Source organism: Ornithodoros turicata, unplaced genomic scaffold, assembly GCF_037126465.1.
Source record: "Ornithodoros turicata isolate Travis unplaced genomic scaffold, ASM3712646v1 ctg00001342.1, whole genome shotgun sequence".
NCBI lineage: Eukaryota > Metazoa > Arthropoda > Arachnida > Ixodida > Argasidae > Ornithodoros > Ornithodoros turicata.
This window is the reverse complement of record NW_026999560.1, coordinates 2,754-66,999: the sequence shown is the minus strand read 5'-3', so window position 1 is coordinate 66,999 and position 64,246 is coordinate 2,754. Positions and strand designations below refer to the sequence as shown.

Genomic DNA, 64,246 nt, shown 5'->3' with positions numbered 1-64,246 from the left:
GAACCGCGGACCTCCCAGTCTCCAAGCGCACGCGTTACCGCTGCGCCACCGGAGCTGGTCACGATTTTCATGTTCCCACCACAGTGGCATTCCGTCATCCAAAGCAGACGAAAAATCAGGAGGCGTGGCCTTTCTGTGGCATCTAATTGGTCGCCAGTATATCGTTCTCGGCAGTTCTCGCCAACGTCGTGAAAGAAGTTCGGCATGGCAGTTTTTCGGCACGACGTCTCTCCTCTCCCGACTCCGGAAATGCGCTTCTAGTTCCACAGCCGGCTGACGACGCCGCGTCGGGCGTCGCCAAGTGAGAACTGGCCTTAATCCGTCGACTAAGTACGCCGTTGGAGATAACGACAGGGCGATAGCGCGCCAGAAGACTACTGCAGCGCCACCATGCGCCATCAGCCGCCAAAACGTGTTTAATAAAAACATTGCGCGAGATCCACGCAGAATGTATCCGTTGGTGTCGCTATCCCATGGGTTTTCAATTACCGTACACCATCGTTATAAGTCGTACGTTACGCAGTATACATTCAATGTAGATTTTTCTTTTTTTCTCGTGCCGGGTAAGCCTTGAGTGACTAAGTAACCATCCCGGCCCTCCCACTGCATTTCTTCGAGCCGCAACGGGAAGAGTTTTTTTTTACGTAAATACCATACAAGTGCATAGAGTCAACCCTCCATTCGTCAATCGCGTTTCTCGGAAAATCGTTCGTACAATGTCGCGCTGTAGTTCCGAATCGAGAATGCATTCGAGCAATGCATACACGACTTATCCTTGTTATGTGTTAGCTCCGTGACTTCCTTGAGCTCCGTCTCTCTTTTCGCTAGAGGAGCAGGAATCACTGCGTCAGTGGTCTAATCGGTAGATATGCGTCAAGTATGGGCGCGTTGCTATAAGGAACCTCGTGTTTTCAGCGAGGGATGAGGATAATGCAAATAGTGTAAATAATCGCAACCATTTGGTTCTTCCGTCGAATTTCGCCTGATATGTGTACATTCGAATGGCTGCTAGATTGTACATATTTTTTAGCATATTTTTACATACTTATAACGCTAGTTTGCACGCACAGCATCTAGGTTGTTACTCTGTTAGATAAAAGTGAAGCGTAATCAGGGTAGTTGCTTGCGTAATTAGATAATTACGTTAATAAAATATTCTGAAAAAGTAGTGTCCATTTTGTTCCAACAACCTGTAGTTGTATAGTTGCAATATATTTTTATTTAGGTATTTCCGCGGGAGCGCCGCGAAGCAACTGTGGCTATGAGCAGCGTACAGATGTGGACAGATGGAGAGAGGACAGCAGGAAGGGGGTTAGTACGTGTCTTGGGCCGACTTCAGGGGGAACTGGGCCGACATTCGTCTGGAAAGTCTTCGTAAAACGCAGGGAGAACATCAGGCAGCACAGCCGGTGAGGGGGTTCGAACCCGTGTCACGTCCCAGTCTGGGCGTGGAAAGTGATCATCTTAACCCTCTGTGCCACCTGAGCTGGCTGCAATATATTGATCTGTATATATTTTGAGGGAGTAACTTACAACCACGACGATGAACCATTGAAGAGGTTAGCCAGCTGTAGGACTCGAACTCACATCTTCTGGATTACCGAGTGTGTTCGAGTCCCACAGCTGGCTATCCTCTGATGTGGCTTCCATCTTTCTCGTTAATTTCTTAGGCAATTTGAGACTTTGTATCTATTTGTCCTCTCTGTGTTGTTCCAGCCTCAGAACATCAGTTCTTTCACGTTACAACCACAATTAAGTGAGAATGTCTTATCACTGGACCAGCCTCAGACGTCCCCATGGCGTTCTTTAGACGGTCGTTACTGCGCAAACTACCTTTTCTTGTTTTGAAGGAGTATGTTCGCACTCAACCGGTTTGAGCTTACTCGAGAAAACACCGAGAAAATACAACTGCTTATCACAAACGCGCATTAGATGCACTGGCAATTACGACGATCGACACTACGAGTGCTACAATAAACATTTATTTTGAGAGTTGTTTGTACCCGGACCTCGTTCCAGTTATACTGTATGTAACTGAAACGGAACTAAGTGCCTTAATTAATTTATTTATTTAAGCACGTTAAAGGCCCCCAGAGGGTATTACATAACGGAGTGGTGAGTAGCACACGAGAAAAGTACAATGGCAAAACCTAACGAAACTGTTACAAAAAAGTGAAAAGAAAATGCAATATCAAGTTAACAAGGGAACAAGGCCAGATGTACCATGGGAAAAACATGTATGAATATGAAGAATTGGTTTGGAGGAGAGCGCACTCTTAAAACTGAACTTCACCGCATAGCATGCCCCTAGCCAACCGTAATAGCGAAATATCGTTATCTGCCCTAATTTGTTGAAAACGGGAGGCGTACGCCTTTTTTGTGACAATTATGAACCGCGTAAGTGTCACAGAAAAGGCGTACGCCTCTTGTTTTCAGCAAATCAGGATTGATAGCGATATCAATGGGGATGATGGGTGGATAGGGGCATGCTATGCGGAGAAGTTCATTTTTAAGAGTGCGACCTTAAAACCAGCCGTGTCGTGTGTACGACCTACATGTTCAGATTCCAATCACCAGTTCTTTTACAAAAGAATGATTTTAGAAAGGAAGTGATATTATAATGAGGAAGCTTAATCACATGGATGTTGTCCGGACGAGATGAAATGTAGTTAGCAGGGACTAGGAGACGATCGCGAGTGTTTGTGTTGTGATACATTTTATGGAAGAGACACAGCCTGGCTATCAACCGTCTTGACGAGAGAAGATCAACGTCAAGGTTTTCAACGTGAAACACTCGCGTCTCTGGAATAGTTGGATGTAATGAAGCGCATCGCCCTGTTTGCAACTGATTCTAGATAATGCTTGAATGAAGTACTCTTGATGGGGATCCCATATGGCCGATGCGAATTCGAGTTTGGGCAGCACGAATGCACGATATGAAAGCAGTTTTACATGATGTGGTGCAAGCACAACATGCCTTCGAAGACTTAATTTGGTAACTGTAAAGATAACTCTAAAAATAGCACACCATAATTGGTCACATATTGGTCCAAGATTGGTAGCCAATACAAGTAACGTTCGTCCAGCAACAAAGGTCTGGTAATACGCCAATGAAATTGCCGATATTGGTACAATATTGCAAGCCCGTAGTGAGCCAATGAAGAATACGAATGCTCTGTAGCTATAGTAACTGCCACTCTGGTGTAGTTATAGTTGGTTTGAATGGCAGCACGACATCGGGAAGGCATCACAGTACAACCCATTATTTTTTCTTTTATTTTTGCTTTTTTCTTATATTTATCTTTGTAGATACTGAAACTCTGCCATGAGTGGCACTCGGTGGTGAGATAGTAGGATCTCGCTCGGTCTGGGATTCGAGTAGTCCTACAGAACTACCCATCACTGAGAACATATCGACTGAAAAAGTCAGAAATAGTTGTTGCCAGAATACTTCGTGGGACTGCGAGTTAAATTTTAGCGACCCTATCCTGGTTCTACCCCATCACAGTACAACCCATTATTTTTTCTTTTATTTTTACTTTTTTCTTATATTTATCTTTGTAGATACTGAAACTCTGCCATGAGTGGCACTCGGTGGTGAGATAGTAGGATCTCGCTCGGTCTGGGATTCGAGTAGTCCTACAGAACTACCCATCACTGAGAACATATCGACTGAAAAAGTCAGAAATAGTTGTTGCCAGAATACTTCGTGGGACTGCGAGTTAAATTTTAGCGACCCTATCCTGGTTTTTCCCTTAGACATCACGAGATTTCGGAATATTAAAATATAACCATCGGTTGAAAGCTGGCTACATTGGCACTTTGGTTTGACGGCATACCAGTGCAACGCCAACGAAGCGACATCGTTCATTACGCAATTCGAGAACGTAATTTTATGGGCGACATTGCTTCAAACCTCAATAACAATAACATGCTGGTCATATTCATTTTCGTGTATTTACGGTTAAGCCAAGATAACACCACTTATAGCTCTTCATTGGCTTGATTGGCCCTCATTAGGCTCATTGAAGCCGGGACAGTGCCAATATTGGACCAATATTGCGTGCTGCTCGGGTAGTTAGAATCCGCAAGAGCACTCGCAATAACAACTTAAGCACACATTCTGAGCTTTCACAAGCCGGCCATAACTATAACTTGTGTCCCCTCGAAACATGTGTCCGTGTCTGCGCCCCAGGACAATCCTGTGCTGTGTGCGAGCCCCTAATCCTGCATCTCGTTCATGATGATGATGAAGAACAGAAGAACGGCCCAGAAGAAGAACAGTCTCTGTTCGAAATATGGGCGGCTCTCCTCCTGGGACACTTCCCTTCGTATTTCTTTACTGGATTTTTTTTCCCTTCTGCATTTCTTGATGACATCTAATTGGACACATTACTTCCAAGGACAACTGCATGTAATCATTTAATCACCCGCACATAAATCCAATTTGTGACGGGTATTTTTGGATCAGTCGTGGTTTCTTTATACAAACCTTGATTACGTCAAGGTAATATATCTCGTAATCTGTAACTACACTGTAATCTGCAATCATAGCTGGCAAAGCAATTTGAAACCCGTACATTTATTCGGTCGTAATAAAAGTACGATGTCAGATGTGTTTTGCTCGACAATAGTTACTTTACACAACTATGCAGTGAAGTGAGCGAGAGTTCCAAAATAATTGGAATTAAGCCTTCTCCAAGTGTGCGAAAAACACTGTTTTATTTACATTCTTTGACATTTGGGTATATACATTTGACAGCAAGGGCGGTAAACATAGGACCCATAGAGCGCCTTCTCTATACTGTGGAATGCCTGTCGGATTGCGATCACGGCGAGTTCCAGCCCTCTCCCAAACCTCCTCGCACCTACGCCAACACTCTCCGCATGGGGCGCCACAGGCTGACACTTCCTTCCTTGACATTCGGCCGTCGGGTACTAGCGTTTGTGTCGTCTGTATGCCGTGCTAAATCCAGAAAAATCGTGTCTGTGTGTTTGCTCTACGAAGTTATTTTCACTTGTGGATGCTACCGCGGGAAAAAGGCGAGAATGTGGTACTGCCTCGTGCCGTTCTGGACTTCGAGCGCGAAGAAGAAGGAGCCCGGCGTCTCGTTTCACGAGGTGCCCGCTGATGTCGAGCTACGAAGCAAGTGGCTAAAGGTCATATCGCGTAAGAACTGGGTGCCGAACTCTACGTCGAACTATTCTGTAGTATGTAGCAAACATTTTGCAGCAAGTGACTTCAAGGAAAACACCAAAACCCGCCAGCTAAAGTAAGGAGCCTTCCCTTCGATTTTCCCTGGATATCCTGCATATCTGCAACCGGTTCCACATGTTGAACGTGATGACAAGAGCATCAGGAAGCGAAAGCGTGTTCCGTCTACTACAGACGCACGTTGCACTAAGCCCGGCCCACTTGTGAGTGACACAGCACGAAATGACTTTTGCAGTGAACAGCTGGAGAGAACGCCTGTCAGTGCAGTGAACAGTAATCCGACGACCACTGTCACGGCGACTCCGATTTCAGCCATTGAAGCAAACAGAGTGCAAAAGGACGACTTCTCCAGTGAGCTGGAGGGGACAATGCCTGCCAGTGCGCCAGCCAGTGATCAGGCAACCAGTCTCATGACAACTCTGCCCACTGAAACAGAAACCAGATTTGCCCCTCAGAAGAGCAAATTTGCTGAGGTACCCCATTCCACGTCAGCGGGTGCTGGCGGCAGCAGCGCTGGGTGTGAACTCCAGTCACCTCACGCATTGAGAGCTTTTGGCACACAGGCTTCGTCACTTTATACGTCAACCTCATATTTTGACAGGAAAAGGCTGCTCCAGAAAGAAAGAAATCTACGAGCCCACATTCAGCACCTTGAACAAACCGTGGACAAATATAAGTCGGAGCTGAGGAAGTTAAAGGAGGACTGCTATGTCAGCTCGTTTCTCAGTGTCGTGAATGATGCTGCAGACAAGAATGTTCGTGCTACCCTCCTTCTAGACCAAGTTGTGAATTACAGCAAAAAGCGGCCAACTTGGTCAGAAACAACTGTGCGTCACTGTGTCATTCTAAGAACCTTGACATCCAAAGGCTACGAATATATAAGAGACGAACTCTTCAAGATGCCATCGAGGACAACATTACAGAAGTACACAGGGACTACATATGGTGAAATCGTTTTTAGCCCCTTGGTCCAAAGCAGATTACAAGCCGAAGTACAAAGTTTGACATCAACACAGTCAAAAATGTGTAGCCTTGTTGTTGATGAGATGCGGATAAAAGAAAAGTTGGAGTACCACAAGCAGTGTGACACTTTTCTGGGTGATGTGGACATGAGCACGGACTTGGCACACATCCACAGATCCACTGACGACAGCCTTGCCAATTCTCTTTTGTGCTTCCTGCTGTGTGGCTTATCCACAAAATTCAAGATTCTGGTGGGGTATTTCTTTACCCGCGGCTGTAGTGGCGCGCAGCTAGCAGAAACAACAACTCATGTGATAAAGAAAGTGGAAGAGTGTGGATTCGAAGTCGTGCGACTAGTATCGGACAATCATAAGGTAAATGTCAACGCCATGGACATCTTGTCTGGTGGGCGTGCGAGGCACAGTGTTCCCCATCCAGTTGATGCAAGTCGAAAACTGTTTCTAGCGTTCGACCAGAGTCATATAATCAAGAACGTACGCTCCCAGATGCTTTCCAAAGACTTCGGTGCAAATGGACAGATATCCTCACAGTACATCAAGGAACTATAGAAAACGCAGAAACAGTCAATCGTCAAGCCAGTGAGATTTTTAACGAGAAAACATCTGTATCCTTCCAACATAGAAAAGATGAATGTCCGGACAGCTGTGCAGATATTGTCCTCACAAGTGACGGCTGCACTAAGCTATATGAAAGACCAGGCTGGGCACACCTGTGACGTACTCTTTTCATCTGCTGGGCCAACCATTAAATTTATGAAAATCATGTGCAGGTGGTTCGTGCTTCAGGACGTGAGCAACTGCACCCAGAACATCCACCAAAAATACCCAGATACAAAAGAGTTCAGGGATGTGAACGACCCAAGGTTGTTGTGGTTGGAGACCACATTTCTTGATTATGTGGAAAAGCTGAGGTGTGAAAGTTCACAAAACAATTTCTTCACCAAAGAGACACACCATGCTCTGGTATTTACAACACTTTCCAATGTAAGCTGCATCCGTTTCCTCCTGACTCAGAAGCACTTCGCCTTCGTGCTAACAAGAAAATTTTCGAGTGACCCGATAGAAGCTCTGTTTGGATTTCTACGTCGCACAGCTGGGTGCAATGATGCCATGGATGTAAAGACGGTACTCTGTGGAATTGAGAAAAAGCTAAAAGCTGGAATTGTGACATCTTCTGAAGAGAGTAATGTGAAGAGCTCTGAGAGTTTTCATAGCACAACAACGGTCTCATACTGCAGCAGCAGAACCAGCACACCACAGGACTTCAGCAAGCACCTGCATGACGCTAAGGAAATGCTGAGGGAGCTGGCTTTTTCAACTGTGCCCTATCTCCCTAATCCCACTGTTGCCAGTATCGCCTATATAGGCGGTTATGTTGCTCGTGTCATCTCCGAAAAACTTCCCTGTGAGAACTGTATTGCACTAATGCAAAAGCCGAATGCAAATGCTGCTGTAGACGGGCTGATTGCTCACCAAGACAGAGGAGGCCTACTGTACCCCACTCAAGAGCTCGTCCGTGTTCTAATGGGCCTGAAACGATACACGGACATTCTCCTACAACGTAGGAAAAAAATCGAGAAACCTCTATTAACTGGAGTCAGAAATGCAGTCGACGTGCTCATGGATCTCCCAGTCCTCATGTGCGAGAACAGAGACAAAGACCACAGGAAGATTCTTCTTGAGATGCTGTGCACGAAATTTATGCGCCCTCTTATGTCAAACTACGCGATTGACTTCACAGACAGAAGCAGTATCGTCAAAATGTATACGCACAAACCACTTTCGCGCAAGCCCTTGAAGCTCTGAGGCTGAAGTGCAGTCATGCTCGATTTGGTCGCATTAAAATTGTTTTGGTTGCTTTGTTTTGGAATTCTTTAGGAACTGTCATGCCTAATTTACTTGCATGCGCAGTCTAATATCACGATGTGTTTGCATGAGCCATGCTTGGATGCGTTTGCCGTACGCGCTGGGCGGACAAAGTCGAGCGAGTGTCGGAGCACGTCGCCATCTGTCGGGGCTGCCGTCGTTCTCCTTTCTTCCGCGCATGCTCAGATGGGCGCACGCGGGGAAGCGACAGGCATTCCAGTATAGAGGAGGCGCTGACCCATATATCTCCAGTGTTGAAGCGTCCCCACCCTGCTAGATGGATTCAACTTCACACATTTTTCGAGCAACGATGACAAGCCATAATCACCCTAAAAGGTATAACACTGAACAACTTTTTTTAAAAGTACTCATGCTCAATGATGCTCAATCGCTGTAGTAGAGTTATTAAAGGTGAGATACTTTATATAAACCTATTCACATGTAGCTGTACGCTAATACTTCGGTATACCGTAGCCAATCATATAACTAGCACATTATAGGAATAAACTAATTTTTTTACACATTTTCTGACCACACTATGAACGTACTACGGAACGGTGCTTTGTAACATAAGGAACAAGAAGAACAAAAAAACGCTTTATCCACAGCCACCACAAAAGTGATGTTTTGTTTCATTTTTGACACTGGATGAATATTTGTGCTTTCTCGGATGAAGGCAAGGTCTCAGTATACTGTGTTGAAAGCTCTATTAAAACTGCGATATCGTCTTCAGAGCTCGTGTCAACTGACAACTCGGTGCCACTTGGTACTTAACCACGACCGTTGCCAATCGTCAGCGTCGTGAACGAAAGTCACTCAAGCGAGTCCATTTCTGAAGGAAGCTAACTAATTCGGGATCTTTGCTACTTTGGAGGGCTCCTTGACCTCCTTTACGGTGCTTAACAGAAACATTTGTATGAGGAAGCAAGACAGAAATATAACTTAGGTCTCGAGATCTCTCAGTCTCTTCTCTCAGGATTGGATCACTCCTTGCATAAGACCGTCTAACATCGTCGAGTGTTTCACGAAAACACTCATCTACTGCACTGACATTTGAGTGGAGAACCATAAGTTTCAGACAAAACATAGTTTTCATACTGATATCGTCATTCCAAAATGACAGCGGGCGAGGCCTCAATAAACTCGCAGCGTCATGATCACAAGAATATGGCAATAATGTCACCAGCTCTTCTCTCATATAAATTAGTGCACAGATTCGCGTTGGTGATTGGCCTCTCTCATTAGGACAGTTTATAAGAGAGTGCGGGATGAGGCATCTCAGAACATTCATATTCCTTTTTATCGCGGAACGAGCGCAGCATGTGAAACCGCCCACGTCGCGCGTATTAGGGAACGAGTGCGGAAGAAGGAAGTTCACGATATCAACGGCACCACCTTCACAGGCCCAGTGAAAAGGTGTCCATCCATCCTCGTCACGGGAACTCATTCTTGAGCGGAGTAATAATAACTTTACAACGTCCAGCTGTCCATTCCTGACACAGACATGCATGGGTGTCTTTCGACGCACATTGATCACATCCACTGATGTATAAAAAGGAATGAGAAGCTTCACCACATTTGTGTTTCCCCTCCACGCACTCAAGTGCAATGCAGTGTTCTCTTGTTTATCTGTAAAGCACACGGATGAAGGGGAGAGGTGAAGTTCCACAGCTTCCACATTACCTTCCTCTGCTTCTCTGAGCAACTCCGTATTGTCATCGTCGTCGATCATTTCCGTGTCGACATCGTCAATGTGGGGATCATCGATGTTATTCATGTTCGACCATCCCCGATATAAGGTAACAATGTCGTCACTTTCTTCGCTCCACTCTACATAATCCTGCTCACTGAGATTTAGACGTTCTTCTGTTATCTCGGGTAGCTTGTCCTTGGCCACATCATGTAGCAGTTTACGGCTACAAGGATCACCAGCGATGACATCTAAGTGGAGGAAGAGAAGTTTCAGACACCAAATTTCTTCTTGGAAATCCTCATTCAGAGCCACATCCACCGAGCTTCTGCTGATACTCTGTGCATGCCTAGGGTCACTGTGTCGCAAATAAGGCCACAGACTTTGCATAGCTTTCCTTCCACAACCTTCCGCCCAGACGTATAACGGTGATGAGCCGAACGTTTCAGGCGAGTTTACGAGCGAGTGTGGGATGAGGCACCTCACAACATTGGACTGCGAACTCTTCCCATATTTCCAACTTGTCCTAGCAACGTCTAAGCACGTTTCTCCTTCGTCGTTAAGCATGTCCGCATTTGTGTGGGGTAGAAGAAACATCAAAGCTTTAAGGGACTGAGAGTCAGAAGCCACATGAAGCGTTGTCTTCAGTCTCAAGTGATGTGCGTCATATGTCCGAGTGCGAAGGAGTAACAACTTCATGGCCTCCAAATCATCTCTCTCCGCACATATATCCATCGGAGCGTGTTGCTCATAATCGAGAACATTCACTGAGGGATAACGAGGAAGAAGTAGCCTCACTGTCTCTGTATCTTCAGCCAAGTGCAAAGGAGTTTGAAAGTATCTGTTTACATTGTTAGCGGATAAATGTGCGAGGTAAAACTGTGTTGTCTCCAGATTTCCTTCTTTCGCACTAATGTGCAACATTGTGTTTCTATCCTTATCAACAATTCCCATATCGCAATAAGGAAGGAGCATTTTGCAAACAACCTCAGACTTTGCGTAAAAAGGAACAGTCCTATTGTCACAGTACCTGATATCATCGAGATCTTCAATTGCCTGAGGCTCTGCAGAATATCTCAAGCTTCGTTCCTTGCGTGATTCTAATTGGTCCATGGTGTCTCTGTCTAGATCTACTGTACTCACTTTCGGGGACACATAGCTCAGGTAGACGTCTAAAACGCTTCGTAGGTCGTAAATCACAGCCGTGAATATTGCTCGTTCAAGAAAATGTCTCTTTTGCTCGAAGGTTCCACATGTGTGCAGATTTTCGGTAGAACGTTTCACTGCTTCCTCACTGCATCGAGCGCATAATACGTTGAGTCTCTGTCTCACAGGTGAAGTCTCAGTCAGAGAAGGTACCCACCACATTCCATGGTGTTTTTCCTCCCATGGAGACCACAGCTCCGCGTACCCAAACGGTGACATTTGAAATAAATCCATCTTGATTAGTTCATCATCCATTGGAAGCCTCTTCAATGTTGCTTGATCAGAATGCAAGGCTGCTACGTGCAATGGCGTCCTTTTGAGCTCATCCACCTTCAATATGTCCTCTCTTTGGATAACGTGTTGCTCAAAATATGAAGCGTCGTTGTTCATCACAGCTAAGTGAAGTGGATGGGACGCCGACGCCAGTTCATCGAACAACATCATTACAACCTCGTACTCTTCTTTACAATACAATGCGACAACGTTTTCCCTAAACCTGGATTTTTTTCTTCTTTTTGCCCTTTCCAACAGGTAGTGAGCTGCGAAAAATTCAGCGAAGGTCTTATGAACGAACTGGGGAATTCGTCGATCGTTAATTCTATTCACAAAACCTTCTTTGAAAGAATCAACGCCGGTGATGAAACTTCCTTCGGGATCTAACTGGTCTAATTCGTCTTCATTCAATAATATTTCCAAGGTATCCTGAGGAAATATACACTTCATAGCCAGGAGACCATGGTTTACGTAGAATGGAGACTTCGCGTCATGGTTGTCCCCTCGCACAGCACTTCGGTAGATGTCTTCCTTCACCTTCTCTTTTCGGTGCACAAGGTGTTCGTACTCGACAAACGTCTTGTAGATGTGTACAGTGTATATACTGCTCCCACCGGAAATGTCAACAATTTTGAGCAATGAAGAGTAATCGTCCGACTTGGTAATTTCCCCGCTCTCCATCTCAGCCATCATACGAAGTAGGAGAGGGGTTTCTAGGATTGTCTTGTTTTTCTCCTTCAATGTCGCGTACAGTTGCTGGATTTTTTGCACAAATGCCTCATTGCTGGTCGCTGGAGTTTCTCTTTGGGCCCTATATCTTGTGAGGAATTCATTCTGGTTTTCATCAGAAAAAGGAACGAGATCATATGACACTGTGTGCAAGGCATCTTGTACATAAGGTTTAAACACAGTGCGAGTAAAAAGGTACAGCTTGTAAACTTTTCTGTTAGCTAGAAACGATATAAGTTCCAACACATACTTGCGACATTTCTCATTGACTTGATCGAAGCCATCCAAGGTGACAACGACCTCGAAAGGGCTACCATTCTTCAAGCTTTCTTCGAACAAAACGAACTCCAGACCACCTCTTTGTACTTGGCACAGATCCGCTAGACTAGGCGACGCAGTTTTAACCGATGCCATTCTCTGAAGAAGGTCGACGTAGAGCACCCACCGCTTCTTGTCTTGAGTTTTTAACTGTGTACACAACCGAGATGCCAACACACTCTTTCCCATACCAGGTGCGCCAGAGACTATGACAACCTTCTCGTTTACGTTTAACAAGGCGTCCTCGGTGTAACTCTCACTTCCCGTCATTGGAAGGTGACTGAGACGACCATTCGATTTCGTCCACAAGAGTCTATTACGTGATTCGTTGAACTTTAGCAGGTGCACTACTTTGTTTCGGAAATGACCATCTTCCAGGAGAGCTTCGTAGTCACGTGGCTCTTGGAGGAGTACGAATTTCTCGAACTTCGTTAATTCCTCCTTGGCCTTTGCCATACAACCGTGAGGTAGAAGTGTTGCGACCTGATTGTGTGGACAGCCCAGAAATGCGAATGCCTCACTGTCGTCTTTTAGATTGCATTCTTTCAAGTTAATTTCCACGGCTTTTCTACACTCCCTTTCCACATAATAGTTCTGAACACGTTCTTCTAGTTCATGAAGAGGAGGTCCCAGGTCAATGTTCCCCGACTCACATAGCTTTAGGAAAACGGCAGTGTCAACGCGACGTAATAAGGTATCTATAGTCGTTGCGTCCGAAAACGTAGAAACATCTTGGCCCTGAAGTTTTAGGTGGGAATTTTCGAAAACTCGTTTTTTGCAGCTTAATGTGACGTGCTCAAAGCTTGCTTCGTCGATCCTGTGAACTTTGTGCCTCTCGCCAAAGAATGCATCTTCTTGCACTTGTTTCATCATGTAGTCTTTGCCACTGTCTTCCACGAGCAAGATGACTTTTGATCCCGTGACACAGGATACTTCACTGAAAAGCTTAATCATCTTTGTGACTTTTCTGTTTTGTTGGACCGTTACAAGCGCAAAAGCATATTTGTAGTCTAGTAACACATCCTCCAGTGCGGAGTCCAGCTGTTTTGCATCGAAAAACATGTACGGAAGTCCCGTAGATCGCACAGCGTTGTGAACCATTATTTCGAGAAGCCTCAGTTCTGGGCCCGTAACTACGTGAAGCAACCCGTTTTCCCAGACACTGTTCTTCAGTTCGTTCTCGAAATTGACATTGAGTTTGTCAATGTTGAAAGCTTTGTTGAGTCTCGCGTTTTCCCTTTCTATCATTCTCGCATCTATCGATGGGATTCCATTTTGAATGTATTTCTGCATGTCCGGTATGACAGTATCCTCGAAAAACTTTCGTAGTTCCGGTACCTCCTTTTCGAGAACCCTATTTCCACGATCGTTGCCATATTGAGTTAGTTTGTGTGGGATACGTACAATCGCTTCTTGTTCTTCATTTTCGATAAAAGCTTGACGGATCAAGAGATCCACATCATTTTCTCTTCGTTTTATGTCATCCAGAATGGCTCTGTATCTCCGTTTCATTTCGGTATCTTCGCGGAAATATGGCTTGCCGTCATTTTTATACACCAGATGAAGTGCCAAATGACAAGATTCGTGAATAAACGTGCCCCGGACTTCAGCTTCCGTTGCTCCGCCTCCGATATAAATTCTTTGGTTTTCGTAATGAGCAAGTCCGCGGACGCCGCTGCCGCTGCACCCCGTGATCCCCTGAACGTTTTCACTGTTGTAGTCGAATAGTATATCCAGATGCGGTGCTGTGGCAACAACTTTCAATATTTTCTCGTTTAATTGGTCGGTTGAAAGTTCCCTGAACATCTTCTCCAATCGCTCCTCGAAGTCATCACATCCGACGCTCCCTGATGTGCTTTTCAAGTAATAGATGTAGGATTCTTTGCATTCTTTGGTGTAGTATCGTTGCCGTCGAATTTCAGCTCGATGAACGCCTGTCAGATATCGATAATACGATGCTTCTTTGTCGTTCTTGAGTCCACATCCACGCGAGACTAAGAGGCCATGTATATGGATGGCTTTCTTTTTAACAGCTCTGTAGCGAGCTGATTTTTCTTTAACAGGGTCCAACCACAGTTTCAATGCAGGCACGGCATCCAGGAACTTTAGAACACGAGCCTCGTCTTCCTCCGCAATGGCTTCGTGCATTTCCTTCCTGATGCCTTCCCACTGTGACGACCTTTCCGTGTTGAGATCAAATTCAGATGTCGAAGCCATATCTTTGGAGATGAAGAGATAAATTCCTGTAATTTTAACGAGGTATTTAGGAACGTAAGCAACACTAACTGAAATACAAGAAACAGTTCAAGTGCGGTAATTTGTTTGGACCCCGACTCTTGTTTTTCCGCGTTTGCGCCGCGAAGCAACTGAGGCTACAGGGACTCTTGTTTTTTTACTCTGGGATCAAGTGGTATAATAAAAGCAGCAATGATATGTCGTCGCTGCTGTATTTTAGGTTGTTGTCTAGTGCCTTTGAGATTTCATTGTTTATCGATACCTCTGCTTATTTCCTTAATTGACTCTGGAGACTACGACGGTCATTTCGTGCAGGGTGTCGAACCGAACCCGAACCGAAAACCGTACCTGAACCGTTATTTTTGCCGGAACTGAACCCGAACAGAAATTTTCAGAACACTGCTGAACCCGAACCGGAGCAGAACCATAAAAAATAATAGCGGTAACCGATTCGCAACAAAACGGTTCGGACATAGAAGTCAGCACAAGAGTTCCTCCCTATCCCCGAACGAAGACACATCGGTATCATCATCACGCGCCTATATCATGGATTTCAGAAATTTTCACCTAGCAGTCAGACGACGACGTATAGTAAGTATACTTTCAGCATCTTTTTAACATGTTGAAGCTCAGTTGTCCTTGTGAGCGCCCAGGCTGGCGCCCCACGCACGCGGTGATGCGGCGTCTACTCTTCAGAGACAAGGTGCCACGCGGACGAATGCAACAGGAATGGAGTTGGCCAGTTATGTAGCTCTACTCGACGAATATGTGATCAAATAAGCGCCCAAGATTTCTTTTTACACGTGAGCAGTAAAAATTAAACAAGTCAGAAACATGAGAAGTGGAGAAGGAGCGTACGCAGAACGGTGCCTGTTTGATTGGTCGTGGTTTCAAAAGTAAATGTGGTTCTGCTTATTGGTAGTGCAGTTGTGTCGTGATACATTGCCTTTGTCAACGGCAAGCCCTATCACCACCACCACCACCACCACCTTTGTGAGGTGAATTAACTAGTACACTGCTGTGAGCTCGGACAGAGTAAGGCTGGCAGGCTTATTTTCGTCATGCTTCAGTACGGTTTCAGATCGATTCACGCTGCGAAGGCAGTGTGCCGGCAAGTACTGTCGTCTATCTTACGCTGTCCATCTTATTAGGCTTCCTTTAAGTTTATCTTGCTGGCACTGTGCGTGTGAAAAAGAGATTTTGGGAACAGAAAGTAGCGGGACAACACCGTTTCATCAGCGTGGACTCTATTTGCAATAAGTGTTCATCCATTTCTTATTTCTCTCGCTAAAGAGCTACCTCACCGCTAAAGACGTCAATGCAGACAACAGCAGTAAGCTATTAGCCACGCATTTCCTGATAAAAGCAGTTTTATGGAACATATAAAACGGAAGCGTTGAACCGGTTCGCGAACCGGTTCGGGGCTGCGAACCGGTTTGCGAACCGGTTCGGTTTTTGGCGTGGCCGAACCGGAACTGAACCGGAACGAAATCAAAACAACGCGAACCCGAACCGAACCCGTATTTTTTGCGGTTCGACACCCTGATTTCGTGGGAACAGGTCTGTTTCATCTGACACATAACAGGAGACAGTGGGTTGGTAGTGTGCGTCTTCCTTATACCCGTCGACCGTATATCGTATCCTTGCAAGTAGACTGAGGCACACAAAAAGTAGACAAATGCATGTACACAAGACTAGATTCAAACAAACAATGAAGCATTTCATACACTGAATCCAAGGAAGACACAGAAACAGAATAAAGAGAAAGAATGCAAATGAACATCTCGCCGATAGGGAATGCCATGTATGTAACATAGAAAAAACAGGAGAATTGGAACTGCACGAAGAAGCCGATATGGACGATCAAAGGTTGAAGGGCATTGTGAAGCAACAATAATATCGTGATAAAAGATCAGTACCAATGATTAATGAATTCAGAGCAATGCTAGAACAGAATACGAGTGTAGCAACAGAAGTTTTCGAGTATGTGCTCGGTCCGCGCCCTCTGTTGGTCTTTCTCTCTCTGCGCGTCTCTGTATCGCTGCTGCCTCCGAAAACTCGCATCCAGGCACTTCATAGTTCATACGGATATCAGGCTTGGGTGCTTGTCTCCTGAGAAACACAAATCGTGAACCTTCGATGACGAGGCGTGCACTGCACTCGCGAGTACGGCCACGAACTGGCTTGGGTGTTTGCTTGCCTTTTCAGTAGACGGCGTTCTAGCCGCCTAAGGGGTGTCGCGTCTGAGTAGCCCGCGGATTCGGCATCCTTTGCTTAGCAAGCAATTTTTGAAATTCAACTGCTGAAAAAGCAGGAGGATTTACAGCAGAGACGTTAGGCATCTGAAGCGCCCAAGTTACGAGCTTTGAGGAAACCACAAAGGTTCTACATGCGTGCCATTTACTTTACAGCTCCTTTTTAGAAAACACAAAGACCGATGTAATGGCCTCACGGTGAGTCTGGTATACAGTGCCGCCACGTAGCTTCTTTCTCATCACCTGCCTTAGTAGAAATTTATGCACGCTGGCCCAATGGGCTGCCCATCAGCGAATATGCGACCGTTGGCTGTGATCAGGGATAGCCTCCTTCACAGCAATTAGGGAGATTAGAAATGAAACGAAGAAAGAAAACAACGCACGAGAGATGCTAGTTGCAAGCCTAGCAGGGGATCTGCCAATCAACTAACAAGCTCTGGAGGAAAATATATTTGGCATTATGTAACGCATACACCCACTTCAGTCTGTAAACAAGAGGGTGCGTCCGCTCACGCGTATGGAGTAGACGTCGCTGGTAGAGGAAATGGAGTAGGAAACCGCACGGTGTATGCGACGTATTTCTCCATTCTGTACCGCGAAGGACATGCAATGGCTACACCACTTTGCGGCATGCCCTTAATAATGACCGAAAACACACAATGACTCAATTATCGCGCGGTTTTCGCCCACCAAGCACGATAGCAGCGCCGCCGCACCCCCATGACGTCAAGCACTGAAGCGACTCTACAGAGAATAAGAAGACGGAGTGTAGAAGCTTGTGTAACATCATGTGCAAGAAAATAGATCCCTTCCCCCAGATTTGATGGCCTTTCGGTTACCTGCGGGCCCCGTCCATTCTTTGAGTACCTTCTTGAGTTTCTTTACATGAAACGGCTTCATGGCCATGTCTACCCGGTTGATGACCTCGTGGAACTTTTCGTCAGTCAAGTCGCGAAGCTGCTGCACATTGTCCATGCCTAAGGGAAATTTCAACACTGGGGTTAAAATCGTCTGAGGCTTTATGAACACAGTTAATACGAATGCGTTGCAGAAGGTTGTTATACCCACTTTCGTACGTGTTACAGAAAAAAAAATCTAGTGATATAAAATCTTGCGGCATATATAGGGTACAATTTGAGAAGAAAGATGCGCTAACAGTTCACTCACACTGTTCACCTGAGCCAGGCTCGCTACCAACTGCACAAGTCTAATTTTCACTATCTTAACAGGTTTGTAGCGCTTTCTATAACCCTTGTCATTTTATCCTGGCTCTTGGTTCTTGTGACAGTGTGAGGTTGTGTAACCACGTACAATAACCATGCCGACTAATGTCGAATTGGAAAAGCAAATGAAAGACACGAAGAGTCAAATAATGAGTGCTATACATGACATATCACAGGAGTTCAGATCATGCAGCTCTGCTATGTCTGCACAAATTGAAGAAGTGAACAAAAGCATGTCCTCCATCAATGAAAAAATTTGTGAAACGCAAAAAAAAGTTGGAAGCTGTTCTTGTGGAAAATACTAAACTGTGAAAAGTTAACGAGGAGCTAGCAAAAAGAGTGAGTGATCTCGAACAGTATTCTAGATTAAACAACATTGAGATCAAGGGAGTACCTGAAAACCAGGGAGAAGACTGCGTGAAGATTATACAGGCCATTGGTGTTAAAATCGATATGCACGTCGATGAAACTGATATTGATGTTGTGCATCGTGTACCAACTTATGACAAACCTGGGAAAAATATTATTTTCCGCTTTGTTTCAAGGAGTAAAGAGAATGCGTTTCAGACGAAGGCTAAGAGAGCACGCCTTTGCGCTGTGGACTTGGGTTTTAGAAACGACACTAGGTCCATTTACTTTATTGACCATCTTACGCCTATCAACAAAAAACGGCTTGCAAAAACGCGAACCGTTGCAAAATCTAGTAACTGGAAATTCGTTTGGACCGACCAGGGCCAGATTAAAGCAGGATTTTCGACGGAGAGTTCGGTCCTTCGAATCAGACACGAAGCAGATATTGCGAAAATAGGCCCTTTGCTGTGAACTGGTGACTAAGGCTGTGTTCTGTTTTGTTCCCCTTGCATTGATGGAATTTTCTTTAATTCACTTTAATGCGAGAAGTTTAAGACGACACTTTCATGAAATAGACGATTTTTTGTGCCATTGCCTTACTCTCTTGTCGCAATCAGCAGTACAAAAACTACGTTTCTGAGCATGTTTGCCGTGATCAATCTCTCACTAATGTCGGTGGTGGAGTAGGCCTCTTTATTGCTTCACAAATATGGTATATTGTCCGCAATGATATTGTCTTAGATATTCCATGTTGTGAAAGCGTATGGGTTGAAGTTGATAAGAGCTGTTTGTCCGGTGCGCATAGGTATGTTGTCGTCGGCGTGTTATATCGTTCCCCATCTGTAAATGTCACACAATTCACTGGTTCTTTAGATATGTTGTTACACAAGTTGAGTTTGGAAAATAAGTGTGTTGTACTTACTGGTGATACTAATATAAACTACTATATATAAAATACTATACTACTATACATAAAATACTATATATACTCCTTTATTGTTAGCCAGTGTCGATTTTCATGCGCCATCTAGACATTGTAGAGTTCATCGTACTTTTTATCCACGTTTTTGTCACCCGTCTTCTCCTTTGGCGCGCATGCAGTGTTGCTTTAATGACATTGGGAACACTAGTGTGGACATTTTTGCTAATTTTACTTTATTTTTATCCTCTTTGTAACTTTTTATCGTTTTGTAAGTTAATCTTCTTTCCGTGCACCTCTATGTAGGCTCACGCTGTTGGCGGGCACGTGAAACTAATAAATAAATAAATAAACTTATTAGATACTATTTCACCTACTACTGTAGCCTTTTCTAGTTGCCTTACTAGTTACGGTTTTACATGTCCGCTTACGTCCCCTACCAGAGTAACATGCAGTACATCTACTCTAATAGACCACATATGGGTCAAATACTGTTTACTGTCACATGCTGAGGTTATTGAAATTGACATCACAGACCATTATGCCGTATCTGCCACTTTCCAGTCCAGACTCTGTGGCAATGATAGGGGTTCCTTCGTGCGCTTTATTTCGGAGCGCTTTGTTTGTGACGTGGCCGGTGTCGATTGGACCACCATTTATAAGTGTGAGCACGTTGACGATGCATACAACACTTTTTCTGCTTGTCTTATTCATGCTATTGATCGTAACACAACCACGACGTTATCTAGGAATAAGTACTTGCATGGCCGAAATCCGTGGATTACCCGTGGCATTCTTATATCAATGCGGAAGAAGCATAATCTCAGTAGGAAACTTAAGAGTAACCCATTTAATGTTAACTTGCGAGCGAGATATATGCTGTATTCCAAACATTTATCCAGATTACTACACAGTGCTAAGAGACAGTATTTTCATTCAAGAATTGCATTTTGCACAAATGTCAAAGATAAGTGGAAAATCGTCAATTCCTTCCTTAATAGACAGAGCCGCCAGTCATTTCCTGATAAGATTACTTCCAATGGTGTAACTTATCATGATTCACATGACATCGCCATCTGCTTTCGGTAATCACTTCATTTCTACAGTTAGGAATTTAACAGAGATATCACAATCACCTCAGTCACATTTTGTTCCCGTTGTACCCGCGTGTATCTCAGTCTTTCTTCCTACAACCTACGTGCCCGTTGGAAGTGTCGTGTGCGATATCATCACTCCGTAACGTTTCCGCAGGTTACGATCGCATAACTGTGGCAAATCTGAAACTTGTCCGTGACGTTATCTCCCCTGTCCTCGCACATATTATCAATCTTTAATGATGATGATTATTCATCATTCATTGATGATGATTTCTTTCAAACACGGCACGTTTCCTAAGGCTCTGAAACATGCCTTAATTATTCCCCTATTTAAAAAGGGTAACACTTCAGATTTACATCTGAAGTATAACTATCGACCAATCTCTATCTTGCAGGCGATTAGTAAGATCTTCGAACGGTTACTCTACAGCCGCCTTGTTAAGTATCTTGAAAAATTTAATATACTATGCAGCAATCAACACGGATTTCGAAACAAGTACTCGACTGAAACTGCCCCGATTAATTTTTGCGATAGAATTAAGTATTCGTTGGACACTGGAGGCATAGCCCTCTCGGTTTTTGTTGACTTTTCTAAAGCATTTGATTGCGTGCATCACACAATACTCCTTTCCAAGTTAACAGCTTAGGGAATTTGCGGCCCAGCTCTATCACTTATACAAAGCTTTTTGCAAGACAGAATACAGGTTGTAAAATTTAAAGGCATAGCCCTCTCGGTTTTTGTTGACTTTTCTAAAGCATTTGATTGCGTGCATCACACAATACTCCTTTCCAAGTTAACAGCTTAGGGAATTTGCGGTCCAGCTCTATCACTTATACAAAGCTTTTTGCAAGACAGAATACAGGTTGTAAAATTTAAAGGCATAGCCCTCTCGGTTTTTGTTGACTTTTCTAAAGCATTTGATTGCGTGCATCACACAATACTCCTTTCCAAATTAACAGCTTAGGGAATTTGCGGCCCAGCTCTATCACTTATACAAAGCTTTTTGCAAGACAGAATACAGGTTGTAAAATTTAAAGGCATAGCCCTCTCGGTTTTTGTTGACTTTTCTAAAGCATTTGATTGCGTGCATCACACAATACTCCTTTCCAAGTTAACAGCTTAGGGAATTTGCGGTCCAGCTCTATCACTTATACAAAGCTTTTTGCAAGACAGAATACAGGTTGTAAAATTTAAAGGCATAGCCCTCTCGGTTTTTGTTGACTTTTCTAAAGCATTTGATTGCGTGCATCACACAATACTCCTTTCCAAATTAACAGCTTAGGGAATTTGCGGCCCAGCTCTATCACTTATACAAAGCTTTTTGCAAGACAGAATACAGGTTGTAAAATTTAAAGGCATAGCCCTCTCGGTTTTTGTTGACTTTTCTAAAGCATTTGATTGCGTGCATCACACAATACTCCTTTCCAAGTTAACAGCTTAGGGAATTTGCGGTCCAGCTCTATCACTTATACAAAGCTTTTTGCAAGACAGAATACAGGTTGTAAAATTTAAAGGCATAGCCCTCTCGGTTTTTGTTGACTTTTCTAAAGCATTTGATTGCGTGCATCACACAATACTCCTTTCCAAATTAACAGCTTAGGGAATTTGCGGCCCAGCTCTATCACTTATACAAAGCTTTTTGCAAGACAGAATACAGGTTGTAAAATTTAAAGGCATAGCCCTCTCGGTTTTTGTTGACTTTTCTAAAGCATTTGATTGCGTGCATCACACAATACTCCTTTCCAAATTAACAGCTTAGGGAATTTGCGGCCCAGCTCTATCACTTATACAAAGCTTTTTGCAAGACAGAATACAGGTTGTAAAATTTAAAGGCATAGCCCTCTCGGTTTTTGTTGACTTTTCTAAAGCATTTGATTGCGTGCATCACACAATACTCCTTTCCAAGTTAACAGCTTAGGGAATTTGCGGTCCAGCTCTATCACTTATACAAAGCTTTTTGCAAGACAGAATACAGGTTGTAAAATTTAAAGGCATAGCCCTCTCGGTTTTTGTTGACTTTTCTAAAGCATTTGATTGCGTGCATCACACAATACTCCTTTCCAAATTAACAGCTTAGGGAATTTGCGGCCCAGCTCTATCACTTATACAAAGCTTTTTGCAAGACAGAATACAGGTTGTAAAATTTAAAGGCATAGCCCTCTCGGTTTTTGTTGACTTTTCTAAAGCATTTGATTGCGTGCATCACACAATACTCCTTTCCAAATTAACAGCTTAGGGAATTTGCGGCCCAGCTCTATCACTTATACAAAGCTTTTTGCAAGACAGAATACAGGTTGTAAAATTTAAAGGCATAGCCCTCTCGGTTTTTGTTGACTTTTCTAAAGCATTTGATTGCGTGCATCACACAATACTCCTTTCCAAGTTAACAGCTTAGGGAATTTGCGGTCCAGCTCTATCACTTATACAAAGCTTTTTGCAAGACAGAATACAGGTTGTAAAATTTAAAGGCATAGCCCTCTCGGTTTTTGTTGACTTTTCTAAAGCATTTGATTGCGTGCATCACACAATACTCCTTTCCAAATTAACAGCTTAGGGAATTTGCGGCCCAGCTCTATCACTTATACAAAGCTTTTTGCAAGACAGAATACAGGTTGTAAAATTTAAAGGCATAGCCCTCTCGGTTTTTGTTGACTTTTCTAAAGCATTTGATTGCGTGCATCACACAATACTCCTTTCCAAGTTAACAGCTTAGGGAATTTGCGGTCCAGCTCTATCACTTATACAAAGCTTTTTGCAAGACAGAATACAGGTTGTAAAATTTAAAGGCATAGCCCTCTCGGTTTTTGTTGACTTTTCTAAAGCATTTGATTGCGTGCATCACACAATACTCCTTTCCAAATTAACAGCTTAGGGAATTTGCGGCCCAGCTCTATCACTTATACAAAGCTTTTTGCAAGACAGAATACAGGTTGTAAAATTTAAAGGCATAGCCCTCTCGGTTTTTGTTGACTTTTCTAAAGCATTTGATTGCGTGCATCACACAATACTCCTTTCCAAATTAACAGCTTAGGGAATTTGCGGCCCAGCTCTATCACTTATACAAAGCTTTTTGCAAGACAGAATACAGGTTGTAAAATTTAAAGGCATAGCCCTCTCGGTTTTTGTTGACTTTTCTAAAGCATTTGATTGCGTGCATCACACAATACTCCTTTCCAAGTTAACAGCTTAGGGAATTTGCGGTCCAGCTCTATCACTTATACAAAGCTTTTTGCAAGACAGAATACAGGTTGTAAAATTTAAAGGCATAGCCCTCTCGGTTTTTGTTGACTTTTCTAAAGCATTTGATTGCGTGCATCACACAATACTCCTTTCCAAATTAACAGCTTAGGGAATTTGCGGCCCAGCTCTATCACTTATACAAAGCTTTTTGCAAGACAGAATACAGGTTGTAAAATTTAAAGGCATAGCCCTCTCGGTTTTTGTTGACTTTTCTAAAGCATTTGATTGCGTGCATCACACAATACTCCTTTCCAAATTAACAGCTTAGGGAATTTGCGGCCCAGCTCTATCACTTATACAAAGCTTTTTGCAAGACAGAATACAGGTTGTAAAATTTAAAGGCATAGCCCTCTCGGTTTTTGTTGACTTTTCTAAAGCATTTGATTGCGTGCATCACACAATACTCCTTTCCAAGTTAACAGCTTAGGGAATTTGCGGTCCAGCTCTATCACTTATACAAAGCTTTTTGCAAGACAGAATACAGGTTGTAAAATTTAAAGGCATAGCCCTCTCGGTTTTTGTTGACTTTTCTAAAGCATTTGATTGCGTGCATCACACAATACTCCTTTCCAAATTAACAGCTTAGGGAATTTGCGGTCCAGCTCTATCACTTATACAAAGCTTTTTGCAAGACAGAATACAGGTTGTAAAATTTAAAGGCATAGCCCTCTCGGTTTTTGTTGACTTTTCTAAAGCATTTGATTGCGTGCATCACACAATACTCCTTTCCAAATTAACAGCTTAGGGAATTTGCGGTCCAGCTCTATCACTTATACAAAGCTTTTTGCAAGACAGAATACAGGTTGTAAAATTTAAAGGCATAGCCCTCTCGGTTTTTGTTGACTTTTCTAAAGCATTTGATTGCGTGCATCACACAATACTCCTTTCCAAATTAACAGCTTAGGGAATTTGCGGTCCAGCTCTATCACTTATACAAAGCTTTTTGCAAGACAGAATACAGGTTGTAAAATTTAAAGGCATAGCCCTCTCGGTTTTTGTTGACTTTTCTAAAGCATTTGATTGCGTGCATCACACAATACTCCTTTCCAAATTAACAGCTTAGGGAATTTGCGGTCCAGCTCTATCACTTATACAAAGCTTTTTGCAAGACAGAATACAGGTTGTAAAATTTAAAGGCTTAGCCCTCTCGGTTTTTGTTGACTTTTCTAAAGCATTTGATTGCGTGCATCACACAATACTCCTTTCCAAATTAACAGCTTAGGGAATTTGCGGCCCAGCTCTATCACTTATACAAAGCTTTTTGCAAGACAGAATACAGGTTGTAAAATTTAAAGGCTTAGCCCTCTCGGTTTTTGTTGACTTTTCTAAAGCATTTGATTGCGTGCATCACACAATACTCCTTTCCAAATTAACAGCTTAGGGAATTTGCGGCCCAGCTCTATCACTTATACAAAGCTTTTTGCAAGACAGAATACAGGTTGTAAAATTTAAAGGCTTAGCCCTCTCGGTTTTTGTTGACTTTTCTAAAGCATTTGATTGCGTGCATCACACAATACTCCTTTCCAAATTAACAGCTTAGGGAATTTGCGGTCCAGCTCTATCACTTATACAAAGCTTTTTGCAAGACAGAATACAGGTTGTAAAATTTAAAGGCATAGCCCTCTCGGTTTTTGTTGACTTTTCTAAAGCATTTGATTGCGTGCATCACACAATACTCCTTTCCAAATTAACAGCTTAGGGAATTTGCGGTCCAGCTCTATCACTTATACAAAGCTTTTTGCAAGACAGAATACAGGTTGTAAAATTTAAAGGCTTAGCCCTCTCGGTTTTTGTTGACTTTTCTAAAGCATTTGATTGCGTGCATCACACAATACTCCTTTCCAAATTAACAGCTTAGGGAATTTGCGGCCCAGCTCTATCACTTATACAAAGCTTTTTGCAAGACAGAATACAGGTTGTAAAATTTAAAGGCTTAGCCCTCTCGGTTTTTGTTGACTTTTCTAAAGCATTTGATTGCGTGCATCACACAATACTCCTTTCCAAATTAACAGCTTAGGGAATTTGCGGCCCAGCTCTATCACTTATACAAAGCTTTTTGCAAGACAGAATACAGGTTGTAAAATTTAAAGGCTTAGCCCTCTCGGTTTTTGTTGACTTTTCTAAAGCATTTGATTGCGTGCATCACACAATACTCCTTTCCAAATTAACAGCTTAGGGAATTTGCGGCCCAGCTCTATCACTTATACAAAGCTTTTTGCAAGACAGAATACAGGTTGTAAAATTTAAAGGCATAGCCCTCTCGGTTTTTGTTGACTTTTCTAAAGCATTTGATTGCGTGCATCACACAATACTCCTTTCCAAATTAACAGCTTAGGGAATTTGCGGTCCAGCTCTATCACTTATACAAAGCTTTTTGCAAGACAGAATACAGGTTGTAAAATTTAAAGGCATAGCCCTCTCGGTTTTTGTTGTATTTTCTAAAGCATTTGATTGCGTGCATCACACAATACTCCTTTCCAAATTAACAGCTTAGGGAATTTGCGGTCCAGCTCTATCACTTATACAAAGCTTTTTGCAAGACAGAATACAGGTTGTAAAATTTAAAGGCTTAGCCCTCTCGGTTTTTGTTGACTTTTCTAAAGCATTTGATTGCGTGCATCACACAATACTCCTTTCCAAATTAACAGCTTAGGGAATTTGCGGTCCAGCTCTATCACTTATACAAAGCTTTTTGCAAGACAGAATACAGGTTGTAAAATTTAAAGGCATAGCCCTCTCGGTTTTTGTTGACTTTTCTAAAGCATTTGATTGCGTGCATCACACAATACTCCTTTCCAAATTAACAGCTTAGGGAATTTGCGGTCCAGCTCTATCACTTATACAAAGCTTTTTGCAAGACAGAATACAGGTTGTAAAATTTAAAGGCATAGCCCTCTCGGTTTTTGTTGACTTTTCTAAAGCATTTGATTGCGTGCATCACACAATACTCCTTTCCAAATTAACAGCTTAGGGAATTTGCGGTCCAGCGCTATCACTTATACAAAGCTTTTTGCAAGACAGAATACAGGTTGTAAAATTTAAAGATAGTACTTCATCCCCTGCCGTGTTACCTGCTGGTGTCCCACAAGGTTCTACATTGGGCCCACTTCTCTTCCTCGTTTATATAAATGATCTCCCCTTATGCATTCATCATTCACATGTTTTTTTTTTTTTGTTTGCTGACGACACTACTCTGCTCATCACTGGCCGACACGTCATGCAAATGGTTTCAGGTCTTCAATCCGACATTGACAACTTGATTGGATGGTGCCACGTAAATGGCCTAAAATTAAACGCTACAAAGACTGTTTCCATGATATTTCACAGTCCTCAGCGTAGCCTGGATTTTTGCCATACGTTGTCCATTCACGACGCCCCTATTCAGTTTAGCAAAGAGGTCAAATTTCTTGGCGTGCTTTTAGACCACCATTTACGTTTTCAGTCCCATATTCGAAGTATCACACGTAAAACCTCTTAAGGTATTAGCGCCCTTACTAGAACTCGACACTACTTTCCTGCGCCCATTGTTTTAAACCTTTACCACGCTTTTGTGCACTCACATTTTTCTTATTGTGCAAGTGTCTGGGGCCTTACTTATAACACCCATTTACGTGCTCTGGAAACTGTTCAGAATCGTGCTATAAGAATTATCTTTCGATTACCATACTTGTCTTCTGTTGCTACAATCATGCACGATCACCAGATACTAGCTATTAAACAAATAATATCTCAACACATATTACACATAACATTTGGCGTTTTGAGAGGACACGTCCTTTCTGTAGCCATGAACTACGATGAACTTAGAGCTGTTCACCACACGAGAGCAGGGGCTGAAGGTGTCTTTAACTTCCCTACCGTTAAGACTAACTACGGGAAACTAACTTTTTTGTTTCGCAGTGCAAATGAATGGAACAGCGTACCACCAAGCATAAAAAGCGTCAAAAATTTTTCTGAATTTAAAAAACTAGCGAAATATTTTTTGCTGTCAAAAATGTATAAAGGTTAATTTAACTATATATTACGTACGATAATATTACTGATTTGGGGCACAAAGATGTGCAGCTGTGTCTAGTGCGTGACTTGCTATTACATGTATATTTTTGTGCATTGTTTTCATGTATTATGTTTTTATGTATTTCGTGTATTATGCTCGTGTATTGTTTTTACCTTGGCATTTTTTGTATTGTTTCGTCATGGCTCTAATCTTTGTATGTCACACGGAAGACCCTTTAACCGGGATACTTTTCCCTCTGGGTCTTCCATCTGTGTAAACTGTACTGTTGATTAAGCATTCTAAAGTTTAACTAAATTCTATTCATACTCTATCTGGGTGGAATATCGCAGAGTTGGCTCAGCTATAGAGTCTTATGCCACCAAACTTACCAACAGCACACATTTACGTAGAATGTTGCATTCTGAAGGTCATTTTACGAAGGTCAGTAACAATTTGCAGTCCTAGGGACTAAACCTCGGGGTTAGGGCACCAAAATGGGGAGGGAATAGCAGTCTAAGGAACTATAAGGAGCCGCTATTGATCTCCGTTCTACTCTTTTTTTCCTCCTTGAGTATACTAGTCATATGATCATCAGTCACCAGTCATGATCGTTAGTCATGATCGCTTTCAACGCCGAGACTGGGAGGTGACACGGGTTCGAATCCTGTCACCGGCTGTGCTGTCTGAGGATTTCCCTGCGTTTTCCGAAGACTTTCCAGACGAAGGTCGGCAGAGTTCCCCCTGAAGTCGGCCCAGGACGCACACTAACCCCCATGTCCCCACTCCTTCTTGCTGTCCTCTCTCCATCTGTCCACCTCTGTACGCCGCTCATAGCCACAGTTGCTTCGCGGCGCTAACACGGAATTTAAAAAAAAGTGTCTGGGCTTGACGCTGTCGTAAAGCACGGTAAATGAATGTGAGGCCGCCAAACTTTAATAACGTTTAAACGGTAATCTGGTGGCGAAACCTTACCTACAGATTATTTTATGCTAAGACTTCGAACTGGTGATCACACAACAAACCCTACACAATCATTTTCATACAGGGTCACCGACAGGGGCGGATTTAAGGGGGGGGGGGGGGCGACCCCATGCGGTCGTGTTCCCTATGTAAAAACCCTAACTCCTGGACGATGGTGCGCCGCAAAGCACGAAATTGCCTTAAGACCGCCCCCCCCCCCCCATGACAGACCCTTAAATCGACCCACGGACTCTCACCCAGCCTCCCCTCTCCACAGAAAACTGGCCACATCCGCAGCCCAGGAAACGCTCTGCCCTCCAAGCTCTCTGCACCTTTCTGGACACCATAGGACTTCCATCCTTATACTCGAGGGGCTCATTATTTCATTTCCCACATCTCCACCAGCAGTGAGGTAGAGTGTCTGACGTGGCGATGGAACTCCGCATTCATCATCTTAAAATAAAGTTTTTGATGTTGTTGGGAGTATCCGTTACTCGAAAAACGCCAAGACTCATATTTGGGAATATGTACTCAGTGAAAGGACTCATCATCATTACCCATAGCGATTCACGTATTTCCCTTCTGACTGACTCATGCGGTTGTTCCATGGCATGAGGCGACAGAGTGCGTTTGGCTCAAACGGAAAGACAGGGTTTTCAGTACGCACTTACCATAGCCTGCACAGACCAACAACCGCCCTGTGTGTTGTGTGCTGTGAAAGCTGTGCTAATGGTTTGTACTCACCTATTTCCTCGAATTTCTCGCAGTAGGAGAGGAGACCCGCTGGTTCAAGGAGGTGGTGAATCTCCGATAGTCTCGGTTTTGTTGCCGGAACGGACGTCATTGTGACTGAAAAAATAATCGATTGGTTGGCACGCTGAAAAAAAATGATCATTGAACTTGTATCTGCGTTATATGTGTTACATACATTGTGTATGCATTGGAACGGCATCTCACAGGAAAACGTATAGCACCAGCGCATGCAAACGGCAATAACAAAGACACTTCCTACGCTGCATTGTGCGTGTATTAACATAATAACCATTCAATACGGAATACGCCTGCGTCCAGTACCTTATGAGACGCAAAACACGACCATCTTTAGGGCCCATTTAAATGAAATACGGTGGCTATTATGTGGTACATAAGTACAAACACAGCAGTGGATTGTTGATCTACGTATCTAAACGGGTTGCGAGACCTCGATAGACGTTATTAGTTTGCACTGTGGACACGACGTTCTACACAGCGTGTAAATTGAGAAAAAAACTGAACGGCGTATTAGGGTATAGGCGTGTCCATCGTGCGGTCCATACGCCCGTTCGTTCTTTCAGTCTATGTCGTTAGTCAGTAGGACACTAGGTGCATTGCGGAGATTTAAAAAATAGTTGGGGAGCGTGTAAATTCATTATGTTCCGCGTCATTATGTTCGCCAAAGCCATTATGTTCCGCGCAGGAATGCCAAGGTGGAGTATACGAGGTACGAGTGCTATGCCTCAGTGCAGTGGTGTGTAGCTCACCTGGGTGTCCTGTCCACTGTTCCAGTTCGTTCTGGAACCTCATCAGTTGAAAAGGAAATCCGGACATGCCAACAAGATCCATGAACTCCTGGAACTCTTCTGCCGTCGAGTCAAAAAGCTGCTGGACATTGTCTACGCCTAGGGTCAAGTTCAACACTTAAGTTAAACACGTTCCAAGTCTCATGAAGACGATTTACTAAATGCGCTGTAGACCACGCAAGGCGCTGCTCTACGAGTGAGAGAAATTGTCCTTTTTATTCATTTATTTATTTTTATTATTATTCGCGCCATTTGAAATCCGAGGCACTTGGCCGCAGTATACCACTGATCCACCGAGGCTGACTTCAGAAAAATTGTTCAGCGAGCATGCCGAAAAATAGTGACCTTAAAACAAAACCCTTTAAAAAAAACAACCGAAGTACCAGTGAGGTCGCTATATTTGGTGACACGAAGTCGCATTCTGGCTCACCTTTCTCGATGAACTTGTCGTAGTAGGTGAGGAGATCCGCTCGCTGAAGCAGTTCGTGAACTTCACGCTCCGACTCGTTTGAAGGAATGGACGTCATTACGGCTGCAAAGGAAGTTCACTGTAGGCGATACAGACACATGCGTCCGGGCAGTGAGGTTTTAAATTTTCATTAAGATAAGATGAAATCGACTTGCTAGCGTAAAGGAACTGTCGATAACGACTACGTAAGCTATACTGGACCAGAAAGGGGAAGGACATAAGTAGAAGGGGATGTAACACTTGGCCCCCTGTTTAGCATATTTAAGAGAAAGTATTTAAGAGAAGGTTCTCCGATACGATGAGGACCTGTATGCCGAGTTTCGCAACAAAGGGTAAGAGACGCGTATTACATCGTTTGTGCGAATCTCGAAACTCAGCTGGCTCAGAAAAATGCTGGAGACATGTCAGTCAAGAGGGTTTATGAGCCATCGTGCATATCTCTCCGGCTAACGTCCACGTCCTTAAGGGAACCAGACCTATAGCAACCTACGGCCATCGTGCTGTTCACTGACAAGATAATAAAACCATAGGAGGGACTGAGGATTTTGCTCCTCTGACATGAGAAATGGAGGAGGAAACATCTGGGGCCACCGTTTCACTTACTTTATTACCTTCACTGTATTTCTTTTGCAAGCTCCAGAGAAACAGTCGGTCATAAAATGACACAATGACTGATGTAACTGGAGCCCACCTGACAATGGAGTCGTGCGTATAGGTTTGAGACACAGGACTGCAACACCCTTGGTACCTCTCTACGTGATCGGCTCTCAACACCCTTTGCCGTTCATCCAGGCGCTATCCCCTGGGACCCCTACTCATATTAACCCCAAAGCAATACGCGCATAAGTTCAGAGGTATCTTATTGCTTCTTTCGAGTTTCTTGAGGCTGTATTGCATCTCGCGAGCGACCCTACCGCTAGCAGCGATAAGACACGCGCATCTAGAAACTGCCATGACATACACTTGGTACGTCCCTGACGAGGGAGATGTCCTGCAAATGATGATACATGCACAAATACATACATACACAAATGATACACTACACAAGTATCGACCGCAAGTGAGTGCCGTGTGGCGTCCTTCCCCCATTTCAATTCCCAAATTTCCCCTCGAAAGTTCAGAATCCCTGTTAAGGCACATGCCTTTAATAACCTCAACCTGTACGTGCTCCGAAGGGGCCGTAACATCTTTTGTGGATCGCGGAATGTTCGTGAGAACGACTGGAATAATTCGAAGCATAACGGGCGGAGATTGAAGTAAAGGAAACGTAAAGCAAAATACGACTGATTTACAGTGCCACGTAACACCTTGCTACTATTTATATACTCAACCTATGACCTGGGAATAAAAAAACACCGACGTATACAACCGATTTCCCCTTGGCCAATACGGACCGTCGTGTATGAATACTACCATGGAGTGCCAGGAGCATGTACACGAAAAGTGAGTGGTTTTACCCAGGGAAAGGTAGCGGTAATGGTAACGGAAACAGAAACGGTAATTCACCGAAATTGGAGATGGTAACGAAAACGGAAACGCATACCACGCTCCTCCATTACCCGAAACAGAAACGGAAATAAATTATCGTCCGGTACTGAATTCGGGTAATGGCTATTCCTGTTGTGCGATGGCATTTGAGTGACTTTTCGTTTTTGTTTTTGTATTTTGATGACCCCTTCCCTGTAATGCTCTACATAGTACACGAGAGCATGGAAAGAGCATCTCGAGGGTGCATCCCTTGTTTACCTCGTCCCAGTCCTGGTAGCCCCGTGGCATCAACACATGACGATACTCCACCATAGCACGAGGATGAGAACCTACGATTTTTAGTTACTTATTTTGTACTTTTTTTTTCATTTCACCGTGGCTATGGCAGTATTATTTACTACTAAGAGCATCCGCTTATAAATGCGACATTGGATGAAGGTTACGCCCATCTGGAGTTGCTGGACTCCGAGTGACCAAAGACATGTTCCAACACTATTTATTTTAAGACTCGCAAGATGTGCGCATCCCAACGATGCAAAATTACTTGTGTAGTGTGTACGCGTGACACCGAAGCAGCACTTGGGCAAAACATGGTGCTAATAGAGCCGGACGGGCTGTCCTCCCGCTGCTCTGTAACAGCTGTTCCATTACCAGAAACAGTAACGGAAACGAAATTGAAAGGCCGGTATCAGAAACGCATAACGGAAACGAAAATATAGCAGTAACGAAAATGGAAACGGTCACAAAAATACGTCCGTTATCCTTCCCTGGTTTTACCAGAACCCGAGATTTCTCCAATTACCTGCATGGCCTGACCACTGTTTGAGTGCGTTCTTCAATCTTTTCACGTGAAGGGGCTTTCTGGCCATGCCTACGCGCTCGGCGAGTGTCCGGAACTCTTCGTCGGTTGAGTCACAAAGCTGCTGCACATTGTCTGCGCCTGAGAACAAATCCAATACTGAGGTTAAACATCCGTAACGTGTTCTCGGACACATTAGACACATCCCTAACGCAGAAGGCCCTACCCGAGTACGAATTTTTGTCTTTGTCTCGCATTAAATAGTTTCGTGATTACCTATACTATAGGGCTTGTTAACCTCTGCAATCCCAAAGACGCTATTTTCAGTCTTTTTTCATTCTTTCTCTCCAGGGGATTTAGAGCCATTCTAGATTCAGTATTCTTAAATTACTTCTTAGAATGGCAAGAAAAACCACACAAGAGAGTACGAAACGGCGGGACGAAACATTTATTTTCGTGTTCCCCTCCACTGGCGATTTTAGAGTTTCCGCACAACCAACCCATCATTCTAACATCTTCAGTCTTAGCTCAGCATGCCGAAATTATCAATCTGTCGAACGAGATTTATTTCTAATAATAATTGTAACTGTTTAGAAAGCTTGCCGTTTTGATGCCTAGTTGCATCCACAAGGCTATGGTAAAAATATATTAAAAACACCGTGAGGCCCCATTTTGGCTGGGGGCGTTCACACACCATGCCGCGCCCGCTGCCAATTAGCGAAGCGTGAAATTTTTTTTGGGTGCTCATACGAACCTACGAGCTGAAATTTAGCGCTTCTTCAGCGCAGGAAGAACTAGCATTCGGGACAGTGTTAGATGATGGCTTAACTCTCTCTATACCTTAACACTCTCGTCTATCTCATATTCTCTCCCGCTCTACAGTTATATTCCCACGTTTCGACCATCAATGCAAAGGAAGTCTTTTTGAATGTCGAACAGACACCTTTGCGAAATCATTGTTTCGTCGAACCGCAATTAACTGGAACGACCTTCCCCCTGACCTACCTCAGCTCGTTCACTACGATAATTTCCGTGGCCAACTTTCTGTTTGATCTCTGTACTCTTTTTTTATAACGTACTATGTATTATGTTTTTCTATTATATGATTTACTTTTCGTGCCAGCCAGGCGATGTGACTGGTTCAGTGTTTTGTACGTTTTTTCATTGTCTTTGTGTTGCTGACATGCTTGTATCGTCCTACTCCCCCATGTAGCGCTCTGATGAGCCTTTTGGGGTACTTTAAATAAATAAAAATAAAATAAAAATATTTCGCCTTTCACCTCCACCATCGGCCCCACCGATACACAAGCCTTTGCAAATGAATGCCTGGATCCCGCAAGTATTTGATACACACAGACACACTTCATGTTTTTAACTCACCTAGTTCGATGAACTTGTCGTGGTAGGAGAGAAGATCCGCTTCTCGAAGTAATTCGTGAACTTCGCCTTCTGATTCGTCGGCCGCACTGGACGCTACCGCGACTGTAAAGCAATGTCGACTGTTAAGCCATCGATCGACATCCACACAAAATCATAATTCATTGTAAGATAACATGGAACTCCTGTCACTATCTTCATTTAACGATGCTCAGAGATAAGACTATACAGAGTGATTAATGTGGCGACAGCGCGTCTGAGAACCGAGTCAGTCATGGGTAGGTTGTCGGCACCAGGGTGTCGAACCGAAACGTTTCTCGTTCCGGTTTTTGTTCCGGTTCTATCATAAACGGTCCGGTACCCGTTCTGCTCCGGAGCAAAAAAAATAACGGTTCATACCGGTTTTAACCGGTTCCGCTGGTGGACATATTCATTCCCAGAAAAAAAAAAAAAAGGAAATTGGCAGCTCCTGTGAAATTGGTAGCTCCTGGCTCCTGTAGGCGAATGTCTGTTCAAATAGACATTCTCCTTTCTTGAAGCGCATGATACAGACGGACATGTTTGTTGTGATGTCATACGTAAAGTACTTTCTTGGTGGATTGGTGCGATCGCGTCCCATACGAATGCCTGTTGCTGCTTCCTCGCCAGCAAGCACTACCGTACGAGTACGACGCAAATCGAGGAACACCTTCACTCACCGCGCTCGACGGCTCCATTTCCTTTTCTTCGTGTCCTGCCCACAAAAGAGGCGCCACTTCGCACGCACTTGCCTCGCGGATACGTACATGTATTCAACTTCGCTGCTCTCAAACAAGGGACATGTTACGAGAGATTACCGATAGAGAAGCCGTTTCGCAGCCCCCTTGGGTCGCACATTGATAGAGAGTCACAACCGGTCACATGTACATCTAAGTCTATGTGCGGGAACGATAAAACGTTACAAAGAGAGCCTAAGGGTCATAGTCTACCGGCGTACATTGCACCGTAACCGTAACCCTCGTAAAGTATCCATGACATGACTTCAGAACACACGACGACAGTTTCATTCGCCTACTCGTAGTCCAAACCGGCGAAGTTTTTGCTTGGACCGAAAACCGTTAAATATTTTTTTCGGTTTCCCTCCTGAGCAAAAAAAAAACAAAAAAAAAAACAAGTATACGGTTTCGATTTCGTTCCGGTTCGCACCAAAATAGCGGTTTTTCCGGTTTTCGGTTCCGGTTTTCCATTCGCTCCGACACCCTGGTCGGCACCTCTATCTCTCAATTCTACATTTCTATGCAATCGTGCATGCTGAAGTCCGGTACCCCCGAATGACCTATGTGATCATCTGCTTCAATTTGTAATGTTCTTCCATGCAATTAGATCTTAGATCGACGGAGATTGCAGAAAATAGGTCGTCAGCTGCTTGGCTCGTAATATTGGATTTCTGAATCAACGAAGAAAGCCTTCCCGGCATTCAAGGTGCCGTTATGCACCAGTACCGAAAGCTTATATGGGATACACGAAGATGGAGTCCTTTCTCCCCGTTTGGTTCTTCATTTACCTGACTGTCCTGTCCACTGGCCCAGTGCTCTCTTCAGTCTCTTGACGTGAAATGGCTTTCTGGCCATATCAACAAGGTCAATTACTTCCTGGAAATCCTCCGCCGTCGAGTCAAAAAGCTGCTGAACATTGTCCCCGCCTAGAGACAATTCCAAAAGAGTTAGGTTAAGGTTCCAAGACACGTGACTCCGTGCATTATAGAAGTAACACTAAAACACACTGATGGGGATTATGTGCGGCTACAGGTGGTGCAACAGACGTTGAAAGGTGAGCGAACCCTACACTCTAAGAAAAAAAGGAGTACTTTTACTCCTTTTGGGGACTAAATGCATTGCCACAAAAAGTAGTCCCTTTTGGGAGTAAATGAATGTCACAGAGTGGAGACTGTATTTCACGCCCTGTTGTAAGAGTCCCAGGTACATAATTCGTGTGCATGCATAAAAATGCTTTGAAGCAAGCCGCCAAACCGTGACATATCGAGTTATATAGAATCTTGCGCCATACATAGGGCACAATTTGCGAAGGAAAATGCTCTTACTGTTTCTTACTCCGTGTGCCTGGAAAATTGTTACGTTGGCTGAGTTATACAGCCTCATATGCCATCCAATTGAACAAGGGCACATATCTACATGGACTCTTGCGTTCAGGAGAACATTCGCGAAGTTCAGTGACAATTTGCAGTCCCGGGGAGTAAATGTCGGGACTAAATGTCGGATTATATGGACTAAAATGGGGAGTAATTGCAGTCCAGGGGAGAAGCTGCAATTACTCCCCGTTTTACTCCTTTTTTCTTAGAGTGTAGGAATATCCCGAAGAGTTACGTCGACCACGATACATGGCGGTGACCGCGCTACAAAATGAGACCCGCGTACAACGTTTTCTCGACGGAAAGACACCGAGTTCCGCGGTGGTGACGTCAGCCTGTCAGAAAACCGCTGAGCCCACCAGCACACCGTGATTTCTCGACGGTTCCTTGGCCAGCGTCGGCGATGCTTGGCCTTCAGTGCCACTTACGGCTTTCTTACTGGCGGGAGTAGAAGTTAGAGGCCCCGCGAAAGTTTACGGAACATGCGAGCGGTATATTCCCCCTCGTTGCTACACCCTAGCGGCAAGCGGAAGTGGGATTGTTCACTCGTTCAGAGGGGGAGAGGAGTTCGACAGCAGCGACACCAATTCAAAAACAAAACAATGTTTGGAGCAGGGGCGGATCCCCAGGATTTTCCACAGGGAGGGGGTTCCCTATGGACAAGTGCCACGTGCATGCTGGTATGGGCCCATTGAACCCAATGTTCAAGTCTGGAATTGAGGGCAGCCCCCCTCCCCCAGATCTACACCTGGTTCGAGAATATTCAAGCGATAACGAAACTCCCACAGTGTGTCGCTACCAGGTCACTCACTCACACCTCTGAACGAGTAAACGGTCTCGTTTCCGCTCCCATGGTAGTATGTCGCGCAGAGGAGGAGAATACACCTGTTGCGTGTTCCGTAAACTTTTGTCGGGGGCCTGTACATAGATCAACAATTGAAACGTGGCAGTCATCGAAAAAACAACAACGAAAAAACATCATTTAGGAGTATCGGCATCACACCCGTTGTCATTTCACCTCGATGGGAACGGAATACCCACAAGAACAGACATAGAAACAGGGCTCAAAATCTGCTACGAATACTTTATCTGGCATCAATGGGGTCAGGCTCAGGCAAGGAGACTAGAAATATAGAACGCGTTTCATGTATAGACAGTTTCAAAGAACGATGTGAAAGTTGTTCTCCCGTTTTTTTTTTTGTTTTTTTTGAGCCGTACGGCTTTCAAAACTAGAGGGAAGCAACCGTTGCGACAATCGAGGTGTTCTGTAAATAGGACAACCTTTTTGGTTCCTTCCACAAATGGAAATCTTCCTCTCTCAAATGAACGTCTTAACTGTGTTGCTTATTTGGTCGGTAGTGGTCCACTGCTTTCATTGCCTGTCTACGCCTGCGCGAGCACACATGCTGTTACAGCGACCGTACCCTGCTGGCAGCGATTGGTGAAGACATCGCGTCACTTTCGCGACTTGCCTTAAAGGGGCACCAAGACGCAAAAACAAGTTCGCCTCAAGTTACGTTACACGCTGCGTTAATTTCGTACTTGTGATCGTCATTCAGAATATTGATTTCGTTACGCAGCTCCAATCTATATTATAAAGTACATTTTCTTGCCTCGGCTCTAAGAAGGGTGCATCAGCGTAGAACATTTAGCGTCAGTGGAACATTCGCGAGAAACGTTTTGAGCTGCAGTTCAGTGAATTGGCAGTGAAAAATGATGCCGCGCATGCACGGAACACAGATCCGTTCAAATCAAGACGGTTTGCGTACGCAGACCGTACGTCAAAATGCTTAGTGTAGACAACCTTGGCACACGTAATTTTGTACTGGACCCTTTGCCTCTTCGTGGTCGTAGAAAGGAGATATGCATTCCAATAACTTCGGGGTTTCCCTCAAAAGGGAACTCTCGTCAAGGAGTACCTTATAATTTGTCCTATATGGAGAGTTACTTAACCTTCGCTAAACCCCATCGCACGGGACAGCGTATTTGGCTACAGTCTCAGAGGAGGACGTGACCGACTCCTGCTTTCATGGTACAGGGTTTCGAACCCATGACCTCGGCAGCGGTCACTCCCGACCCGTTGGCGCTGCGTGGTTGACGACGAAAGTGTCACGTCCTTGATTGACATGCCCGGTGATATGAAGTTCCGTTTTGGCTCACCTATCTCGATGAATTCGTAGTAGTAGGACAGGAGGTCTGCTCGTTCAAGGAGTTTGTGGAGCTCCAGCTTTGATTTATTTGTCGTAACGGTCGTCATGGTCTCTGTAAAGTAGGAGGGTTTTTCAGAGTGTGGTTCACACACGGGAAACATAGCGATTGAAAAGGTCACCTATATCTGAGGTAAAATGAGCGTTGCAAATGATGAAGCCGTCTGCAGTTAATCTATAGAAGTAAACATGTCTTTATACTGTCTATACTGTGTTATTTACACACGAGTATGTTACACTATATATTTTATTTATCTCTCTTTCCATCAAGTTGTAAAAAATAATAACAAAATGAAATTAAAAGTAATTGCGCGCGGAGAATTCACACTGAGAAAACGGCAACTAAGCCAGCCATGACATCACTGAAGACACCTTCGACGACGTGGTTCCACCTACTTCCGGTAAGGTCACGTGTTTGCGAAAACCAATCAGCGTGGCCGAAGCTCTCACTTCCCAGATGGCAGGGATCGAAAAAGTTGCTTGCAGAAGATGACGCGAATAAACATATTCCAACATCTGTTCACACTCAGAATATTATGACGAACAACCAGTCACATAACCGAAGAAACTCGAAATAAACAATTTGCGAGTAGCATATCCGACGAGTAAAATATTTTCCGCTTGAATTCGTAAAAAAATAAAGAAAACTACTACACAAATGACGATCATCTGATGAGGCCTATTTACTTCACATGTGGAGTCCAGAAGGTCTTTTTAAGGAATCTGTTCTACGTTCAAAATGTTTATCTAGCCTGAAATTATACGGAACAGATTCCAGCAAACGCGTTTGTTTGCCAATCGGTCGTTTTTGGTAAGTGGGAGGCTCTGAAGGGACTTACCTTATTCCGCGTTACAACCGTGTGCAAGAAGGTGACCTCCCTGGGAGCCCTCGCTGTGACGGTATACGTGTTGACGGGTGTTTGATCGAATACCTGCTACGGTAAAAAAAAAAAAAAAAAAAAAAAACGTCAAGGGAATGCGGGCTATAGTCCCCGTCAACTATGTTATCTGGCTGAATGCAATAGCACACAATGGAGCGTATAATAGTATTTGAGTCTTACAAACCTTTTTCTTCAGTACTTCTTTCAAGCACCAGGTAGATCACGTGTCAGTCTTTGTACCCTGCGCTCATCGTGCCCTGGCTCCGCCGAACACTTCAGTTACGATCGTCGTCGATGTTCCCACGCCGGACCCATGGCCCACCTGCAATGTGCTATGTGACTTACGAGACATCCTCATGATGATCTCGCATGGTTACGGACGGGACATGACGTCACAAGTGTGGTGGAAAGTGTCTTGTCTCAGATTCCATACAGGGCTTGCTGCATGCTTTCTAACAACAATTGGCTTTCATAAATTCATGCTGCATTGTATTGAAGATCGCATCCACAACGTATTCATAAACTGTCCGTAGTCTCACTTTTAAATGGCATGTCACTAATGTCCTTGAGGGTTAATTTCACCTACAGCAGGGCCCTACAGATTTAACATAACGAAAACTTTTCTGCCGAATAGAGGACCATCAATGGGAGCTATAGGTTTCGAGACTGCACAAATATAAAAATTAAGCTAGAAGGGAAAAATATTATATATTACAACGTCTATGTGCCCTATGTGAGCAACACTCACTTCACGGTCGCTAAGGGAGAGATAAGGTTCGAGTGGGTATTCACGTGATGCCTTCGTGGGTTCTCATCGTCTTATCAGCTGTTTCTGCACCTGCAGACCGCCCAAGGTGACCTTTGATAGCGAGGACATCATTAAACTTACACTTTATTTAACGAAGTATGAGAAAAAAGCCGACAGCGGTTGTTCAGAAAGACACCACCAGGCACGAGAAGGGATGACAAGTGAGATAAATTGTTCCCCACTACGGATGCTACAGACGCGTGAGACGATAAGAGGTAAATGATGGGCGAACTACGCAGATATTTAGGGATATTAGCATTAATGACAGACATTCGAATTAACCGTAACACACCCGCCGAAAAAAGAAAAAAAAGGCAGACGGCACAAATAGGTGGGAATTCTGAGCGACCATTGGTAAGAGTGGCGATTTATATTAATCCAAGGAGAAGCAAGGGCACGCTTCGGTGATCCCTGGGGGTTTTGAGTAACCACCTCCCGGATGCAGCGAAAGTTACTTATTGTGACGTTACAGATTAATACAGTATGAGCAGCAGAGGAGTTACAGGATCAACGAAGATAAACGCAAGAAAATTCCGCTTCTAAAATTACGCTATACAGTTGATAAAGAACAATTTACAAACACAGTGAGAACAGTAAAAAAATCAGGACTACACAGTCAAACGCTACAACGCAGCATAAATAATAGTGAAAGATATGCGCATTGGGGATCTCACCTTACTCTGGACTTCCAGTGATGTTTACTTGAAGAGTTGTTGATCCATCGGTAACCTGGCGGGGTCTGGAGGGACGCTTATGGGAAACCTGCTTATGTGGAAAGCAGATAAGGTGTTATCTTTCACCGCGCCTTTGTTTGTCGTGCGAGTAAGTGTCATCTCCTGGTGTGGGAATGTGGGTTTAGAGTAAGAAGGGATAGAGTTACATCACTACGTACAAGCAGCATGTACATGTTGAATGGTGGCTTAAGTAGTAAACTAGTATAGTATAATAGCATAGCATGCTTCGGTATACGATATCTTTTAAGTAAATGTAGTACAGAATGTGGTGAACTCACATTCATAGTCTGTGCTATGATTGAGAGAGCAGAGATGACGTCATCGCGTATGGTTGCTTTGGGGGAAGTATCTTAGTAAATGAAGGTGGTATAATGCAGGTGAAATTTTATAGAGGAGAGGATATTGTTGCCACTTTCCCCCACAGTGAGGGCGAGATTCCCTTTTAAGCCTTTTTCTTTAAATTCCTGGATTGAAGGCATTATGTAATCTCTTTGGTACAATCCCTGATGTCTTCCCAGACTCTATGCACCTCTGTTCTACCCTTTCTGGACTATAGAAGGCAAACAGATTTGCAGCTCCTCTGGTGTTATAGGGAAGATTCGAGTGAGTCAATCTGCTCGATGTGGCCGATAAAATTTCGAGACGATGTTCGCATAAGGCACAAGTCAGAAATAGATGGTAATGCGAAGGAGATTATAAATTATAAATTTTAATGTTAGCGCTACCCACACGAAGGTTATTCGTTTGTAGAATGCTCGAATGAAGAAGGTTCGAAATGGTGACGCCAGATTTGCCTGGTCTCGGTATGATTTACGACGGAAATGTTCCTGAAATGATGATGAAGTGATGGTATTCGACATAAATTTGTTTGTAGAGTGGGCATTATAATAGAACTGCGTTAAAACCTTCCGGGTATTTGCTTCTCCCTGCCGATGTCTACTTTAAGAGTGGAATTATACCAAAACCAGCTCCCTTGGCATAGAGGTTAGGATGATCACTTTGCTACGCCGAGACTGGGACGTGACACGGGTTCGAATCTTGTCACCGGCTCTGATGTTTTCCCTGTGTTTTACGAAGACTTAACAGACGAATGTCCCCCACACTACCCCCTGAAGTTGGCCCAGGATGCACATTAACCCACCTGTCCCCAACTCCTTCCTGCTGTCCTCTCTCCATTTGTTCACGTCTGTACACCGCTCATAGCCACTGTTGCTTCGCGGCGCTCGCACGGAATTCAAATAAACACATATAAAAAAGATTATAACAATTGCGCTAAATATTCTGGCAACAAAAGACGTTTATAAGGTCATGTTCATCAACTGTAAAAGATCTCATAAACTGCTCGTAATGTTTTAAATGCCCCCTCACATGTCTGTAATATTCTTGAGCTTGAATTCCACCGCTCATAACAACCGCTTTAAAAACAACCGCTCGTAGACACAACCTTCACGTGGGCATTGCGCTTATATTCATGAATGACCGTTACAATTGTAATATCTTATACATAACAAAACTGCACAAATATAAAAACGTGTATCATAATATGCATTAATCAAGCTAGAAGGGAAAAATATTATATATTACAAACTCTTATACCCTATGTGAGCAACACTTACTCACAATCACTGCACGGTGACTAAGAAACAGATAAGGTTCGAGAGGGTACTTCACGCGATGCCTTCGTGGGTTCTCATCGTCTTATCAGTTGTTTTTCTGCCTGCGGACCACCCAAGGCGACCTTTCCAAGCGAGGACATCATTAAACTTACACTTTATATAACAAACTATGAGCAAAAGCCGACAGCAATTGTTCAGAAAGACACCACCAGACACGAGAAGGGATGGCAAGTGAGATTGTTCCCCACTGCGGATGCTACACATCGCGTGAGACGATAAGAGGGCAATGCTGGGCAAACTACGCAGATATTTAGGGATAGTAACATTAATAAGGAGCATTCGAATTAACCGTAACACGCCCAACGAAAAAGGAAGAGAAAAGACAGACTGCACAAACAGGTGGGAATTCTGAGCGACCATCGGTGAGAGTGACGCTTTATATTAATCCGAGGAGAAGCAAGGGCACGCTCCGCGGTGATCCCTGGGGGTTTTAAGTAATCACCTTCCGGACGCAGCGTACGTTATTTACTGTGACAATACAGATTAATATACAATGAGTCACAGAGGACTTGCAGGATCAGGGAAGATAAACGCAAGAAAATCCCGCTTCTAAAAATACGCTATACAGTTGATAAAAAATAATTTACGAACCCTGTGAGAACATTAAAAAAAATCGCAACTACACAGTGAAACGCTACAACGCAGCATAAATAATAGTGAAAAATATACGCATCGGGGACCTCACCCCACTCTGGATTTCTTTTAAGTATAGTAGTGTAGAAAGTGGTGAACTCACATTCATAGTCTATGCTGTATTTGAGAGAGCAGAGATGACGTCATCACATATAGTTGCTTTGGAGCCAGTATCTTAGTAAATGAAGGTGGTATAATGCGGGTGAAATTTAATAGAGGAGAGGATATTGTTGCCACTTTCCCCCATAGTAAGGGCGAGATTCCATTTTAAGCCTTTTTCTTTAAATTTCTGGATTGAAGACATTATGTAATCTCTTTGGTACAATCCCTGTTGTCTTCCCAGACCTTACGCAACTCCGTTTTACCCTTTCTGGACTATAGAAGGCAAACAGCTTTGCAGCTCCTCTGGCGTTATAAGGAAGATTGGAGTGAGTCGATGTGCTCGATTTGGCCGATAAAATATCGAGACGAATTTCGCATAAGGCACGAGTCCGAAATAGACGGTAATGCGAAGGAAATTATAAATTGTAAAGTTAACGCTACCCACACGAAAGTTATTCGTTTGTAGAATGCTCCAATGGAGAACGTTCGAAATGGTGACGCCATATTTGCCTCGTCTCTGTATTATTTACGAAGAAATGTTCCTGAAATGATGATGAAGTGATGGTATTCGACATAAATATGTTTGTAGAGTGGGTATTACAATGGAACTGCTTTAAAACCTTCCGGGTATTTGCTTCTCCCTACAATATGTCTTCTGTAGTCCATCATTCGAGACAACTTGGAGAATATGACTTCAGAACAGATGTCTTCCTTCAACTGCACTACATCACGATGGAAGAGTTTGTCAAGTAATGTTGCCTGTGAATCGAATAGCGCTTTGTTTTCTGATTATGTTGTCGTACAACCAGAGTTTGTTTACATGCATCCATTTATATCTGTATGCACGCATGTCATGCGCGTGCAAGATGTGTTTCCTTTTGTTTCGTAAATTCATTCCTCGCTTCTCTAAAGTCTTCGACGATGCAGATATATTAATAAACTAAACAGACATTCTAGCCAGTCCTACTGTCCTCTCTCTTGTTAAAACCAGTAAAACTGTGCAATCCTCCTCTCTAGTTGTCGCTGTCTGTTCCCCGTAATGGCAGCTGTTGTCTTAAAGAGTTGTCAGGAAATAATAGAAAAAATAACACGGCGGCTTCCAAAGTCTTTGATGCAATTATGGTGCTTATCTATTCTCAGAACTTGTTGGAAACGGCGTGTTTGATGGCCTCTTCGCTAGATAAGGTCTCCTCTTGGGTCCCGCCGGCACGAAAACAACTGATAAGGCGGTAAGAACGCACGAAGCCATGAAGAGCAATTCCACATGAGAGTGGTCTAGTCGATGAATGTTTTATAAAAGACACCAACATTCAAAGTTCATAATAATAATAATAATTGGGTGTTTACGTCGCGAGACAACTGAGATCATGAGCGACGCCACAGCGGTCGGTCTGTGGATTGCTTTTGCCCACCTGAGGGTTCTTTAACGTGCGATGAAAGCTCATCACACGGCACCCCGTATTTAACGTCCCTCGCGGAAGACGGCGTGTCTAAGCAACTTGTACCCTGCCACCAAGTTGCTGGCGTCCTCGGCCGGGTCATTCAAAGTTCGCACAACGACGTGAAACAACGACGACAATAACAACAACAAGTAAATTAGAGTGAATGACAATATTGGGCCAAACCTCATACTCAAAAAGCAAACTAATGGTGAAAAAGGATAAATAGGTAACTATAAACTATTTAGGACTACGCATTCATATTAGAGATGGGATGAATCAAGGTGGTTCCCAATTCGAATCCAAAACCAGGGAAAGTTCTCTGAATCATACGAAACTCGAATCTTTCGAATCATTTCTTTAAAAAAAGGTTTAAGAAACCAGGAAAAAACAATATACAGCAAATTGTTTCGAATCGGCATATGATACCTTTGTTTAATGAAAAACAAATTGAATGATTGTTGAATTTCAGGAGAAAACAATGCCATATTGTTCTTATTGAACTTAATTGCCCGTATTCACCAGTCCAACTTAGCCTTTGGTTTAGTGACCTCTGGTTTAAGCTGATCACACGAGAATTTCGTCCGCCAATCAGGAACAATCCTCCTTTCCGGTTGTTGCGGCCTGTTCGCCGTACAGGGCAACAGTTGTCTTTGGAGCTGTCAGGGAATAATACAAAGAAACGGCGGCTTCCAAAGTGTTCAATGCAATGCGGGTGCTTATCTATTCTCAGAACCTGTTGCGAACGCTATATTTGACGGCCTCTTGGCTAGGTAAGGTCTCCTCTTGTGTGCCGCCGGCACGAAAACAACTGATTAGGCAATAAGAACGCACGGAGCGATCTCCTGGAATTCCACTCGAAAATGGTCTCCTCGTCGAATCTTTACAATGGTCTTGTAGCAGTGCAGCACCTTCATCCACATCGCTGGTCTGGTCATCCACATCGCTACTGGTGCGAGGCACCATCTCACGAGCACAATCATTAAACCATCAGTTGGGCTCTCGCCACTAACCGAACAGGTTGTCGTTATTTAGAGCTCCCAACATTGGTGACCCGAACGTCGAACGTAAGGATCGAACATCGTCCTTAACCGCCACGTCCATCTGCCCGCTGGGACATTCCATCATCGCCGGTCAGGACTCATGTAGACGGCATCAAGTCTTATCTTAGTCTATCTTATGTCCTCAGTATGTGATTACCTCTGCATTCCGATATATTTGCCTCAAAATTTCACTATTTTCTAATTCGCTATTTCACTATCCTCACCTATTTTCGCTGTCACGCAATTAAGAGTCAGAGGTTGCGAACCTACTCAGAAGTGGAACTGTTAGAATTGAAGTTAATGGAACAGAAATTTAACTAATTCATCGGCGATGTTGAAGCCCGTATAGTTATTTCGGCGAGTCGGTGCATTATACTACATACTACATAGCGATAATGCGTAATAGAGACAGTGAACGTTACGGCCGAGACAGGCACTCTGTAGCAGCAAGCTGATTTGAATCGATGCAACGAACACTTAAAGTGACTTCGACTACACTCTTGTCTATACCCGTCCGCCGGACCCGTCAGGGTGTCATACTCCCTAGCGGGACGACGCTTTCATAGGAGACGCTCGGAGACGCTTTCATACGAACCAAATATACGGCAACCAAAGTAATATTGTCACGTATCTTCTTTGGGGCGACCACACGCAACAACAACAGGCAACGAGGCGTCGAACGACGGGCTGGGGCCTGTGACACGTCGCGCTACATTGCAAGCGATCCTTCTGGAAGCATCTGCTCCTCCGCTCGCATCAATCAAGGACGGGCCGACGAGCTCGGAGGGGCCTCCCAAGCAGCACATTGTACTAAAAGTCGGGTGCAATAGGGGTGGACGGTACGTGTCTTATCAATGTTCCTTAGTTTCAAGAGTCTGTTCAAGGTCTTCCACCCCTAGGTGGTTCAAGGCCAACCCCTATTGTATTCAACTTTCAGTAGATTGAGCTGCCTGGGTTCTGTATTTCCTCCTCTCCACCGACGCGCGCTTTCTACAATGTTCGCCGCTGTGTATAAAAGTTTGTGAGCTCCCAGTCGGACCATTATTCTGTAGAGGACGATGGTCTTCCTCTACATGAGCCCCGACCGGCGATGATGGAACCGCGCCTGTGGAACTTCTTCTTCTTCAGCCACAAAGGATATGGCCCTTAGCCACACAGGGCGATTGGCCAGGAGCATGAGAGGGCAGTATAGTTCCGGGGGGGGGGGGGCGTTGTAGAGACGGGGACGGGGATGGTGGTGAGGGTTAGGTGGTCAGGCTACTCAGGCCGGGCGACTCAAAAGCGGCCGCAGGTATCTAGGAAGGCGACGACGCTGGACGCCACTTCGGGGATCCATTTCTCCGTGTGTGAGGCTCCGAAGGAGTGTAAGGACGGTAAGGAGAGAGGGATGCCTTGTCTGGCAAATGGCAGGATGAAATGGTTGCGGCGGGGCCTTCTGAAAAGAAGAGATCAGGTTCCCCCTCAAGTCCTTCGAGCCCATTTTCATGCTCCGGTAGACGAGAAGTTTTCTTCGTTCACGGCAGCATACAGGGTGTTCAAAATTAAGCTTTCACTAGCACTTTATAAATAGGCGAACAAAAGAAAACTGGTGCTATTTTTTCCGTTCCTTGAGTAAGAAACAGGTGCTACATAATTAGCAGCACCTGTTTCTTACACAAGTAGCGTAAAGTTATTATCCGGTTTCCCGTCATCGCTGCTGTGTTTGCGTAGCGCTCGTGAACGCTTAATTTTGAACACCCTGTATACAGATGCCGCATCCCGAACCAACAAGTACGCCTCAGCATTCGTCATACCATCCGAAGGCGTAGTACAAGGGCGACACCTTTCACATCCAACCTTCTCAACAGCTGCGGAACTCTATGCCATCCTTTTCTTTCTACAACACATAGCTGATTTTACCCCGCGAAAATGGGCAGTCTTCACGGACTCCAAGTCTGCATTTCAGGCTATTGAAAATTCCGGCATACGAGGCCCATCCGCACCCTTGGTCACAGATGTGTTAATGACTTACCACAATGTCTACGCAGCAGGCCACAGGTGAGTTCTCCAGTGGGTTCCAGCCCATTGTGGTGTCGTGGGGAACGAGCAGGCCGACAGCGCCGCAGAAGCAGCACTCTCGTATCGCAAGTAATGCGCATGAGCGACATCGGATCGGTCGTTTTGTTCGACTTGCTAGCTTCTCCACGACTTTATATGTTGACGCTGGAGAGGTTAACGACAAACTGCCAGCTGAGAACGGCGAGCCCGAGGCGGTGATGGGGGATGATCCTCGTCTCATTTCAGGCAGCCGCGTTGCCCGCCTACTGGAGCACTTAAGAAACCAGGAATTTGAGCACGGCTACGACATAAACCCGGGCGCCTCATCCCAGACGTTCGGCAAACGGGCCTTGGGTATGACGCGATAAATACGACCAAGCACTCGTCTGATGGCCCGGGTCGTCCTCTTTCACTTGGTAGTGCCAGCTTCTCCACGACTTTATATGTTGACGCTGGAGATCACACTTATACGGCTTCTCGCCTGTGACGCGCCAGGCTCATGTTCTGGCTGAATTGCTTAGGAGAGATCGCACTTTTATGGCCTTTCCCCCATGTGTGTACGCTTGTGAACCCACAGCTTTGTGCTCTCTCCGAATTCTGTGGGAGAAAGATCGCACTTACACGGCTTCTCGCCTGTGACGCACCAAGCTTGTGTTCTGGCTGAATTGCTTAGGACAGAGATCGCACTTGTATGGCCTTTCCCCCATGTGTGTACGTTTGCGAACCCACAGCTTTCTGCTCTCTGCGAATTCTGCGGGACAAAGATCGCACTTGTACGGCTTCTCGCCTGTGACGCACCAAGCTTGTGTTCTGGCTGAATTGCTTAGGACAGAGATCGCACTTGTATGGCCTTTCCCCCATGTGTGTACGTTTGCGAACCCACAGCTTTGTGCTCTCTCCGAATTCTGCGGGACAAAGATCGCACTTGTACGGCTTCTCGCCTGTGACGCACCAAGCTCGCGTTCTGGCTGAATTGCTTAGGACAGAGATCGCACTTGTATGACCTTTCCCCCATGTGTGTACGCTTGTGAACCCACAGCTTTGTGCTCTCTCCGAATTCTGCGGGACAGAGATCGCACTTATACGGCTTCTCGCCTGTGACGCACCAGGCTCGTGTTCTGGCTGAATTGCTTAGGACAGAGATCGCACTTGTATGACCTTTCCCCCATGTGTGTACGCTTGTGAACCCACAGCTTTGTGCTCTCTCCGAATTCTGCGGGACAAAGATCGCACTTACACGGCTTCTCGCCTGTGACGCACCAGGCTCGTGTTCTGGCTGAATTGCTCAGGACAGAGATCGCACTTGTATGACCTTTCCCCCATGTGTGTACGCTTGTGAACCCACAGCTTTGTGCTCTCTCCGAATTCTGCGGGACAAAGATCGCACTTATACGGCTTCTCGCCTGTGACGCACCAGGCTCGTGTTCTGGCTGAATTGCTCAGGACAGAGATCGCACTTGTATGACCTTTCCCCCATGTGTGTACGCTTGTGAACCCACAGCTTTGTGCTCTCTCCGAATTCTGCGGGACAAAGATCGCACTTATACGGCTTCTCGCCTGTGACGCACCAGGCTCGTGTTCTGGCTGAATTGCTTAGGACAGAGATCGCACTTGTATGACCTTTCCCCCATGTGTGTACGCTTGTGAACCCACAGCTTTGTGCTCTCTCCGAATTCTGCGGGACAAAGATCGCACTTATACGGCTTCTCGCCTGTGACGCACCAGGCTCGTGTTCTGGCTGAATTGCTTAGGACAGAGATCGCACTTGTATGACCTTTCCCCCATGTGTGTACGCTTGTGAACACACAGCTTTGTGCTCTCTCCGAATTCTGCGGGACAAAGATCGCACTTATACGGCTTCTCGCCTGTGACGCACCAGGCTCGTGTTCTGGCTGAATTGCTTAGGACAGAGATCGCACTTGTATGACCTTTCCCCCATGTGTGTACGCTTGTGAACCCACAGCTTTGTGCTCTCTCCGAATTCTGCGGGACAAAGATCGCACTTATACGGCTTCTCGCCTGTGACGCACCAGGCTCGTGTTCTGGCTGAATTGCTTAGGACAGAGATCGCACTTGTATGACCTTTCCCCCATGTGTGTACGCTTGTGAACCCACAGCTTTGTGCTCTCTCCGAATTCTGCGGGACAAAGATCGCACTTATACGGCTTCTCGCCTGTGACGCACCAGGCTCGTGTTCTGGCTGAATTGCTTAGGACAGAGATCGCACTTGTATGACCTTTCCCCCATGTGTGTACGCTTGTGAACCCACAGCTTTGTGCTCTCTCCGAATTCTGCGGGACAAAGATCGCACTTATACGGCTTCTCGCCTGTGACGCACCAAGCTTGTGTTCTGGCTGAATTGCTTAGGACAGAGATCGCACTTGTATGACCTTTCCCCCATGTGTGTACGCTTGTGAACCCACAGCTTTGTGCTCTCTCCGAATTCTGCGGGACAAAGATCGCACTTATACGGCTTCTCGCCTGTGACGCATCAGGCTCGTGTTCTGGCTGAATTGCTTAGGACAGAGATCGCACTTGTATGACCTTTCCCCCATGTGTGTACGCTTGTGAACCCACAGCTTTGTGCTCTCTCCGAATTCTGCGGGACAAAGATCGCACTTATACGGCTTCTCGCCTGTGACGCACCAGGCTCGTGTTCTGGCTGAATTGCTTAGGACAGAGATCGCACTTGTATGACCTTTCCCCCATGTGTGTACGCTTGTGAACCCACAGCTTTGTGCTCTCTCCGAATTCTGCGGGACAAAGATCGCACTTATACGGCTTCTCGCCTGTGACGCACCAGGCTCGTGTTCTGGCTGAATTGCTTAGGACAGAGATCGCACTTGTATGACCTTTCCCCCATGTGTGTACGCTTGTGAACCCACAGCTTTGTGCTCTCTCCGAATTCTGCGGGACAAAGATCGCACTTATACGGCTTCTCGCCTGTGACGCACCAGGCTCGTGTTCTGGCTGAATTGCTTAGGACAGAGATCGCACTTGTATGACCTTTCCCCCATGTGTGTACGCTTGTGAACCCACAGCTTTGTGCTCTCTCCGAATTCTGCGGGACAAAGATCGCACTTATACGGCTTCTCGCCTGTGACGCACCAGGCTCGTGTTCTGGCTGAATTGCTTAGGACAGAGATCGCACTTGTATGACCTTTCCCCCATGTGTGTACGCTTGTGAACCCACAGCTTTGTGCTCTCTCCGAATTCTGCGGGACAAAGATCGCACTTATACGGCTTCTCGCCTGTGACGCACCAGGCTCGTGTTCTGGCTGAATTGCTTAGGACAGAGATCGCACTTGTATGACCTTTCCCCCATGTGTGTACGCTTGTGAACCCACAGCTTTGTGCTCTCTCCGAATTCTGTGGGACAAAGATCGCACTTATACGGCTTCTCGCCTGTGACGCACCAGGCTCGTGTTCTGGCTGAATTGCTTAGGACAGAGATCGCACTTGTATGACCTTTCCCCCATGTGTGTACGCTTGTGAACCCACAGCTTTGTGCTCTCTCCGAATTCTGCGGGACAAAGATCGCACTTATACGGCTTCTCGCCTGTGACGCACCAGGCTCGTGTTCTGGCTGAATTGCTTAGGACAGAGATCGCACTTGTATGACCTTTCCCCCATGTGTGTACGCTTGTGAACCCACAGCTTTGTGCTCTCTCCGAATTCTGCGGGACAAAGATCGCACTTATACGGCTTCTCGCCTGTGACGCACCAGGCTCGTGTTCTGGCTGAATTGCTTAGGACAGAGATCGCACTTGTATGACCTTTCCCCCATGTGTGTACGCTTGTGAACCCACAGCTTTGTGCTCTCTCCGAATTCTGCGGGACAAAGATCGCACTTATACGGCTTCTCGCCTGTGACGCACCAGGCTCGTGTTCTGGCTGAATTGCTTAGGACAGAGATCGCACTTGTATGACCTTTCCCCCATGTGTGTACGCTTGTGAACCCACAGCTTTGTGCTCTCTCCGAATTCTGCGGGACAAAGATCGCACTTATACGGCTTCTCGCCTGTGACGCACCAGGCTCGTGTTCTGGCTGAATTGCTTAGGACAGAGATCGCACTTGTATGACCTTTCCCCCATGTGTGTACGCTTGTGAACCCACAGCTTTGTGCTCTCTCCGAATTCTGCGGGACAAAGATCGCACTTATACGGCTTCTCGCCTGTGACGCACCAGGCTCGTGTTCTGGCTGAATTGCTTAGGACAGAGATCGCACTTGTATGACCTTTCCCCCATGTGTGTACGCTTGTGAACCCACAGCTTTGTGCTCTCTCCGAATTCTGCGGGACAAAGATCGCACTTATACGGCTTCTCGCCTGTGACGCACCAGGCTCGTGTTCTGGCTGAATTGCTTAGGACAGAGATCGCACTTGTATGACCTTTCCCCCATGTGTGTACGCTTGTGAACCCACAGCTTTGTGCTCTCTCCGAATTCTGCGGGACAAAGATCGCACTTATACGGCTTCTCGCCTGTGACGCACCAAGGTTGTGTTCTGGCTGAATTGCTTAGGACAGAGATCGCACTTGTATGACCTTTCCCCCATGTGTGTACGCTTGTGAACCCACAGCTTTGTGCTCTCTCCGAATTCTGCGGGACAAAGATCGCACTTATACGGCTTCTCGCCTGTGACGCATCAGGCTCGTGTTCTGGCTGAATTGCTTAGGACAGAGATCGCACTTGTATGGCCTTTCCCCCATGTGTGTACGCTTGTGAACCCACAGCTTTGTGCTCTCTCTTGAATTCTGCTGGCAAAGATCGCACTTATACGCTGTGAGAGGCACTACAACAGAATGTGTTCAAATTTACTTTTAGTGTGTACATTTATTTAGTTTGGTGGTGAGACAAAAGGAAATTCTCGGGATTGTGGTATCAAGTTGGCATATGTAAGTGGTTGGAAATCTTTTTTTTAAATTTCTTTACGTCGATTTCTTTGTTCACTTCACAAACAGACGAGACGTACGGCATAAAACAATGGAAGCCTCAAGAGAAGCACAATGGTAGATAGCTGGGCTAGTTTGATGACTATCCCTGGTTTGATTAACGAAGTGCCAAAGGAGTATGAACAAGAGATGTAAGACAAGCACAAGCGCTTGTGTTTCCCTTACCTCTCGTGTCCATGTTCCTTCCGCGCTTCAGTAGTCAACGATAAAGAAGATACCCAGTCATCATGAGAGGAAGAAAAAGAGGGAAGGGAGCAATGTAAGAGCATGTTGCTCATGGAAATGAACCGTTCTCTGTAGTTCAGAGCCTGTGAGAGGATGTCTTTTTCATGTCTGTTTGTCTCCCCGGCACTGGGTTTCGTGACACTTCAATGCATCACCACCAAATCCAGCTCCAATCCAACTATTTTTGAACCTCAGTTTGTTCATGCGTGCAAGTTTTGAAACATTCCACCAGGAAAAAAAGCAGAAATAAAATGGGATAGGATATAGAGAGCTTCTGCATAGCCTTTTCTCCCTGCGCATCATCATGTGTTCATGAAGGACATACAACAGCACAGAAGTGACACTTAATTGGACGGATTCTTTCGCGTGTACATGGCATATGTACTTGCACAGTTTCAAATCTCAAGTGTCTTGTGGAGACATGTGAAGCCACAGGTTCCTGCTCTGGCTTAACTAGCTCGTGCTCGGCCAGCAGCTATTTGGTTCGCTGGCTGGTGCCTGCTGGTCCTGTGACTGATCCCTGCATAACAGAAGTAGCATTTGTAGGGCTTCACACCCATGTACCTGCATGCAGTTGTAACGCTGCAGGTTTGGCACTACCTCAAGTTTGCAGAACAGGGAATGCTCCTGTATGGCTTCGAGTCTGTCTGTCTCGTGACTCTGTAGGTGTCTGCTCTGACTGAACTCCGCAGGACAGACATCGTACTTTTATGGCTTCTCGCCCGTGTATGCCCGCTTGTGCTGCCGTAGGTTCCTGCTCAGGCTGAAATTACCAGGGCAGACATCACACATGTATAGCATCTCGCCCGTGTGTGTCCGCTTACGCTGCCGTAGGTTCCTCCTCAGGCAGAGGTCAGCACGGCGGGCATCGCACTTGTATGGCTTCACACCCATGTGTGTCCGCTTGTGCTGCTGCAGGCTCCTTCTCTCACTGAACTCCGCTGGGCAAGCACCACACCTGTATGGTTTCTCGCCGGTGTGTGTTCGCTTGTGACGCTGGAGCTGTCCGTTCTGGCTGAACTCCGCCGGGCATGCATCGCACTGGTATGTCTTCTCGCCCGTATGTGTCCGCTTGTGCTGCTGTAAGTTCCCTCTCTGACCGAACTCCGCAGAAGAAACACTGCACTTGGATGTTTTCTTGCCTGTGTGTGTCAGTTTGTGATACGACAGGCTCTTGCTCTGGCTGAACCCAGCAGGACAGAGATCGCACTTGTACGATTTCTCGCCCCTGTGTGTCCGCTTGTGACGCTGGAGGTGCCCGCTCTGGCTGAATTTCGCTGGGCAGACATCACACTTGTATGGCTTCTCGCCCGTGTGTGTCCGCTTGTGCTGCTGCAGGTTCCCTCTCTCACTGAACGCCGCTGGGCAGGCATCGCACTTGTATGGTTTCTCGCCGGTGTGTGTCCGCTTGTGACGCTGGAGATGCTCGTTATGGCTGAATTTCGCTGGGCAGGCATCGCACTTGTATGGCTTCTCGCCCATGTGTGTCAGCTTGTGCTGCTGAAAGTTCCCTCTCTGACCGAACTCCGCAGAAGAAACACTGCACTTGGATGTTTTCTTGCCTGTGTGTGTCAGTTTGTGATACGACAGGCTCTTGCTCTGGCTGAACCCAGCAGGACAGAGATCGCACTTGTACGATTTCTCGCCCCTGTGTGTCCGCTTGTGACGCTGGAGGTGCCCGCTCTGGCTGAATTTCGCTGGGCAGACATCACACTTGTATGGCTTCTCGCCCGTGTGTGTCCGCTTGTGCTGCTGCAGGTTCCCTCTCTCACTGAACGCCGCTGGGCAGGCATCGCACTTGTATGGTTTCTCGCCGGTGTGTGTCCGCTTGTGACGCTGGAGATGCTCGTTATGGCTGAATTTCGCTGGGCAGGCATCGCACTTGTATGGCTTCTCGCCCATGTGTGTCAGCTTGTGCTGCTGAAAGTTCCCTCTCTGACCGAACTCCGCAGAAGAAACACTGCACTTGGGTGTTTTCTTGCCTGTGTGCGTCAGTTTGTGATACGACAGGCTCTTGCTCTGGCTGAACCCAGCAGGACAGAGATCGCACTTGTACGGTTTCCCGCCCCTGTGTGTCCGCTTGTGACGCTGGAGGTGCCCACTCTGGCTGAACTTCGCTGGGCAGACATCACACTTGTATGGCTTCTCGCCCGTGTGTGTCCGCTTGTGCTGCTGTAGGTTCCCTCTCTCACTGAACGCCGCTGGGCAGGCATCACACTTGTATGGTTTCTCGCCGGTGTGTGTCCGCTTGTGACGCTGGAGATGTTCGTTATGGCTGAACTTCGCTGGGCAGGCATCGCACTTGTATGGCTTCTCGCCCGTGTGTGTCCACTTGTGCTGCTGTAAGTTCCCTCTCAGACCAAACTCCGCAGAAGAAACACTGCACTTGGATGTTTTCTTGCCTGTGTGCGTCAGTTTGTGATCCGACAGGCTCTTGCTCTGGCTAAACCCAGCAGGACAGAGATCGCACTTGTACGGCTTCTCGCTCCTGTGTGTCCGCTTGTGACGCTGTAGGTGCCCGCTCTGGCTGAACTTCGCTGGGCAGACATCGCACTTGTATGGCTTCTCGCCCGTGTGTGTCAGTTTGTGCTGCTGTAAGTTCCCTCTATGACCAAACTCTGCAGAACAAACACTGCACTTGTATGTTTTCTTGCCTGTGTGCGTCAGTTTGTGATACGACAGGCTCTTGCTCTGGCTGAACCCAGCAGGACAGAGATCGCACTTGTACGGCTTCTCGCTCCTGTGTGTCCGCTTGTGACGCTGTAGGTGCCCGCTCTGGCTGAACTTCGCTGGGCAGACATCGCACTTGTATGGCTTCTCGCCCGTGTGTGTCTGCTTGTGACGCTGGAGGTGTTCGTTATGGCTGAACTTCGCTGGGCAGGCATCGCACTTGTATGGCTTCTCGCCCGTGTGCGTCAGTTTGTGATCTGACAGGCTCTTGCTCTTGCTGAACCCAGCAGGACAGAGATCGCACTTATATGGTTTCTCGCCTTTGTGTGTCTGCTTGTGACGCTGTAGGTGCCCGCTCTGGCTGAACTTCGCTTGGCAGACATCGCACTTGTATGGCTTCTCGCCCGTGTGGGTCCGCTTGTGCTGCTGTAGGTTCCCTCTCTCACTGAACGCTGCTGGGCAGGCATCGCACTTGTATGGTTTCTCGCCGGTGTGTGTCCGCTTGTGACGCTGGAGATGTTCGTTATGGCTGAACTTCGCTGGGCAGGCATCGCACTTATATGGCTTCTTGCTCGTGTGTGTCCACTTGTGCTTCTGGAAGCTCCTTCTCCGACCGAACTCCGCAGTGCAAACATTGAACTTCTGTGTTTTCTCGCCCATGTGCGTCAGTTTGTGATCCAACAGGCTCTTGCTCTGGCTGAACTCAGCGGGACAGAGATCGCACTTATTCGGTTTCTCACCCCTGTGTGTCCGCTTGTGACGCTGTAGGTGCATTGTCCGGCTGAACTCTGCCGGGCAGGCATCACACTTGTATAGTTTTTCGCGAGTGTGTGCTCGCTTGCGAAGCCGCCGGTGCACAATACGGCTGAACTTTGCAGGGCAGGTATCATTCTTGTACAACTGCTGGTTCATGTGCGTTTGCATGTGACACCGCAGACTCCTCCTCTGGTGGAACTGTGCAGGACAGTGGTCGGACTTGCATGACTCCTCGTCAGTACGCTTTGACACGTGACTCGTGTCACTGCCAGACGGCAAGAATGCAGAGGGACAGATGTCGTACCTAAAACCCTCCTCTCCCATCTGATCCCCCGATGGAGTAGCTGGACACTTTTCAGACTCATTGTGACACTGTGCAAGCATGTGACGTCTCCGGCTGTCTTTCGACGTGCACGCAAGTGCACATGGCTTGCTCTGGTCTCGAGGTTGCTCCATGGGAGGACTGTCCATAGTGACTGGTGAAGTGTTGTCGAACTGCGCTTCAACGGTTATTGTGCTGATATTGAACTGTGCCTCTGAAGATGTGCAACCAGAAGATGCTTGATCACAAGTGCCTCTGGGCTGGTCGTTAATGTGGAGCAAACCAGCGCTTCCTCTTGCTCCTGTAATTTCGGAAATTGGAGATTAGGTGGGCATACCAGCACAGGCGCACCTCTGATGGCACTGCCTTTGCCCTCAGGCTGTTCGTGTTCGACTCAGCAAATTATCTCCCTTGCACACTATTGAGGTCCTACGTTTAAAGCGACTGCCCCCTCCTCTCCTCCAGGTATTTGCTGTGAGGCAAAGTGTCGTGCTTTCAGGCAGAAGGCCCAGAGCTCGATACGGGACAGTGAGAGCCTTTTGTTTCCTTCCTTTCTTCGTTCCTAGCCGGGGGCGCTCTTGACCGCATAGCACGCAGTATGCCAATCATCATCGCAGATGATATTGCTCTGTCTCCGGATCAGCTAAGAAAGGGGGTGCGCACCGTTTCATGTATCAACATTCCTCCCAATCGGAAGATAAAACAATACGGTTCTGAAGGTTGGTTGGCCTAGAATGATTTTGCCAGCGAAGAGCGCCACCTGTAAGTGCCCGAAAATCCGGGCCCTATTGATGAGGAACTTGCGAAAATCACTGCAGTGTCTGAAGAAAAAGGAAAGGTGGAATCCCTTTAAATGGAACCTCAAGGAACCTGGAAAATATGTTCCGTTTATCGGAAGATGCATTTACTAAATTACCGTATTTACCCGAATGTTAGTCGACACCCCCCCCCCCTTTAGAGATTCATGAAAATGAAATAAACTTCTGTGGTAACGAAATAGTAAAAGATGTATTCATCGGGAAAGAGCATCGCACATTGCTTCAATGACGCCGCGTAGAAACGACGCATTTTAACCATGGGAGAGAAAGGAAGAAGGAACTTTCGTTTTGACTGCTTTTATTGCTGTCGTTTGTCACACGTCCAAATCCCTTTCACCCCTTTCCCTCTCTCTCTCCCCCTCCATGTGAGGAAGCGAACGCGCGTGACCAGCGCGTCGGCCGCAGAGCAACGTGGTTGCGCAGATCACGATTATAAGTCGACCCCCTACTTTCCATCGTCGATCTTGGAAAAAGGGGTCGACTTCCATTCGAGCAAATACGGTATTTAAGCCATGCTCCTTGTTTTCACAAGCCACTGGCATCTGTACTCAGTGTTGTGTAATTTTTAGCAGGGACATGTAACGGTAATGGTAACGGAAACAGAAACAGTATATGTATTACTGAAATTGGAGATAGTAACGATAACGGAAATGGAAACGCGTACCACTGTCCTCAATTACCGCAAACAGAAACGGAAAGGAAAATTATCGTCCGGTATTGAATTCAGGTAATGGCTAATACTGTTGTGCGACGACATTTCAGTGACTTTTCATTTCATTTTTATTACTTCATTCCGTGTAATGCCCTAAATATTGCACGACAGCATGGAACCAAAGCGCTGGACCAAACCAAACCTGGAACCAAATACTGGATGTCGAGGGTGCATCATTCATGACATTACCTACCTACATGAATCAAGACATGAGACTTACACAACAGGCTCCACGCACTGCACTCTACTCTACCATAGCACTTGGATGACAGCATATGAGTTTTATATTTATTTACTTTTACTTTCTGCGTTTCGCCGTGGCTACGGCAGTATTGTTTGCTACTGAGAGCATCTGCCAGTGAATGCAACACTGGATAAACTTTACGCCCATCTTGGGTTGCTGGACTCAGAATGACAGAAGACCGACTGAAGACATGTTCTTGCACTTCTTTATAAACCTTGCAAGATGTGCGCATCTGAACAGCATAAAATTACTTGTGCAGTGTGTACGCGTGGCACACTGGGGGAAAACAGTGGCATAGAGCTGGCATAGAGCTGACATAGAGCTGACATAGAGCTGACAGAGAGCTGACAGAGAGCTGACAGAGAGCTGACAGGGACCGTCCTCCCGCAGCTCTGCAACAGCCGTTACATTACCAGGAACAGTAACGGAAACGAAATAAAAAGCTGGTATCAGAAACGGATAACGGAAACGAAAATTACTTAACTTGAGTTCAATTACCAATGGTTTCAATGGTCATTGAAGAACACCCATATGACAGCCCGGGTATAAGTACCCTTGAGCACTTTGTACTTACCCTCTGATGCTGACAGACAGCTGTGTCCCATCTGGTCCTTCTCTGCCAAGAGTGCAACATTGTAAGGCTCTGTCTTCACTTGTACAATTTGATGTTCATTCGAAGAGTTCTCTTGGTGTTCCTCTTTAATGTGACACATCCCAAGTGTTGCTCCTGAAGCAAAACAAAACAGGAGAGAATAAGCCACATTACTATGCTTCAAGTCATGTGACGTCCACCCCCATATAGCCTTTCTGAACCCAGTTTTAGGGCATCACTCTGGAGAAGGAATGCACCGAAGCGTGTTTAGTAAAATTTTGTCTAGCGCTGTACTTTTCAATACAGTAGCACCAGAAGATGTGGAGTGTGTTTGTTAGGGCTAAATATTGTGGGAGCACATGAAGGGAGACACACTGTGCACCATGGATTATTTTGCACTTGATTCCTCTGGTTGCATCTACTGTTCCTTATCTTCTCATTCACAAACATCCTTATGTGCAGTTGTTTATGCGGCCAAAGCCTGCAATAGTTGTAGTAATATGAAATTGTATAAAGGATCTCCAGGTCTATTTTGCCTAGTTTGAGAATCTTCCATACTAGAGAACACATGCTGGAAAACTGATACCAAACGAACAAAAAACTGAAAAGCATTTCCGTTGCATGCCACTTTTTGTCCATATCGTGCCATTCAACTTGGTGTTGGCCAAATCCCCTCAAGCATTTTCGGTTTGCCTTCTGATATTGGGTCGCATCTGTGTCCCATCGGTTCCTGTCCTCCCAAAAGCACGACATTGTAAGCCTCTGTTTTCACTTCTATGTTTGAATCTTCCTGTGAAGATTCCTCTCGAGGTTCTTCTTTAATGTCACACATACCAATTGTTGCTCCTGAAAACAAAAAAGGAGAGAAGTAAGCCACACTGCATGGATTCTAGTCATGTGACGGCCACCTCGGTACCTGTTCTAAACCCAGTGTATAAAATATGCTCTTCAGCGATGAGGAAATTGGGTCTGAACAAAACCCCTGTTCAGCATAAGACTCATGGATCAATTGCCAGGCCAAGTCTCGTGAACGTGGGTGATGTCTGGGACTCATATACGATGATTCATGTGGGAAAAAATTGGGACTATTCAATACCGTGCGTTGAGGTTTATACGGGCGTGATTCACGAATCATTTCAATTGGGGTTGATGAGAAAACGGAAGAACGGAAAAATAGGCGGTCAACGACTCTCGTGCGGTAGTTAAGCTTGCCATCATCAAAAAATCAGGATATATACCAAACTGCAGTGTTCAAATACCCCGTCCCTTCTAGGTTTTCCCTGACTATTTCAAGCAAATTCCCTGAGAAAAACAAAAGGAAACTTGGTGCCTGCTCCAACGTTTTGATACAGATCCGTCATAAAACGGACCATTTATTAAGTATTACTGAGGCTTTCCTAGTTTTCTGCCTCAGAGGTTGTCGTACTGGCGATCTGCCAGTCACGGTCACGTTCCTGCGGTATCGCCTCTCAACCACCAGTCGGCGCTCGATCGCGATTTGCACCGCATCATCACGGCACTACTCTGTGGTTTTCCCTGACTTCAGCTGCTTTTTGGCCAAATTCCCTGACAATTCCCTGTTTTCCAGGTTAGTAGACACCCTGAAAAATACTATTGTCGAATTTCAATTGCAATAACTTGAAATTTGCCTAGCTAACAGAACGTTTTTTTTTACGGATAGACAGAACACTGCAAAAAACAAAAGGAAAGGGAAATGAAAAGGCAAGGAAGGAAATCGCAATAATAATCTGATCAGTGTTAACAAAAGCAACAAAAGCAGCAGCTCCCCTTTCCCTGCTTTTTAAATGCTCGTTCTATCATTTGGGCAGGGGCATGACCTCCTCTCATCGCATCTTTGCGGCCGATTTTGTGCGCTCACCATAGAATTAGAGACTGCGCCTTCCCGTGTATTAGACTAAGTTCACCATGGGCTTCCTGATTCTGTAAAAAGAAACGTTAGGTTGTCTAGGCTTGCAACGGAAATTCGACAAAAGTATTTTTAGTACATTTTGTTTGTACTCCAGAAGATTGCAATAGTGTATAACACGTACACGATTTACTAGTCTTTATTAGGGCATTAGAATGCTGTATGTAACACTGCATCCATAAGATTCATGTTTCATTTGTTTGTTTCTTGGTCTTCCCTTGCTGTTTCTTCTCTTCTACATTGCACGGTTGAGTGTTCTTGGCGTATGCAGGAACTGCAGGTCTTCTCTTGACTTTGCGTTTGACACTGTAGCTATTGTACTTAAATCTTACCGTAGTGAATATGCGAGGATTGCATCTCTCCAGTTATGGCCCGTCAAGGGCCAACAGTATTTATAAATAACAAAATAAATTGACTAGCGAATTTAGCGGTTAATGCGAGAGAAATACGCTAGCAAAATTAACAGGCTTTTTCTTGGCCATATTTAACTTCCGGGCATCCACTTCCAGTTGCCCACCTCTAGCCATTGCTTCATTTCTGATTTGGCACTTTCAATTACTATATGCAAGTCCATTTAATTAACCTTTAATTCCCCTCGGTTACTTTCAATTCTCCTTTAATTAATTTTGATATCGACAGCTTAAATGAGGAAATTTTGAATTCCCTGAATTACATTTAAGTTTACATCCATAATTACGCTCAATTCCCTTTTAATTACCTTTAACTGCCCTTCATTAGCTCTGTTAAAACCTCGGGTCACCTACAGTATTCTTCAGTTTCATTTAATCTTATCCCTTAATTACATATATCTTACATTAATTACCTTTAAACAAAACTTTTGGTTTTAATTCCCACAATCACCTTCGATCACTCTGGCCTGTTACTCTTAATTACTTTTGACTACCTCAATTTCAAATAATTTGCCTCCATTTATATTTACCCCCTTGTATCCCCTTTGCTTTGCATATCCACTTATTCCACTTTCTCAGTGGGGCTTCACCAACTCACACATGGACAGACACACATACATACATACAGCTTTTCCCATTTTGACACTCCCAATTCTAACGCATTTAATAAAGAAATAGTTGCGGTACAACATTTAAAACTTTCGTCGCGACTTTTGGCCATCAAATGAGCTGGTTGAGTGAGTGAGGTGGAACGGGAGACAGGAAAATTTGGTATTGGGCCCTTGCTCAGGTTGTTTCAAAAACGAGTTCATGCACCCAAAACTTAGACGTACGCTGGGACCTGTTTTTAGGACGCTCCGTGCTATATAACAAATCAATGTGAAATGAAGTATGAAGTATGTGAAATGAATCAATGAAGAAAGCCTGCATATTTGTCGACGTGATGTTAACTACTAAGAGTCGGCCAATCAGGATCGTGTCTCCAACGGTGATAGCCAACCAGGAACGATTACACTGACTAGAACAGCACAGGTAAGTCGGTTCGAACCGACTAATATCGGTTCAAACCAGTATTTTGGTTGCACTGAACCCAAACCAAACCAATAACCTTGAACCAGAACTTGAACCGAACCCCAGAAAATAACGGTTCCGAGCCCCGATTGGAAGCTTAGAAATCACGAAAAACGAAACATCGCTTCTCTAATTAAGTTCTTTCAGGTGCTTGCAGACTTAGCGATGCATCAGTTCCAGTGTGGTAAGGAAAAGACGCTCGCACTTCACACGCAAACAAAGCTGGAGACCCAGCGGCTATCACGCAAGATAGTTTCTCTACAGGTCACATCATGGCACCACCAGTTTGTCGCACATTGCCTATAACACTAATGGTACATGACACACCAAACATCGCGACTGCTTTTAATCTCTCTTGACACACAGGATTTCCTCACTGTGATCCCTCCATAGATATTGTTCCCCTGATGCTGGGTTTCCTGATATTTCACATGCATCACCACCCAATCCTACACCAGTCCAAACCTTTTTCAACCTCAGTCCGTTCATGCAAGTGAGTTTCACAACATCGGACAGAAATAAAATGATGTGGGATACAAACTGCGTCTGTACAGCCTTCCACCCTCTGCGTATGACCACGTGCTTCTTCAGGCCTCCGCACTCAGGACAACAGAATTGATCCTTGGGTGGCCTCTTTCTTGCGTACACAGTCTCCACACTTGTACTGTTGCTATCCCAGGCACCTCGTGGCTACTTGTGAAACCACGCAGTCATGTACTGGCTGAACTAGCTCCGGCTCTGTTAGCAGCTTGTTCTATGGCTTGTCTGTGTGTGTGTACAGTGGCTGAACTCTGCAGGACAGAAGTTGCAATTGTATGGCTTCACGCCCATAAAAGCCCCCACACAAAGGGGCAGATTTGTGATCTGCCTGAAGTTTGCGGAACATATAGAATGCTCCTGTATGGCTTGTCACTCGACGCTGTGGCTGATTTTTGCCGGATGAGGTCGCGCTTCTATGGCTGCTCACCCATGTGTGTCCGCTTGTGATGCTTAAGGTACCTGGCCTGGCTGAACTCTGCAAGGCAGACATCGCACTTGTACGGCTTCTCACCCGTGTGTGTCTGCTTGTGCTGCTGTAGGCAGTCATTCCGGCTGAACGCTGCAGCACAGACATTGCACTTGTATGGCTTCTCACCCGTGTGTGTCCGCTTATGAACCCTTAGACGCGTACTGTGCATGAACTCCGCAGGGCAGACATCACACTTGTATGGCTTCTCACTCATATGTGTCCGCTTGTGATGCAGTAGGCCCCGACTCCAGCTGAACTCTGCAGGACAGAGGTCGCACTTGTATGGCTTCTCGCCCGTGTGTGTCCGCTTGTGTTCCCGTAGATTCCAGAGCCGGTAGAACTCAGCAGGGCAGACATCACACTTGTGTGGCTTCTCGCCCGTGTGTCTCCGCTTGTGTTCCCGTAGATCCGAGATCCGGCAGAACTCTGCAGGGCAGACATCACACTTGTGTGGCTTCTCGCCTGTGTGCCTCCGCTTGTGATCCCGTAGATGCGAGATCCGGCAGAACTCTGCAGGGCAGACATCACACTTGTGTGGCTTCTCGCCCGTGTGCGTCCGCTCGTGATCCCGTAGATCCGAGATCCAGCGGAACTCTGC

General features: G+C 45.4%; 3 protein-coding genes across 6 annotated transcripts in view; all 3 read right to left on the bottom strand.

Annotated features, from left to right (window-relative positions):
- Nucleotides 1-4,703: 4,703 nt before the first annotated feature.
- Nucleotides 4,704-41,053, bottom strand: LOC135376843 (uncharacterized). Of its 3 annotated transcripts, none has more exons than XM_064609294.1 (12): nucleotides 40,949-41,053; nucleotides 39,651-39,788; nucleotides 39,425-39,520; nucleotides 38,539-38,640; nucleotides 35,794-35,931; nucleotides 34,254-34,355; nucleotides 32,877-33,014; nucleotides 30,548-30,649; nucleotides 30,079-30,216; nucleotides 29,303-29,407; nucleotides 17,610-17,747; nucleotides 4,704-14,523 (listed from the first exon to the last, which is right to left on the bottom strand). In XM_064609294.1, the coding sequence occupies exons 4-12, from the start codon at nucleotides 38,633-38,635 to the stop codon at nucleotides 8,858-8,860; spliced, it is 6,624 nt and encodes a 2,207-aa protein (XP_064465364.1). In that variant the 5' UTR covers nucleotides 38,636-38,640; nucleotides 39,425-39,520; nucleotides 39,651-39,788; nucleotides 40,949-41,053; the 3' UTR covers nucleotides 4,704-8,857. The 3 variants fall into 3 exon arrangements, with proteins under 3 accessions (XP_064465364.1, XP_064465365.1, XP_064465366.1); XM_064609295.1 differs by having other exon boundaries at nucleotides 39,425-39,517; XM_064609296.1 differs by lacking the exons at nucleotides 30,548-30,649; nucleotides 32,877-33,014; nucleotides 34,254-34,355; ... (3 more) ...; nucleotides 39,651-39,788; nucleotides 40,949-41,053 and having other exon boundaries at nucleotides 29,303-29,435; nucleotides 30,079-30,157.
- A 12,396-nt stretch (nucleotides 41,054-53,449) lies between these two features.
- LOC135376845 (zinc finger protein 493-like) lies at nucleotides 53,450-59,362 on the bottom strand. 2 transcript variants are annotated; one of them, XR_010417888.1, is made up of 3 exons: nucleotides 59,214-59,362; nucleotides 53,718-57,166; nucleotides 53,450-53,637 (listed from the first exon to the last, which is right to left on the bottom strand). XR_010417888.1 is itself a non-coding variant. In XM_064609298.1 (2 exons), the coding sequence occupies exons 1-2, from the start codon at nucleotides 59,350-59,352 to the stop codon at nucleotides 53,826-53,828; spliced, it is 3,480 nt and encodes a 1,159-aa protein (XP_064465368.1). In that variant the 5' UTR covers nucleotides 59,353-59,362; the 3' UTR covers nucleotides 53,450-53,825. The 2 variants fall into 2 exon arrangements, 1 of the variants encoding a protein (XP_064465368.1); XM_064609298.1 differs by having other exon boundaries at nucleotides 53,450-57,166.
- A 4,230-nt stretch (nucleotides 59,363-63,592) lies between these two features.
- LOC135376844 (zinc finger protein 436-like) overlaps nucleotides 63,593-64,246 on the bottom strand; it is a gene marked incomplete at its 5' end in the record, with an annotated part of 818 nt that continues 164 nt past the window's right edge. Inside the window, one exon of the mRNA XM_064609297.1 lies at nucleotides 63,593-64,246. This exon is cut by the window's right edge and continues 164 nt beyond it. Within this exon, the coding sequence (XP_064465367.1) occupies nucleotides 63,593-64,246 (654 nt within the window).

Coding starts and splice junctions, on each gene's coding strand:
- LOC135376843 (XM_064609294.1), bottom strand. CDS start 38,635: ATGACGACCGTTACGACAAATAAATCAAAGCTGGAGCTCCACAAACTC. Junction 35,932..38,538: donor CTACGAATTCATCGAGATAG/GTGAGCCAAAAC, acceptor AATTGTCTCTAG/GCGGGGACAATGTTCAGCAG. Junction 30,217..30,547: donor CGACAAGTTCATCGAGAAAG/GTGAGCCAGAAT, acceptor ACTTGACCCTAG/GCGTAGACAATGTCCAGCAG.
- LOC135376845 (XM_064609298.1), bottom strand. CDS start 59,352: ATGTGTCACATTAAAGAGGAACACCAAGAGAACTCTTCGAATGAACAT. Junction 57,167..59,213: donor CTGTCTGTCAGCATCAGAGG/GTAAGTACAAAG, acceptor CCGAAATTACAG/GAGCAAGAGGAAGCGCTGGT.